This window comes from Amblyomma americanum, chromosome 1 (genome assembly GCF_052857255.1).
Source record: "Amblyomma americanum isolate KBUSLIRL-KWMA chromosome 1, ASM5285725v1, whole genome shotgun sequence".
Lineage (NCBI taxonomy): Eukaryota > Metazoa > Arthropoda > Arachnida > Ixodida > Ixodidae > Amblyomma > Amblyomma americanum.
Window position 1 is genome coordinate 99,646,494 of NC_135497.1, and position 60,948 is coordinate 99,707,441.

At 44.1% G+C, this 60,948-nt stretch overlaps 1 protein-coding gene and 1 long non-coding RNA gene across 3 annotated transcripts; both read right to left on the reverse strand.

Moving 5' to 3' along the window:
* Window positions 1-29,411: 29,411 nt before the first annotated feature.
* LOC144113337 (uncharacterized) lies at window positions 29,412-55,675 on the reverse strand. 2 transcript variants are annotated; one of them, XM_077646358.1, is made up of 9 exons: window positions 55,525-55,663; window positions 55,298-55,423; window positions 53,478-53,600; window positions 48,885-49,080; window positions 47,490-47,679; window positions 43,783-44,046; window positions 37,354-37,480; window positions 36,944-37,140; window positions 29,412-33,836 (listed from the first exon to the last, which is right to left on the reverse strand). In XM_077646358.1, exons 2-8 carry the CDS (start codon window positions 55,406-55,408, stop codon window positions 36,964-36,966), a joined length of 1,188 nt encoding a protein of 395 aa, XP_077502484.1. In that variant the 5' UTR covers window positions 55,409-55,423; window positions 55,525-55,663; the 3' UTR covers window positions 29,412-33,836; window positions 36,944-36,963. The 2 variants fall into 2 exon arrangements, with proteins under 2 accessions (XP_077502484.1, XP_077502483.1); XM_077646357.1 differs by having other exon boundaries at window positions 55,298-55,675.
* A 1,103-nt stretch (window positions 55,676-56,778) lies between these two features.
* LOC144134423 (uncharacterized) lies at window positions 56,779-60,273 on the reverse strand. The gene is made up of 3 exons (XR_013315135.1): window positions 60,081-60,273; window positions 59,111-59,199; window positions 56,779-57,239 (listed from the first exon to the last, which is right to left on the reverse strand). It is a non-coding gene; the product is annotated as an uncharacterized LOC144134423 (long non-coding RNA).
* Between the last annotated feature and the right edge of the window lie 675 nt (window positions 60,274-60,948).

A 60,948-nucleotide genomic window follows, 5' to 3' on the forward strand; every position in this document is an offset into this window, starting at 1 on the left:
ATATATCTTAACTAATTTCTGATAATTAACTTTTAACTATCACAGCTAGGCAGCCGGTTGCAATTAGAGATTTGTTGCCGGTCGTTGGTAATAGCCATATCAGTTTTAGAATTTCGAAAACGCGATTGCCCTCGCCACTGTGGCTCGACAAAATTTGGCTACATGATGTCCAAATACATGCGCTTTCAAAAAGCATGCAGGCAAAGCAACGTAACGTAACTAGTCAAAAAAGCCAAACTTTGTCGAGCCACGGCGCCAAGGATAATCGCGTTTACGAAATTCTAAAAACTGAAATGGCTATTACTAACGACCGGCTACAAATATCTAATTGCAACTAGACGCCTAACTCTAATAGTTAAAAATTAATTATTAAAAATTAGTCACTAGCCTACTACTTAAGACGATTCACCGGTTTTCTGGTGCCCGCCAAGACTGGTAATACTATGCTAAAAAAGCCATATTTTTTACCTAAAAAAACTGTTTTTGATAATTACTTAAAGTATTCCCTGAAACACACTGTAGGTAGCTCCAAGAACACACAAGTTGTCACCAGGCTATGTATGCAGACAGTATTACTTTACGGGTCGAGTGTGGTGGCTACGACCGCACAGAAACCGCAGCAACCGAGATGCAAGCAGCCCTACACACTGTTGAAAAAGTACTAGACAGCATCGGCATGATATTTTAGTAATAATAATAATAATAATAATAATAATAATAATAATAATAATAATAATAATAATAATAATAATAATAATAATAATAATAATAATAATAATAATAATAAATATTTATTACTCCTCATGGAATACATATATGTAATAATAATAACTTATTTTGTCACCGTCAGTAGCAAATACAGGAGAGGCAGGCCGGTCCAAGCCTTAATTAAGATGGCTTGTAGGACCGTGCCTAAAAAAATACATAGTGACAGAAAAGTATGACTCATGCCTATATAGACGAAGAAAGCAACATAACAATAAACATGAAAAAGAGCACACTGAAAATTAGTAAGTTAATTCGAAACACAACTGAAAAGATCATAAATGCGCAAAGTCTAGTAAGGTGAAACAGATTGCACTAATCCTAAAACGAATTTTTCCATTCAATCTTTCTATAAGTCTCTGAGTTTTCCTCTAGAGCTAACCTTAAATATTTCATCCGGCAGTTTGTTGAGGGTAGCCGGAACATAAGCGCAACGCCTGGCCGCACCATACTTCGTGTTTGACCGAGGAACAATGTAACGGTTATTTTTCTAAGTTGTCTCGTCGGGGTAGTTTCCTGTTTAAATTCACTGTACCAATAGTGCTTAAGGACAACAGTATCAATTAATAAGGATTTGAAGTTTGGGAGCCCTAGTTCACGGAAGATATTGTCAGCTGACAAAATGTGTGTTGTACGCAACGTTTTTAAGAATATTCTTTAAAATGCTGTCGATCCTACATACCCAACGGTCCGAGAAAAAGGCAAAGATGGTAATACCGTTTCTTAACACACTGTACGCCAAAGCATGTACAATCGTTTTTTTTTACAGATAAAGGCACAAAACTTTTGATATTAAACAACAATCATGCCACTGACCTCTATTTACAACAAACATTAGATAAATGGTAATGCCAGGTTAAGCTACTGTCGAAATACACTCCTAGATACAACACATTCCACATATTCAATAGGTGAGCATTTACAAGAAACAGAGTTTGAAATATGCAAGTAAATAGGAATGTTAATAACAGTTGTCTTTAGTGGAGAACGAAAACAGACGAGTTGTGTTTTTTTGGGCTTTGACAGCAATTCCACTGTCAGCAAACCAGCACATTGCATTTTAAATGTCATTTTGCAACAAATCAAAAGCCAATTTGTAGGATATATGCTTTGCCAGTAACGCTGTGTCATCAGCATATTGAACACTAAACAATTGGAAATAGCCAAAGGGAAATCATTCACAAAAATATTAAACAACAATGGAGATAAAATTGACCCCTGAGGTACACCCGCATTCAGCGGCAATTTACAACTGAAAACGCCCTTATCCCCGGTAGCGACCACTTGATAACGATTGCTGAGGTAGTCTTCGAGAATGTGGTAAAAAGGCCCACGGAATCCTGACAAATACAGCTTGCCTAACAAGATTTGATGGTTAAGGGAGTCAAATGCGTTCGCTACATCTAAGAAGAGAGCACACGTGAAAAGATTCTGATCAAACGATGAAAACAGTTCATCCGAAAATTCCTCAAGAAGGGCAACAGTACCGCGCCCAGAGACAAAGCCAAACTGGCGATCATTCAGGACAGAAAATTTGTTAAGAAAAGAAGACATAGTGCCAAAAAGAAATTTTTGCAAAACCTGGGCAATTGCAGGTAGGGTCAAAATTGGCCGGTACAGTTTTCAATCTTATCTTTATGTCCTGACTTGTGTAGGGGTAAAACAACTGCAGTTTTCAGGCGTTCAGGAATTTTGTCGCCCTCCAAAAAACCATTCAGTATGCAAAGGGGAATATCTTCCAGAGCATTAAAATTTCTGCGAAAGATGTGTAATGGTATCCCATAATATCCAGTAGGCTTGTTAGGGCGGAAACTAAAAAGAATCCCTTCTAGATCACATCTCAAGATCCTAGGAAGAAAAGAGGACGCAGGTACGGACTGCATTAACGAACTAGAGCTAGTAGTTGCCATGGAGAACCGCACTTTGCGACGCTTTTACAAAGTGTTTGTTGAACGCATCAGCTACTGCTGGCGGAGGCTGACTAAAAGAATCGAAAACAGAACATTTATTAGAATTCATACCTCTGATATAATTTACCAAAGACCAAGTTTTGCTCACATAATTTGAAGATTGCTGGAAGTTATAAAAGAGTAACGGCGCTTGGCGCCGCGTAAAAGGGCGACAACTCTGTTTCTTGCTGACTTGTATTCTAAACGCAGAGCTAGGTTTTTTGGACTTCTTTTGCACCTTTTCCACAAACTATCTCGCTACGAAATTGCATTAAGAATGTCCAGCCTCATGCAGCAGTGACCCTTTCTGACTGTTTTAGTTACCACCCGAGTGCACTGTAATTCAAAATTTTTCAGCTGCATACAAAACTTTTCATACACCTTGCCCGCTGAAACTTCCTTAGTTAGCGATGCCCAATCAAATGAAGCGGTAAGATTATCAAGCTTGGACTGATTGACAATGGGGATAAGGGATTTGCGTTGAACAGAAGCAGTTACCGTATTAGGGGTTCCAGACGCGTTCCGTAAAGCAAGACGGCATGCTACGAAATAGTGGTCGGCCAACCTTTGTAAAATCGTACACGACCGAAATCAGAAATCAGGACCTCTGACCGCTATGTGATCTAGGCACGACTGCCCTATTTGGATATTAACTAATTCCACTCTAGTAGGAGCTCCAATTGTGCATTCTGTAGACCGTAAGCAGACAACCTCGGTAGGTAATCACAAACCGATACTTTCGTAGGGCATAGACTGTTAATATTAAGGTCACCAGTCAAACAGAATTGATCCACGGCACTCCAACGCAGCAAAGTTTCTGCAAGCTCAATAAGAAATCGTGAAAGGCTGGAGGAGGGCGGCCGATAAAGAGAGAGCAGGTGCACAGAAAATGACTCTTTACAGATTTTGAGCATTAGGCACTCAGCATGCTCAAAAGATGCATCTACAGGAGAAACAGCACAGTTGTCATTCACAAAAACAGCAATACCACCGCCACGACGTCCGTTTCGTGTAACAGAATGGGCAGAAAAACCCTGCAAAGTAAATGTATCAATGCACGCCTGTAGAAACATTGATTTCAGTTACTGCAAACACGTCAACATAGCAAGCTGCAGATTCAGCTATAAACTTAAACTCTTCCCAATATTTGCTCAAACTTGGAATGTTTACGCTCACAACCGTGAAATAGTGATCCAAGTTGTACCCAAATTCTGTTTTAAATGAAGCAAAATCGGGTAGTTCGCCGAACGAAAACGGCATAGTGGTTAAACAATGTTTTCCACGTCTGCTTGTTTACCGATTCGAACAAGAGACGCTGTTCCGTTCTTTTTCATGAAGATTTTTCCTCCCTTCACCCAACAAAACTGATAACCCTCCGCCTTTGCCTTGGACCTTGCTTTCCAGAAGAGGTCACGGTAAGCTTTAGTCAAGTTATCATTGAAAAAGATCTTTGGAAAGGATTTATCTTCACGCAGCTGTCTCAGCTTACAACGAGCGTCAAACCATTTTTGCTTCCAGGCTGCTGAAGTGAAGCGCACAGGGACCACTGGTGTACCGTCAATTTTGGCTTTCAAGCGGTGGGCAGCCGCGATGTCGTCAGATGAAAACCCCGCCAGTTCCAGTTTAGATGTCATTTACATGAGTGTTTCTGCTAAGTTTTCACTGTTGTTCTCAGGCAAACCATGAATCTCAAGATTCATTCTTCTGCTGTATTGTTCGATTTCATTTTGATTTTCCTCTAGTTTTTGTATCAAAGCTGCCTGAGTCGACACAGTTCCTTTCAAAGCTTCCAGTTCAGCACCTTGAGACAGTTGAAGTAATTCACTATCCTGCTGCTGTTTCAAAATGGAATCGTACTTCTCGGCTAGAAACGACACAGATCCTTCGAGCTCCCGAACTGATTTAGAGACCGCCGTTAATTCTTCCTGCATCAGTAGGAAAGAATCAACTTTCTTATGAAGAGCCGGCAGCGATTGCAGACTTTTCCTGATTTCTCTAAGCTCGTCCAACAAAGAGGACTCCGACACACAGTTTTCGTTGGCAGACTCAGGAGCACTATTGAGTCTCCTTTTGTTATTTCGGCAAGTTTTGCAAACCCAAACTTCTCTCTTGGATTGACCCATGGTAGTAAACGTATTCGTGGCTATACCTGAGCACGACTGTCCGAGATGATATGAAAATTGGCAGTCCGCACAAGACATGAATTCTCCATCAGCAGGAATAGGCTTTTGACAAGCAATGCAATTATCATGATTTGCCATTGAGGACAGCAAACACTAAAAGCTGTAAAAAAAAGAACAAAAAGGGCAACTAACGCAGAAACATGACAAGGAAACTAATAACAGGCCGGGAAATAATAATAATAATAATAATAATAATAATAATAATAATAATAATAATAATAATAATAATAATAATAATAATAATAATAATTTATTTCCATCACCGTGCGTTGATGGAGGGGGTGGGAATAAAAGGGATTAACGCTTAACAAATTCCCACCCCATTTACAGCCAGTGAACAGTGGCATGCGACGGCACTTCTATCCCGATAGCAAACAAATAAGTGAAAAAAAAAACAGGCAAAGAAACATCAACTTGACTTAAACGTAAGCACGAAAGGCAGTTCACTGAGAAAAAGAAAACGCGCATCAAAACAACAACAACTGCAACTGAAACCAGGCTTGTAAACCATTTATTCTACAAGGGAACGTTTACACATGCATAATGAGTAAACACCAAGAAAGGGAAGTTTCGCGGAGAAAGAAGTCGAGAAGTTTAGTGTAGCTAATGCTCTCTATGTTTATATTCGCATCAATTAGTTGATTAAGCAGTAGTGGAAGTTGAAATGCAACTATTTGGCGTCCATAGTTTGCTCTTGTGGGCGGTAATACCCAGTGTAGACGTAACGGTGTGGATAGGTATATACATTGAAATAACTGAATGTGGGCTAAGATCGATATATTGCTTATGCGTTTTCGCTTTTCTATCTTATAGGAGCACAGTAGTCTATAAGCTTGAAGACTGGAAACGTTGATAAGCTTATTCCTGGAAAACCAGTCCTTAGTGGAATGTCTATTCGGCGGGTTATAAACAATTCTGAGAGCCCGCTTTTCAAGAACAGCAAGTTTTTTTCAGACTGGTGTGTGCAGCGGTGCCCCACACTAATGGGCAGAAGCTTGAATGTGGGCGAAACAATGCATGATAAAGCAACAGTTCTACTTTTTTTCAGGAGACAACTTCTGAAACGCGTCATCAATCCTATGGCTCTAGATGCTTTTAAAGCTACATAGGTTATGTGGTCATCCCACAACATATTTTGAGTGACTGCCAAGCGGCCTAAATGGCCTTACTATTTCAATCCGTTCATTGTTATAGAATAGTGGTTCGAGTTCACTGCACTTTTCATTTTTTGGGTGAAAAAGTAGTGCCTTAGATTCTGCAATATTTACAGAGAGAAGATTTTACCGGACCATATTTGTATTTTCTCCAAGAGCATGCTCGCATTGCTTATGAAATTGTTACTAGTATCGCCAGATAAAAACTGGTATCGTCAGCGTAAAGTATGAACCGAGCACTGAAATCCACACTTCTAATATTAATGTATGGACCTCCTGCATGTTTGTAAACAAACGAGGTGGCGCTGCAGTCGCTAGCGAGCTCGTGGTAGGCAAAAGGTCGGGGAGTGGCGTCGCGGATAGGTGTTGTGCGCGGGTTTTCAAGGCTTGTAGGCGCGTTTCCAGTTTCTGCGAATCACAGCAATGGTCGATGCTTCCAACTTAGTAATTTGTCGAAGTACTCGAGCTCGCGTTGTCCACGTGCGGCCTATAAAGAGAAATAGTTTGCCACTGTGTATTGTATATATGGTTAGTAGTAAACATGTAGAAAGCGTTCCTGCCGTTTATTTACGCGCTAGGCATTGAATAGAACAAGTTTTGACACTCTGCACTAGCCGGAATGATTTTACTTCGGGACAGTAGTGAGGGGAAGTGCTGGCGTTGTTTCGCCGGAGCAGACATGCGCTCATCGTCTGCTGACACACGTACGTGTCGCGCTGCGCGAAAAGTGGGGACAGAGTCGTGTCCCCGATCTACTGTCTCGCTCAGCGCTGTTTTTAGCCGCATGACCACGCATCAGCCAGGCCGACTTGTCCTCTTGTTAAGCTGGTCGATTTGGTGAAAATTTTTGATTTCTAGAATTATTTTCTTTCCTAGCCCTGAAGTCTAGTTTCGTGACGAAAAATTATAGCAAAATATTGAGTACAAATTTATAAATTACGCTTTTTAGAAGTGTGGTCGTCAAAAATTGTGAGGTAATTTTTTTGATTTCAGTGCCGCATTTCTTTGACCAAAGCGAAAGCGAAGATGCCATAAACGAGGGAATAAACTTTAAGGTTCGTTTTCTGATCTCTCACATTTTCTGCGACTGGATCACTCACCTTCGTAATTCGCATGAAAATCAAATGATTCCATTTGTCGCAAACTATTCCTGAGACGTTGAGGAGCGTAATAAATCTCGATTTTTTCCCTACACGTGCAGTATTGTGTTAGTTATTTTTTGTAAGAAACGTTTTCATGTAACTATCCATGCATAAGTACTGATCATATAGAAAAACAACTAATCGCGTCATCATACAGAACAGGGCTTTATGCACATGCTGGCATAAAAAAAAAAACTGCGCACTATCTACTCAATTATTTGAGACCTAGCTTGGGGGGACTTGACGACGGTGTTAATTATAATTACCCAAAACTGCGCCAGGTATAGCTGTAAATAAAAGGAATGACTGAAACTAGCGTAGGAATTTCATATTTGCACCAAGTTTAGTTACATATCGCATGCATGAATAACGAAAACACTTTTCATGCCGCGTCCCCTCTCAATCTCGCCACGTGTCTGTTAGTAGCACACCTGCGGCTGCTTCTTTCCAAACAAGCTTCGCGATCATGTACTACCTCATGAAACATGACACATGCATGATGCAATGAAAAAGCATATGGCGTTTAGCACACTTAAGGTACGCTATTCTAAGCACACCAACGCGACCGCGCAAGATTGACACAACTTACCAGACTTCTTTCTACTCGAATGAAATAATTACGTCGTCATATCAAGAAACAGTTTCAAGTAACTATTAAATGTCACAAAACGCGCCATTTAAATATGGTGTGCTATTAACAAAAAAACGCATTCCTTGGGGGCGAGTGAACCTGTCGGCGCCCCGTACACTCCGGCTCAAGGTGATAAGTACGTGTGCAGCTACATATGTCTTTTTTTTTCCTTGAGCAATTATCAGCCTACTATCCTGAAGTTCAGGTGAATGAACGCAGTAACTTGCATGCTATTAAGTGCATTGAGTGGCAGTGCCTATCGACTCCCAGACTTCGCGCTTTACTACCGTGGCCCAATGCCTGTTAGCCAGTTTCCGAATGCGGCATTTATGCGCGAGAAACCTATCGAGGCTAATTTAATATTTTTTATGCTACTACGCGGATCCAGCAGTGACGCAGCTGGTCAATATATGCTGCTTCTGCAGTGCACAGGCTTGAAGCAGCCGCCGGTAACTGCGGCAGCTGCGGTAGGCACGGGCAAGCGGAACCTGTTTTGCCTACCATGCGAAAGTCGCTGCTAACATCAGCGCCACCGCATTTTCGTGACGTCGCGGGGTGAAGGAGGTCCATAGAATAAATAGAAATGGTCCCAGGATACTCCTGTGGGGAACCCCGCTGGAGACTATTCGCGCAGCTGACTTATATTCATTTATTTGGACATATTGTTTTCTAAATGCTAAATAAGATTTAATTAAAAAGTAATGTTTTTCCTCTTATTCCATAACATTCAAGCTTTTGAAACACAATGCTATGGTTTATGCAGTCAAATGCTTTGCTATAATCCAACAAAAAAAATCCAGACAAGTTTTCTATTTTTAAAGTTCTTTTATATTCCTTCTGGTGTAGAAGAGCAAATTCTGTTGAACAGTTTTTCCTGAAGCCATATTGGCAGTCGGAGATTATACTGTATTTATTTAAAAAGCTTTCAACTCGTTTAAAAATCAGTTTCTCTAACCCTTATGAGAAGACAGGCAAAATACTGATTGGTCGATAGTTCCCAAATTAGTCTTTATCTCCTTTATTGTATATGACTGCTATTCTAGCAACCTGCATTTTCGAAGGAAGTGGCGGTTTCGATACATAAGTTATGTGTTCTAATGGCGCCGCAGTAATGTCGATGACGTGCTTAACTGAACGTATCTGGATATTACCCGCATCACACGAGGTACTGTTCTTGATCAGGTCTCTAAACGTTGATCAGGTCTCTAAACGTAAAAATTTCATGCGTAGAGACAGGCTCTAGAAACAAAGAAGAAGGGCTCTTAATTGCTAGGTGAGATGAATGGGCTGATGAGTGGGCAAAAATTCGATGAGTAGGTAAAAAACTTGTTAAATGTTAAATTCTTCTGCGAGATGATTACCTGAATATTCTATGCCACCGTTAGTTATCTTACTGGGGCTTCTAACCTGCGAGACGCCAGAGTCGAGTGACCGAAGCTTACGCCAGGGTTAATCAGGGCGCTTGGGGATGCACTTAGTAATAATTGTTTTTTTTTGGGAAAGGAAATGGCGCAGTATCTGTCTCATATATCTTTGCACACCTGAACCGCGCCGTAAGGGAAGGGATAAAGGAGGGAGTGAAAGAAGAAAGGAAGAATAGGTGCCGTAGTGGAGGGCTCCGGAATAATTTCGACCACCTGGGGGTCTTTAACGTGCACTGACATCGCACAGCACACGGGCGCCTTAGCGTTTTTCCTTCATAAAAACGCAGCCGCCGCGGTCGGTTTCGAACCCGGGAACTCCGGATCAGTAGTCGAGCGCCCTAACCACTGAGCCACCGCGGCGGATGCACTTTGAAAGTAAATTTCGTAATATCTGTCTTTCGCCCGTCGTATGTCGGAGTTCAGTTTATTACAATAATTCTTGAAGCGCTGAAAAGCATGAACATTTCTGGTGTCAATAAATAGCAGATATAATTTGTGCTTTTCTTTAAAACGCGTGTACAATTCACGCGATATCCACGGCTTTCTTGTGGTCTTGGTACCCTCTTTAACGTTGGAGTAAAATGCATGTTATAGATATTAATGATCTTGCCAAGAAATAAGTCATAAGCGCTCTCCGCAACATTTTCTCTATATATTTCTGATCACTCAGCACCTAGAACATTTGAACGAAATCTTTCTAGGGAACCTTCCGTTACATATTGGAATATAACTTTCTCACGAAGGTCACGCTTCGGAAGCTCCTTCTTGCAAAATAAATAAATACCCGTATGATCACTGATGTCGCAGCGTGTAACTCCTGAGTGAATGAGTGAAGAGTCAATGTTAGTTGAGAATAGATCAATGCATGCTTGAGAGGTTTTAAGGGTTGCATTGGTAATCATATATTTAACACAATAACATCTGAGTAAAACATCAAAATATGCACTGCTCATAGTTGCATATAACATATCTATATTGAAGTCGACACTTTTCATTACATCGTACTTATTCCTCGCTGCAAGACTTAAATAAGATTCCATGGTTTCAAGAAATCAGCCCGAATTACCAGGCGGTGGCCTGTAAACCACAAACATTAAAGTGTTACCTGATATAATAGACAGTTTCAACATCATCCAGCAGGTAACACAATTCGGGAAAAATTTCACACTGGAAGTGTGCACCAACAAGCATGGATTGACGACGTCCACGAGAGCTTTTCCGATTTAGAGAAACTGTTGAAAACGAGGGCGATTCAAAGTTATCGCTGTCAGTCAGACAAGTCTCCGAGGTCATAACTGCATCAAAAGAAAAACCAAAGCTGCTTAACAAGATAGAGAATTCATCGCACTTATTCCTGACTGATTAGCATTTAACTGAAAACAAGGGGTTTCCAGTTCAAAGCTCAGTGTTACAAATTTCACACGGAAGAGGATATGCGTTCGTAGCCATCACAATGTTGTGTCTTTGTGTCAAGCGGTCACAAACGATACCTGCTTACTATTACAAGTCCACAAGGTTACTTTCATTTCGAAGGATTTTAGTAGTGTCACCTTCCCCTCGGCGAACAAGCACTTTGCCATTTGAGCACCAAAAAACCTGATATTGTTTTTCTTAGCCCAATTTATAGTTTGCAGAAGTAATAATAATAATAATATATCGTTGGACACCTGAACCGCGCCGTAAGGGAAGGGTAAAGGAGGGATTGAAAGAAGAAAGGAAGAGAGAGGTGCCGTAGTGGAGGGCTCCGGAATAATTTCGACCACCTGGGGATCTTTAACGTGCACTGTCATCGCACAGCACACGGGCGCCTTAGCGTTTTTTTTTTTTTGCAGAAGTAAGGATTTCGTTCTTCGGGTAAGGTTTTCACACAAATACACACCTTTGCTTTTCTCTGCCAACAAAGGTGCTGCAAGGAAAACAAAGGTTCTTCTGGTATGGGGCAAACCACAAGAAGAACAAAGTTAAGCTCCACATAACCGACTAGCCAATCCTTGAGCCCACGGATGGCAGTCTCACAACGGCGGCTGGAGCGTATTTCACCCCGAAGGGGTACGCTGACGCCTGGTCCAAAGAGCTTTCCCGTCTATGGGAGCCCCATCTCAAACTGATCCGTAGGATCGGCGGCCGAAGAGAAGGAGCCTGCGCGAGCATCATTCGCACGCTAGGCAGTCTGTCCTCAACTCTAGACTTACATACGGCGTCGTAAACTTTTACCTCCCCAAAGGATAGCTCGCCTACCTGCAGGTTCTCTACAACAAGCAACTACTGAAAATACGGGCCTACCCAAACAAACGGCACGCCACCGCAGGGCCTACATTTAGCAAGTGACAAGCTTACGGAAGACTCCGCGCCATGGCCACGCAAGCAGAACGTCGCGAGTACACTGTGCAAGGACAACGTTTTCAGGAACCTTGTCTCTGACGCGGTCAAACTAAGTATTGTGCCGCACGCAATTTATCCTTCACGACACACACGTACCACCCCCACCCCTGTCTTTAACTGTGTACAGGCGACCCATCCCACAGCATTCGGCCCACAAACGTCCACACGCTAGGAACACGATCGCCCAAAGCATCGTCTCAGCCGCTCCAGAATATCAAATCTTCACTGACTGCTCCATGTCACCCAACACCTGGACCCAATATTGAAAGAAAAATGGACAGACGATTACGATAGTCAGTAATACGAAATTTGAGCGCAGCTTGTCACACGTCACCTACCACGGCTGGCAGGTGGCCTGTTGCGCTGCTAGCCCCCTTTCGGGACCTTCCCGTGGCAGCCACCTCCCTTCACAGAGGAGAGATGCCGCCTTCCCATACACTGGAGATGAGCCCTCCATGTGCGGCCTCTCCCCACCAACATGTCCAAGGAAGATCATAATGGCAGGCGCCTGGCGCGGGCGGAAGCCTTGCACCGTCATTTTGGGAGCAAACCAGGAGTCTTCTACGTGGACGCCTCCGGCCCGGACCCCAGGGGATGGTACACGGCCGCGGTCGTCGACGAAGGCAAAACAGTAGACGGCCTTACTTTCCGTTCACGCAGAATAGGTTGTCATCGCCCTGGCAGCCTCCGACTCCTCCTCCAAATACATAATCACTGACTCGCGAGGGGCTTGTCGAAACATCGAGCAAGGGTGGGCTACTCCCCTGGCTTATCGCATCTACCAAAATTGTAGCCGAGACTCGGATCCTGCACACCAATCTCTCGTTTGGGCTCCAGGTCACCAAGGCCTCCGCGGAAACGGAGCAGATGACGCCGCCGCCCGCGCGCTCTCTCTCCGGGAATTTCCCACGGGACCCAACGCTGACCACGACTCCGATTTCAATCAGGTTTACACTTTTAAGGAAATATGCGATTATTACAAATCCAAGCACCAAACTCTTCCCACCCCGTACAAAGGGCTGGGGAAAGCCAACGAGTGGGTACTCCTGCGCCTGCTCACTAACACGATGCTGCGCCCGGCAACTCTAAAGCATTTCAATCCTCAATTCGACGGGCGGTGCTCACACTGTGGGGAGGTGTCTGACACCTACCACATGGTGTGGGCCTGCCAGCAGAACCCATCCCTACCCCCTATACCAAACCCCACCCGAGAGGACTGGGAGGCGACCCTGTCCGGCTGCTGCACCCTCGAGGCCCCCGGGCTGCGGCAACCGCCAATGGGGTGCCTGACTAGGCATCCCACCTAGTGGTTGTAAGGGCGTGACCCGACCCCCAACACCTCTCTCTATCATTAATAAATGTTTTCACCACCACCACCACCACCTCCCTGTTGTCCATTCCTCCGCTCTCGCCGTGGCAGGTGGCGTTTCGCTCTGCTACTGCCTGCAAACACGCCACCTGCACACGCCTATACACGCCACCTGTCACGTGACGTGTTACGCCGACCACGCCGACGACTATACGACGCGGAACGCAGGAACTAGCGCCTCAGAGCTGCGCTCTAAAACCCCACAATATCCGCATAAACCTGTCATTATTGCTTTCGCGCTCGCTCTTAACAAGAACGCTACCGGACGACTAGAAGGTGGGGATGGTCATTCCGGCCCCGAAATCAGCTAAGGATTGTACACGCTACATACAATCGCTCGAGTAGATGACATGTTCCATGGTAAAAAAAATCATGGAGCATTTCATCTATTCCCATGTCATTAACTTTCAAGATTCCATCAACTTCCTTCATCCGGCTAAACATAGGTTTCATAGGGGGTTCTCCCATGAAACCCAACTGTCAACCTTCACTTACGACGTGCATGCTAACCTTGACCGTAACCTGCCAACCAATTCATTATTTTTGGTTTCGCGAATGCATTTGAAAGTGTATCACCACACCATGCGCCTATTACTAAAAGCTTTCCCTTTTAAATTTGCACCCTAATAATCTGGAATGGGTTAAAAAATTCCTATCTAACCGCTCTAAATGTGTTTCTATTAATAATCAACACTGTCGTAGACAGTGCAAAGGGCGGGAAACTGGCAGCGCTTTACCGAGTGGTGGGTGGGAGCGCTGTAATCGCGGCGCACATAAAGCCGCTTGAAATCAAGGAGCTTTAGGCGCACTCGGGCGTGCGGAGCACGCTGTCACGCGTTATTTTTTTTTTAATTTCGCGAGTTTTCATTTCTGCCGAAAACAAAAAAATAGAGAATTTTGGCCTAAATTCTATAAATGTGCAAAAACAGAATTGCATGAACGATGGCGATTATGGATTTCTTATGGCGCAAGGGCGTCTATGGCCAAAGAGCGCCATGGCACAAGGTATTTTACGATTACTCCAAAGAGGATTGGTCATCCATGCCCAGCGAGCGGCCAAACTCAGCGGTGCCCTGGAATAGGGGCGCCGACCTATGCAAGACGGAGGGAGACATCTGCTTGAAGATGAAGACCTCTGTCTGACCGAAAGACCTCGTTAGAGCAATAAAGTGTATCCTATCCTATCCTACGATTACTCAAGGCGGGGTCTTTGACCCTTTTCCAAGCATTTCAGCCCTTACTACCCAAGCACCAGGCCAGGGGAAAGCTTGTACCTATTGTATCACTGGTGGGTACCCGACGGCACTGGGGATCGAACCCCGCACCTCCCGCATGCGAGGCGGATGCTCAACCACTCGGCCACCGCTGCGGTGGTGAATTGCATCAACGATAACGACGACGATGAAGACAGCATTCTCTACCTGTGTCTTCGCGCATCAGATGGAAGCTGATAAGACGATGATGTGCACTGCACATCGCGAGAGTCTTCCAGTTTAACACCAGGAGTGTTCGGCTGCGCCGATAGCCTATAGTCAAAACTTCTGGACTTTCGACAAGGCTATAGCCGCAGCCGAAGTTGGGGTGTTTGGGGTTAGAGTGCTTCACATGGTTTGGGTGTTTCTGTACTTGCCGCAACAAGCAATAAAGAAATAAATGCGGCGATAGCATATATAGTGCTCGCGTGCAGTGGCCAGCGAAGCTGATCTGTTCGAACTGCTGCGGGTTCGAATCCCAGTCGCGGATAGTTATTTTATTTTGCTAGCTTCACTTAGCGCAAACCCACAAGCTCTGCAAGAACTAGCTCGCGGTTTACCCATCGGAATAGTGTTTTCGTACTTCAAAAGGGCTACGCTAAGGCTACCTAGTCGGAAGCACCTGTGGGGAACATTTTCATGGCGCTCGACAACTTTCAAATCCACATCTGAGCGTTTAAAGCCATATTTAACGAGTTCATTCATAAATGTTGACTAATTATTAAAGTAGACGGAACGAAAAAAAAACACCTTCCAGTACTTTACGTAACTCCAGACAACATTCATTTGATTTCAATTTGTAAGAACGCTTGTTTTTTTATCCCCGCCGCGGTGGCTCAGTGGTTAGGGCGCTCGACTACTGATCCGGAGTTCCCGGGTTCGAACCCGACCGCGGCGGCTGCGTTTTTATGGAGGAAAAACGCTAAGGCGCCCGTGTGCTGTGCGATGTCAGTGCACGTTAAAGATCCCCAGGTGGTCGAAATTATTCCGGAGCCCTCCACTACGGCAGCTCTCTCTTCCTTTCTTCTTTCACTCCCTCCTTTATCCCTTCCCTTACGGCGCGGTTCAGGTGTCCAAAGATATATGAGACAGATACTGCGCCATTTCCTTTCCCCCCAAAAAAACCAACCAATATTGTTTTTTAAATCTTTATCGATTTTAGCTGGGACAACCTGTATACAGAGTGTGCTGTTAGAAGTTTGGCCCTTGGGTCGCCTGGAGCGAAGGGCTTCGTGGAGGACTGCGCAGGTGAAGTTTATTTTAAATTTTTAGATGATCATCAGGGCAGCACAACGGCACACACTGCAGCGTCTAGCTCTCTTTAAGCGGTCCTCAATCTCCAGATCCCTGACTAGAGCAATCTATTTGAATCGCGTCCAATGGTCAGCGGGGAACATCTTTACTACCCACGGACGCATATCTAGAGATGTACGTTACCAGCCACATACTCTCCTCTCTTGTAGTGGGGAGAGAGAAGCCGTCGCAGGAATGCCCTGCACGAAGCGTGCATGCCGTCGTCACAGTAGGAAATGCTCGGCAGTAGAGTTTTGCAAAAGGATGCCGCCGCTGCATGCCAGGAGTCGGCGGCCCACCATCGCATCCTTGTTGACCTACCCATGCTTTGACTTCACAAGAGGTGCCGCTCGAATTGCTCATGCGTACAGGTCGTCTCCGGCTTTGACAGTGCGATTATAAAGGCATGGGTGGACCTCATTGGTTTCCAGATGAGCTCCGGTAGCGAGGACGCAATAATTGGTGAAAATCCAGCGCGCAAGCTTTTGGACGCATTTATGCGATAAAAAAAATACTATATACACTGTTCGCTGCAGTGAAGTTGCAGCGAGAGCTGCAGCGCACCCAGATCCTGACCCCATGCATGATATGCTAGAGAGAAAAAGCGCACATTCCGCTATCGCTGTAAAGCAAACAAGACAGGACCAATGGAGGGGCAATTGATGTTTTTTTTTCTGGGGGGGGGGGGGGGGGGGGGGGGGGTTGAGGAGACGGATGTTGCGAAGGGGCGTGGAGGGAACAGAACTTGAGACGAGGGGAGCTACTGTGTTTACATAACGTCGACCACACTTCGGAAAGAAAGGCTTCAGCCACTGCAGCTCCCTTGACCCGCTTACGCGAGGATCCTTGGCAGATGTCAAACCATACCTGGCCCCTTGGGTCCATATTTGAGCATGCGCAGCTTGCGCCTGACATAACCGAATACCGGATCGCGCTGTGATAAAATTCCCTATTAACCACCATCCAATCACAGCTCCAAACCGCTTTTCGCTACGACCACGGTGTAAGATAAATGGGTGAGGACACAGTGGCCCGCGCCTTGAGAAGATGAAGTCCCCTAGTAGCACTAGACTCACACGAGACGAGTTTTCGCTAAGCGTCCCATTTGCGCGCGCTATTTGAAACTGTTACGCCGGTAAAAATCGGCGCCTTGAAGACAAAGCAGTAACTCAAGCCAGGCGTCCTCTTTTTCGTTCACCCGATCGTTGGCTCACTCGCTTGCCGCACCCCTTGCCTTGGACAGTTAAAGAAAAAAATTCCCAGCCAATTGCCATCGAGAGTAGATAGATGTAAGCATGAGATGTACGGCCGGAAAGGCGTAGCGTACTCTAGGACGGCTCATAGATACCGATCGCCGCACTCTAGTCTTGGGGAGTGTCCCAAACCATCTGTTTTTCTTTCCTAACTTTTCCTTCGCGAGCGACAGCGCGCTCGGCTTTCTTTGCCGCTTTTTATGCATGGCGACCCGCGCGGCCGGAGCTGGTTTCATTTCATTTGTCCCTTAAAGGCCTGGAGGCATTAAATAGGAAATGGGGAGGGGGGGGGGGGTGTAAGATATGCCTGCGAAGGATGCCAGACAGATGACGCGTATTCTAGCTTCGGACGGACGAACATTGTGTATGTCAACTTCAGGTGATGAGGATTTTGAGGATTTTAGATTACGCCGGAGGAAACAGAGTGTGCGTACGTGATGACTTGGAGCAGATGGTTTGGATCCACGTATCTCGGTGGACACCCTAACCGCGCCGTAAGGAAGGTATAAAGGGGGAAGTGAAAGAAGAAAGCATGGTGGAAGGAAAGAGCTCAGGAGAGGCGGTTACGTCGCGTTTTAAGCCAGTTCCCCCCCCCCCCTCCTGCGTCCCCCTTACTTGGCCGCCGTCTCTGCGCGCTTGAGCATGCGCAACAGACAATACAGCAGACGACGCCCCAGCGTTACTATTGACCGAAGTGCACCAGAACCTTGTACTGTTGGCTGCGCCTGCGGCCAAGGACTCCCAGTAGCCCTTGCGAAAGCGCGTGACTTCCAGCACATTTTCTAGCGTGCATCCCGGGTTCGAACCCGACCGCGGCGGCTGCGTTTTTATGAAGGAAAAACGCTAAGGCGCCCGTGTGCTGTGCGATGTCAGTGCACGTTAAAGATCCCCAGGTGGTCGAAATTATTCCGGAGCCCTCCACTACGGACCTATTTGTTCCTCTCTTCTTTCACTCCCTCCCTTATCCCTTCCCTTACGGCGCGGTTCAGGTGTCCAACGATATATGAGACAGATACTGCGCCATTTCCTTTCCACCAAAAACCAATTATTATTATTATTAGCTCGGATAGCGAGGATTTCTCGAGTTTTCCTTCCTATATAGAGGAAAGGAAGAAAGAGGTGCCGTAGTGGAGGGCTCCGGAATAATTTCGACCACCTGGGGATCTTTAGAGTGCACTGACATCGTACAGTACACGGGCGCCTTTTTGCGTTTCGCCTCCATCGAAACGCGGCCGCTGCGTTTGAGTTCGAATCCGGGTACCGAACGAGGAGGATACAAAAAAACTGCTGCAGTGGAGACTGCGCGGTTGAAGTGAAGCCGGTGGCGCCATATTGTGGTGGGCAAAAAAAAAATCAACGCAGTGCCGTGATATCACCCACAAAACAACGGCTTTATGAACTCTAGCGCTGTGAAACGCTAATGCAACAAGCATGGTTGCACCATGCGTACCGTACGGGTGTACAAACCATGTCAATTCGGTACCGCGAATCACATTCCACAGGTGAGTATAAAAGTATGAGAGAGCTGCTCTTGGTAGTTGGCATGATGTCCGTTTTGTTTGTAGACAGCTGGCACTACTAATCGGCATGTGGAAGGTTTTTAAAGCAGCAAATCATTGGCAGGTTTCCTAATGATGCCCACGAATGATGCCTTTGGGAACAAGCAGTCCGAAGTAAAAGGCCCTAAAAAAGGAGATCGCCTATGTTCAGAACACTTTGCACCGGAGTGTTTTCATCGAACTGGCCAGACTACACGGCATAGAAAAGGAACCAGCGAAAATACACGCAAGACAAGAACAAAGGAGGCACACACCACAACGCACACACCAGCGTTGTGGTGTGTGCCTCCTTTGTTCTTGTCTTGCGTCTATTTTCGCTGGTTCCTTTTCTATGCAATATGAACCAACTAGCCCAGCAGTCTGCACTCCAGACTACACGGCTGCGACCTGGTACAGTGCCTACTTTGTCTCGTGCATTTTTAAGTCATCTTCAAGAGCCGTTAAGTGAGCGAAGAGTTGTTCGTGCCGATGTTCGCGATAAAATCATGCAAAAGGAAAGATGGGCAGCGTGAATACGCGAGAGTCGTGCATTGCGCTCCTCATTTTTCGCACTGTACAGTGAAAAGTGTTATTGATTGGAATTATGAACATTTAGACTTTCTCTCGAGAGAGGTTTTTTTATGTTGTTTCTTCACGTCCTCGCTTGCTCGGCTTTCACTTATGCACCACAATGAAGTGGAATGTATGAAATAGTACGAGTTTTCGAGTGCTAATCGAAATAGCATGGTATACAAACCCAAGACTTCGGACTCATTCAACACTCAGTTACCGTCTAGGTTCTGTGCTCTATGGCACCATCTCTTTAGATTTCGTTTCATGAAAAGGCACTATAATGACTCTGGGGCAATGAAATATCAAAAGGAATTGCAACGCGGTTACCAGATTGTAAAGAAAATAATCCAGCACTGGCTGCTTTGTGATCGCAACGAAATGAATACATTAGAGTTGATATACAGTATTGTGCGTTTTTATTGTGAAGATTTTCAAATATTTCCCCGCCTCAACCACTGGCTCATTTGCGGTGAAACTGCACGCAGAGCTTGCGTATTATGGTAACTTTTGTATCGTGGCAAGTTTGACAACGGTACTTACTTGGTTGAGCCGTCATGACGCAAAAATATAATCGTCTACGTAGAGACCGGCAACCAGAACCCGCAGACCATGCTTTTTCACTGAAGGGCGGCAGTGGCGCCATCTGTTTTCAGCAGCGGAAAGCGTCACGACGAGTTGGTAGTAGTAGCTCTATGCGACGAGACCGTCGAGGAGAGCGTTGCAAGGAGCGCGGGCACTTCGAATATGCCGTTCCGGCCGTTTCGTCTGCTTCAACTGAAGCGCTTACAACATTTTCGGCTAACTGAGCGGGAAAAAAATATCAGAACAGCTGATTTAACGAGGCTTTACCTTTCAAAGAATATTGTTTGCAACGCTAGTTTCGGCGGCCTTGTCGTAACGCTTTCCACTGCCAAAAACAGATGGCGCCACTGCCACCCTTCAGCGAAAAAGCGTTGTCTGAGGGTTTTGGTTGCCGATCTCTACGTAGACGATTATGTTTTCCCATCATGCACGGCTCAACTAAGTAAGTACCATTGCCAAACTTGCTACGATACAAAAGTTACCATAATACGCAAGCTCTGTGTGCAGTTTCACGGCAAATAAACCAGCGGTTGAGGCGGGGAAATTTTTAAAAGTCTTCACGATAAAAACGCACAACACTGTATTAGAGTGGATGTGCTAACCGTTACGCTACCGCAGCGGTGGCCCAGTGGTTGGAACATTCGCGTTGTATCCGATAGGTGCTGGGAAGTGCGCGGTACGCGGTAGGTGGGATGTTCTGGCTTTGTAGGCGGGCTTGCCGCTGCAGACAACGATGCAAAACAGACAGAGAGCTACGATCAAACAGATAACGCTGTAGAAGGTTCATTTCAGGTAAAAAGGAAGCGACCAGCACCAATGACGCGAGCAGCTCCAGCTACCGAGGATCTTGAAACGCCCTGGTGTGAGGAAACAGGTGCTTCAGCTTCACCTACGAAGCAGTGATTGAAAGAGAAATTGCAAGGCTCAGAGACCCTGCATCTGAGGAAAAGTATACACAGTATAGAAAAGGAAGTGAATACTAACTAAAAAGGATCACACAGCTGGACAAATTATTAGAGAATTGAAGAAAACGAAGCATTGGTCTCAGAAAGAATCTGGGGTATTTGAGGTGGCATTTTCTCCTGACCTTCAGCAGCTACTATGCAGACCAAGGGCATAAACAAAAGGAAAGCACCCTCCAGAGCTCCGTACACCTGCGCTGATGGCAGAGTATAAAAACTTCTACACAATCCATGGAAGAACCAAGCAGCTAATCTTAGAGGTACTGAGCAGGACAACAGAGAAAAATTGGTTTTCACAGCTGGATAAGCATCTTCTGCACATTGACATGCTCGACAAGAATGTATATAATTTATGCAAGCATATAGTCGAATACTACATCAAGAAAAAGACTGTGCCACATCACAAAGCGAGAAACGATTAAGAAGAAATTGGGAGCTATTATTCTTTCTAGACTGGTTATTTTCAAAAATCAGTAAAATGAGAAGGTAGGGAAAGCAAATATTGCGAAACATGAAGGGCGAAGAGACAGTGAATTAACGCAACATTTTTCCTCAAAACCTTTGAATAAATAGTAATAACTTGTTTTCGTTGCTGTTTTATATGTCATAAACTAGAGTTACTCAAAAAAGTGCTGGAAAGCTGCATCGACTGCGGTACCAAGGCGCTGCGGTACTTGCTTTTTGCCCACCACAAAATGGCCGCCGCCGGCTTCTCGCTGGCCCATTGGCAAGTATAGGGTTAACGCGGAGCGCAGAAGACGCTCGTCTGAGCACAATTCACTAACCTTTTCATTCCTTCGTATTCACAAAAATGCAAATCCATATACGAGCTAGCTTTTCATTTTCTTATCCTCCTAGGTAACGAGAGCCCTAACCGCTGAGCCACGTACCGCGGCGGGCATAAAACTGATTTGGATATTACTAATTAACGGTGGTCTACAAGCCTCTCAGTAAGAGGCCTAACAGCAATTAAAAAGTTAGCTATTCAATAACCAGACTGCTGTTATAGTAGGCTACAACGTAAAAGACAGCAGTTGCTAACACTGGGCCACGGTCCGCCAATCAAGTCAACGAAATCAACTTTTTAATGTGTGGCTTTATTAAACAAGTTGGGTACCAAAGTGCTAGAGCCTATAATTTATTTATGATTAGTCTGTTTTTTTTTAATTATAAACATTCATAGGTGAAACCATAAAGCCCCTGGAAGCATCTTCTACACCTTAGACAGTTCACTTTAAAGTGGCTACGACCCAGTCCACTAAGCTCGTTTAGGACTAAAGTCTTCGAACCAGACGGGCTTCGAACCAAACCGCGACGACTAGCTGCGTTTCGACAGAGGCGAAACGCAGAAGGCGAAACGCAGAAGGCGGCCGTGTACTGTGCGATGTCAGTGAACGTTAAAGATTCCCCAGGTGGTCAAAATTATGGACCCCACTCTCTTTCACTGCCACCTTCCTCCCCTCGCGGCGCGGTTGAGGTGCCCAGCGAGCAGTGAGGCAGCCACTGCGGCATTCCCTTTCGTCGGAAAGCCACCAAACTCCGAGTGGAGTTTTTCGACGTCCCTCGTGTTGTCCGGCACAGCCTTAAATCGGCCCTCTACACTGAAGGCGATTCCCTGAAATCTGTGGCACAAAAACGCCTGCAATAAAGCTGAAGGCCAAGGTACGCTGTCTGACCAGGTGAAACGCTTGTTACCTGACATGGCCCAACTTGGGCGTAGCAGGGCACATATCCTCGGGTGCCTGGTTCCCGGATTCGACCACGAACCGGAACATTTTCTCTGGTTTCACCTCCCTCACTCATTTCGTCGTCGTGTTGTAGCAAACTTGATGACTAACGCAACGAGAGCACCGCTAACGAAGCCGCTGCGTTGGAGCACACGCAGAAACGCAGATGCTACCGTCTGCACCGCAACGTTTAGCAAGGCAGCAGTTTCAATTTGCACGAAATTCCGCTCCTGTGCCGCATTAAAAGCGCCGATCGCAAAAAAGAAAACCACGTGCTAAATATTGCAAACGAATAAAAACGAATTGAAAAAAAGAGGTTCAAAAAAACGCGCTGTGGGTTTTGTGTCACATGATACAGCAGACGACAGCGCATGCGGGATCGCGGCGATCGCGGTCAGTTCGGGCATAAGATAGCGGTAGCGGTACCACAGGTGAGGCTCTGTGCTGACACGTCCCTTTTAGCGATATCACAATCCTCCCTTTTCGTAGCGCGACAAACTGTACGCACAGCTCGCACAGGCGACACCTGTCCCTCGAGCACGCGTGAAATGTCCGTTCCTCGGGTGCGCTCCCGTACCCGCGGTGCGGACGTGGAGACAGCATGACCCACCGTCAACTTTGAACCTCCGGTTGGCACAAAATCGCTCGTACTGGCTTGGCTAGGCTCTAGAGAAAAGACGCCGGCGATCGCAGCTGCCACAAACTTATGGGCACTTCCGGTTAGTGAAACGCTGCCTTGAAAGTTCGAGCGAACTTTCTCATTTGTTTGGCATTGTTATGAACGTCCCAATGCGACACATACGGGCTATTGTAAGGTTCCGCAGTGCAAGGTTCCAGATAATTATAGTCCACCTGGGTTTCTCTAACGTGCGCAGACATCATACAGCACACAAGGAAGGCAGTACAAGCTTTTTCGTTGTTTTTTTCTCTACAACTGACGGAGCCTGCACAACACCGTCGCGCGCTCGATTAAAGCCTGTTTCACATGCAAGCGAAAACGCTTCACAATTTGTTGCCGAGGCAAAACAGTTTAGAGCCGTCGCGGCGGCTCGAGCAGTCGGAGCGACGATGTTCCAACAAGTTAAAAATTTTTCGCCGCGCTGCGGCGCTCAATTTTCAGTCGCTTGCATGTGAACCAGCCTTTACAAAATACGTAGTCAGACGGTGTATGGTCTCTGACATGGCCAGTGGCACCCGCTGCTGTCCACCGCCTTCGCTCAACACGCACGCCACTTCCTCATGCCGTATTTGGAGCTCGCTGCACGACGTGAAGTTATTTAGTAAGCATATCTGCATGTTTGTTTTGATAACTAGGAAAGAACAAGGGCGGCATTTTTTAAGAAGGGAGCGCCCTGTTGGAAATCTTAACTATAGTCGAACTAAGGGAACAATTCCCAGTTCCACGACAAACAAAGTGAGTTGAGGCCACACGAGGCATACAAAGGCTGCAACAATCACAGCTTAAGCCATTGTTTTAATTGACTAAAACTGTTATGTCAGCCTACCCCTAGAGCAATCGCAACTAATGAACCAGCTTTTATATATCGGTTTCTGTACTCCTCAAGCGATCTCCTGAAATTTTGTTTGCGGTACTGGTTCGACTGAACTCAATACCGACACACATATGAGGGAAAAAAAATCAGTTATAAATTATTCAGTGAGCATAACCCAATTCCACATACTGATATATGTCTAATAATATCTTCCGTATTGTTACAAAAAAAAAACACACATTACACGATTTGGAGCCTTTAATTTGTAATTTCCAAAGAACACTACGGTTTATCTTGTAGCTTCATTTAAAAGTTCATTTCAGATCCTTCATTTCAAATTTAAAGCTAATTTGCTTACCAACGTCTGGTAACAGGGTAGCTGCATGATAAAACTTGCTACTGAACTACGCATTAATATACATTTGTTCACAATACATTTTTTTTTTGTATCTAGGAAAATGTAGAGAATTATTGGTGGAAAATTGGGGGAGAAGCGGCTTTGGAGGTTGGCAGCACTGCCTGAGAGTATGTTGTCTCAGCCGGAACCAAGGTTTCCCAGCTGGCATATTACTTTTTTCTATGGCATCTTAAACGCGCTGCAATCTTTTCTTGCTGCAACTTTACCATTTTTGCACCGGCTGAAAAAAAAAAAAAACCTACATGGACCTGTTTATTTTTTAGCTGTGAAATAAACTGGCCACCAGCAATAGCTAGAAAGTTCTGCCTCAAGCTGTATAATTTCACTTCCTGCTGGCTTTAGGAATCTTCCACTTTCAGGTGGAAAAGGCCATATTTCAGCTACTCCAGCTGAAAACACTGCAACAGCACTTTTCTATGTGGAATCTGTGGCTCCCATGTGCACATTGGACATATCCCAAGTCCCAGGTCTTGAATCTTTTTCCTTGTTGGCTGCCATGTTGGGAGCCAGGTGCACTGATTATTACATACACTTGCTCCAACCTGTACTATGAAACCTCTGCTTGGCAAACATGCTAAAAAGGCATTTGGACATGCCAAACTACACATATGCTATGGTTTACACCTTCGAGACGAACTCCGGAATTTTGATGACCACATTGTCCCTCATGGTAAAGTGAAAAAGCACAAAAGTGACGGACACTGAAGAAAGACACAGAAGGAAATACAATACAGGAAAAAAAAAAAACGGATATACAGGAAAGACACTGTCCATTGTCTGTGCTGTTTCTTGACAGCAAACTGCAAACTGTACTGACTCACCCAAATGTTACCAAACGCCCAAATTGTCACTTGACTGCCAGCTCACACTAAGCAGAACGACGAATTTTTCTTTGGACATATGTATGGAAACTGTCTCACTCAGGGTGGACACCTATTCCTCGCCGTATGGACCAAGGGCAGTGAAAAGGTAAGGGAAAGAGGCACAGGTCAGCTAGAGAGAGAGTCAAATATCAGTTGTATATTACTGAAGGGGTCCTGAAACGCTTCTCATAAGGGATGCCTTTTGCCCTGCCCTTCCCACACCACCTCAGCCCTGCTAATATGCTGAAAAGAACTAAGTGACACCACATCATCCATTTTCCATCTTGGACATGACACTCACGTGCAACCACTACTCATATACTACATATCTCTCCACATTGTAACAAATGGATCAGCTTCCCCCTATATCCGCAACAATAGAAACACGAATGAGTTCATGTCTTTTTTAAAAAAAGAATCTGTGAATGAGTTCGTCTTTTTAAACAAAAAAGAATCTGTTTCAGTGCATGCCAATATGCCTGAAGCGGCACATACCACACAGATATTTTGGTTCACTTATGAAATGAGCCGTTCTTTTGTGCTGCACAAGAGGACAAGGAAGTGGTAGAACTTCCCAAGCATTCCGATGTGGCAAAGACCATCCTTACGGTCCCTATTGCAGAGAACATTAGTGATTAAAACACATACAGAGCTGAAAGTATGGTTTCAGGACCCCTTGAAGATATGTTTACAAGCGAAAAAAAAAAAGCCCACATACAATGGGGACTCAAGGTGACATAACCAACAATGTCATAAGTCAATTAAACAACCATGCAAATCTGCTTATCTAGAAGTATATACAAGGAGTGCATTGGAGTAAAGACAACCAAGCTAAGGTTTAATATGTATTTACAGCACAGCACTATGGTACAGCAGAGGCTGGATACATCCCTGAACAGGAGCACCATTTACATTCCAATGCCCATGTGCATTGCAGTATCAAATTGGGGTCCACGTCCGGCATGACCTGTGAAGCCATTTGCATCAGCTGTTTTTTTTCCATCACAGTTTTGTAGTCACAAAAGCAAGGAGCAAAAACTGACAGTGTTGTGAGTGCAGGGGGCACTTCTATACACGCTGCACACAAAAGAAAAACGTTTTGGAAGAGGGCAACCAGGCAAAGTTCAGAGCATCACTTTACGTAAGCATAGTGCTTCGTTAATTTTCTTCAGGTCATGAAACTTCCCCCAGTGTTTCATACAGAGATACAACCTGCCACTATGAAAGGTGCCAGTGTACTCCCAGTTACTTTCATTAAAACGCTAATTAAAAAAAAGAACTTTTTGGCTGAAGTGCGACCCAGTTTCCCCTGCTGGAAAGGGCCCTCCTTCAGGTCCACCTGGATAACATGACCGCACATTATGAAGCACATCCGTGCCCCCGTCAACGTGCGTAACCTTCCCAAAAGCCAGCAGGTGAGTGCAAGAGTTCTTGGCTCCAACACACCATAGTGCCAACATTGCTTACCCTGTAGAAGGTGCTGCAAGTGCCTCACCATAAAACAAACCAAATATTTCACAAGCAACATTAGCATGACGTATGAAAGAGTCTGCAGAACAGTCTTCCCAGGCTATGTCACCTGCACACGTGCAACCCGCATGGTAGGCAAAAGATTCAGATGCTGATAGAATGGCGCACATGCTGCACAAGCAAAGGCTGCTCTGATCATAAGAGGAAAGGTTGCATTGCAGCAGTTATGCAGTAATGAATGATATGCCATCAAAACCTCGACTTACAGAAATCAAAACCAAAATTACTGCGCAAATGTTATGAGAGATTAAATTACCCAAGGCATACTAGTGCATAATTGGCGGCTGGACTTTTCGGTTTTTTATTTTCCAAAAATTCGGCGGAACTTTTTTCAGTGTTTATTTCAGAATGCAAGTTTTGGCCTTTTTCGGCGTATATTATTTTCGATGAATGAATTACTGACTTTTTCTGGTGATTTAATGTGGCATTCTCTGCAGTCAAAAGCCACTTAGAGTCTATGTTGGCACTACTGGCAGTTCGTTTGCAATAGTCAACATAATTTACCAGTAATTTTGCACTTGGAGGTACACTTGCAGAAGTAATTGCATTCATAATTAAAAGATAAACATAAGTTTAATGAGACAGCTGGCACTCAAGAACGCAAGTGTAACTTACTTCTAAGAACTAGGTTGACAAGTTTTCTTTGGGTTGTCGCGATTGGTTGAGTGAGAGGGCGGGGCATCACGTGGTCTGCGTGTTGATGGCAGCGATGGAACTGTGGCTCAATCGTCGCATTAGCCCGAGCATGATACTTTCCATGACGGCTATGCACGGGTTGGTGTCAGTGTCCTCCCTGCACTTGATAAAGCTACTTAACTACTCTAAGCGGAGGATGATAGTGAACAAACAGTGCTTAGCTAGCAAGTGGCGAGAAGGTAATGCTTCCCGGTCTGTAGAGGAGTGTAAACAACCGCAAAAATCGCTCAAATCACGACTGCATGGCTTATCCAACAATGCCACAGTCTCACCATGCCACTGGCTTCCTTAAAGAGCCTCAGAAAGGGGCTCTCAATAAAGGTGCAGCATGCCTGGGATGTTAAAAGGCGCTGCTTCACAAATATCCTCTATCAAGAATTATTTTGATGTGTTTTGTGGAAGACGAGTTATATGTAGCCAAAATTTGAGCTTCACCGTCATCATGCCTTTCCCTCTCCTCTCAATTTCCGCACGCAAAAATGTCTGCGCTCCTCCGCCAGCCCCACCCACTCGGCCCCTTCCCTACGTCCGCCGGCTGCCGGGGCGCGCGGAGTGGCCACGGCCATGGTAGCTGTGAGACGTTTGAAAGAATTTGGTGTGGTGAACCAATGATAACCCCCGGCTGCTGACGTCACTTGCACGGCGTGACATCGTATGCCAGGTTTCACGCAAAAGCCTGGCACCGTGCATTGCCAAGTGCGGAAGCGGGAATTTTTAAACATGTATTGTAAATTTCCCGCTCACTTTTGCGGTCTCGTACATGGCAGGAACGTTCAGAGGCCTGTACTCTACATAGTGCACGCATTTTAAAGCCAAGCTCAAACACCCCTTTCTGTGGCCCTTTAATTAGTTAATTTTCAACTTAGACTGAGTGTAAAGTGCCAACTCCAGGGGCCCTTCCTGGGCGTACCCGCCCAGTGTCAGTGATCTTGGCATACACCGGAGCGGGCGTCGAAAAGGAGAATGCAACTCCATGTTCCTGGTGCTGGCTCGCTTCCCCTCTCCAGCTGACGGAGAGCATTTTAAGCTGTGAAGAGAAGGGGTTGGCGGGTGCTGAAAGGACAACTTAAACCGCGAAGAAAAGTTCAGGAAACCAGAAAGAGCTTCAAGCCATGAAGAAAAGAGTCACCGAGAGCCCTGCGATCCGCCGATTGTTGTAAACCGGCCCCCGCTTCCGACACATATGCGAGCGCCCGTGCACTGGCTCCAATATCTAGCACAGACAGATATCAGCGCCTCGTCGAGGTTCACTGGCGTCTCTTGCAGTGCGCATGCGCAGGTCGGTTCTGGCGTACGCCAAGAGCGCCAACGCTGAGCGCGTACGCCCAGGAAGCACCTTTGGAGTTGGCGCTTAACTCGTACTCAACAGCCAGCTCAGTGTGCCTTGCCTGCCAAGAATACTGACCTATTTCGGTTACAACTGAATTTCAAAAACTAAGGTCGGCATACTTCAATCGAACAGAAAAGCCCAACCCCTTATGTATAATACATCACGATCCATGGTTACCGACACTATATGCAACGTATACAGGAAAAAAAAGTGACCCATAAATTTAATGCATCTACTCCTTTACGGTGAATCAGCAAGCCACTGCGTGAATAGTCACTGTCATACTTGCATACACACACCCGCTCAGCTGTATACATGTATGGCTACATGGTAAATAAATGCAAATGACGTTTCGTGACTATCTTATTTGATTGGGGTTTAACATCCCAAAGACTAAGGCTATGAGGGATGATGTAGTGGAGGGCTCCAGATAAGTTCGACCACTGAGGGTTCTGCACTGATATTGCACACACACTAACATCACACAGTACACGGGCCTCTAGCATTTTGCCTCCACCGAAAAATGACCGCCGTGGCCAGGTTCAAACCTGTACCTTCCTTTTCAAGACTATCCTCCAAATTAGACTGAACTGTCCCTATATAAGAAGCCTGTGCCCTCTAATCAATGACCCACTGTGGCGTGGTAATTCTACTATACGAATCTTTCCCATAGTGTTATGTAGAAGTTTCACGACCAGCAAAAAAGTACCAAAGGACCCTAATGTTAGCTAGCTCATTGTTAAGGTGGTAATATCCCTGGAGCAGTATGCAATTACAAATGTTGGGCAATATAATATATGCATGGCAGTCATTGCCCCTAATGCAATTCCAACACAACACAGCATAGTAGATCAACAGTGACACGTTTTTGCATGCTCATGCATGCACAGATTTCAAATGCTTCTATGGTAAATGGCTTTATTTACCTTGTTTAAGCAAAATGAAACCACATGAAAACAAGCCAGTGAATGCTGCACACCGGTCCTTGCATCAAAGGAAACAGTTCAAATGTTGAAACACGTGCAGTACTGAATTGCGAACAGATGCGACAATGCACGCATAACAGATCCAAATCAGAAATTCCATCTCAGCCAGTCCTGGCCCTCTGCACAGCATTGAGAAGTGAGAAGAGTGATAGCAGAGGCTTGCGGCACAATCAGTCTAAGCTGCACAAGACAACAGCCAGCAGCTAGCTATATGGGAAAGCAGACACCATGAAACAAAAGACCACAGAGAATGCGGCGGCCCCGAGCAGCCAAGTTGACACAAAACAGAAAAAGGGGGCAAGGACTGTTTGCAACTCAAGTACTGCTTCCACCTTCCTGGCATCCAGCAATGCAGAAAACTAAACTACCATAGTCAGTTAAGCCTTTTGTACAACCATAGTCCTTCAATGTTTTTTCTGGTCACAAAACTCCGGCCAGTTTCATATAGGGACAGCGCGCACTGCTAGTGGCGGAGCTGTCGGAGAGGGGCCACGAGTGGCTGCGCGAGCCCTGTTCGCAGCGGCTGTTTTCAGGCCAACAGGCTCACATTCACTTGGTATTTGTGCTTTCTGGGGATCGGTATTTGGATTTAGCATGGACGCTACTTTACTGGTTATCACCTGAAAGCTTGGCTCCAACATCGACACACTAAAAACCCGGTACGATCGATGGAGGCCGCTAGCAAACATTGCTAACGGCTGTTTTCTGACCAACAAATAACACACTTAATTTCTCTCGTTGCTTTATACAAACTAGAGATTTTTGAACATGGGTTCAGCCTGAGCATTTATATGTGTCTGGATTGCGCCTGCCTCGGGCAAGTCCTTGCTTTCATCGAAGTGCATAAGACTGCTTCAGCTGGCGCTTCCCTGGTGAGAAATACTCCAATCTCAAGACTGCTGGAAACAAGATGTTATGGCAGCATTTCAAGAACCGGAGTGCGCGCTACAGAAGTGATCACATGACGAATGCACTACCAGTTCGATGGTGCTATCAAGTTTTTTTTTGCTGATTCTTTCGGAGGTGGCAAAGCCAGCTGCTGAAAAATTTTCCTACATAAGTCACTTATTTACACTTTGTCGTGCTGTGATGAAGGAGGCGCTGGTGAGTGCAAGATAATTTTGAAATTTTTTGTTCTGTGCTCCCCCATGTTCTGGTTTTGCGCTACCAAAATAAGAGACAAGCTGTACGCAGCCTACCAATAAAAATATGAGCAATGATAGGAAGCACAGAGACATATGTATAAAATATAGTGTTGTAGGCGTTACCGAAAAAAAGTAACTAAATATGTTACTCGTTATGCTAAGAAAAATGGAACGCATTACCGCCCTACATTACCTATAAAAAGAAGTAACGCGTTACCGTTACCGAAAAGAAGTACCGTACGTTACTTTGCCATTACTTCATGGCCATAAATTTGAATTAGTGCGTTTTCGCCTTAAGAACTCATGGTAACAATTTTATAAAGCTCATATTTCACATAAACTTCTAGCCCAAACAACCAGCAGGTGTTTTCTGGCATGCATGCGAGCCGCAACAAAGGTCGTCGAAAGCACCTGTTTGTTTATTTGCAACATCATTTTAGGTGCTCTGCACATTTTTTCAAGAAAAAGGGAACGGAATGGGCGACAACTGGAATAAAAAGTAACTAGTAACGTGACACCTCATGTTTTAACTAAGTATGTTACCCGTTACAGGTCCCAAATGGTAACGAGTACATTACTAAGGTACCGAAAAAAGTAATGCGTTACCGGTAACGCCTTTACTTGTAATGCATTACCACTAACACTGACAAAATAAAATGCGGTAGGAATTTAACATAGCTAAACCGAGTAGACATTCTAAGCATGTATTTAGCCTGGTTGGCTCATGGTTTTGCTTTGTTGAGTCGTCAGCACGTCCTGCGACGATATTAGACTCAGGTTAAGCTCTGATCGAGGTTAAGCTGATCTGATCTGTTCATTCCGCAGGTAGAAGTTGATGAAGACGACGATGTGCAATGCGCAGTAAGAGATCTGTGTTGCAGGTTAACATGAGGCGTGATCGGAGAAGCTTTATGACCATAAAAGCGTTGAAGGACTATGGTACAACTTATCTTCAACAAAAGAAATATAAAAAAGTTGGCGAGAATCAGCTCTGCATGCCACAAGACGAATATTGACACATCGCACACACACACAAAAAAAAAACTGGCTTCATTTACATTATGTCATTATCCAAGCACTGGTCTGCTTGGGCTGCTAATGGTAACCATGGTAAGAAGTTCCAATGGGCTTACTGTCACTTTCTTAAATAGGCGGCACTGAAAGCTCGAGCACATTCAAATGACAAATGCTTACAAGCACACAGCCGCAAGCAGTAAGTGGAGTTCATAACACAGCAACCCTGACTGCATTGCCACGGCAACATTAAGCAAATATAGCTGGTGACCATACAATGTGCGTTAACATGGCTCAGGAAAAACAAAGAAAAGCAAAAGGAAGAAAATGGGCTCTGCACTGACCAGTTAGCAGCACTCCTCCCGTGAACCAAGGAGCACATATGAACAAATGTGGAACCCTCACAAATAAAGCCAGGAAAAACCATTCAAACAAGGACAAAACGCAATTAAGCATCAAATGCAAACTTGCTGAAGTAGTTTGAAAAATGAATGCCCCAATCATTCAAAAATAGTCTGGGGTTACACTCGGCACACAACACAAGCGTTGAAAGGCTGTCACTCTGGAAACAGTCAAATTTCTCCAAGAGCCATGCCAGCAAACACCTAAGCTGCCACAGTACACAAAAGGTCAAAATGAGAGAGCGAGCGAAAGAGAGAGAGAGAGAGAGAAAGAGAAATTTGCCCTCACAATGGGCACACTGTTGAACTTGTACCATAGCACAAGTACATACTGAAATTTGAACACTCACAAAAAACCAGGAATGTTATTTTAAACACCTACACTGATGCTTCTTCCATGACACTAATTTCTTGTAATGACACCTGTGAACGCCACTCTGATAACCAATCTTACAATGGATAAAGAAAAGTGACAAGGGGCATACCAAGAGAAGTAGTCTCAATCTCACTGGTAAGCACTGTTAGGAAAATCTTTGATATGTTTCAAGCCCAGTCTGCCACTTTTCATTATTCACAAAGGCAATGTGTTGAGATTATATCAGCCAATATGTTTCACTGAAAACTGCATGCTTGCTACTCTACAAGGGCAACAAGGCAATAACTACTAACCTAATATGTTTGATGCATATATTATATGATTCTGAAATGAACATTTGTTCTTGGCGTTATCAATATGAAACACCCTCATACAAATCACACACCATACAAACTAAGAAACATAACGGCAATTACTATTGGGCTCAGTCTCAGTTATTCTCTTATTTCCAGCCAAACACTATGCTGCAAACCAGTCAAGTACAATTTTATACATAACACATTTGACACAGCTATGTATTCTCCACTTTTGCATGCATGTTATAACTAGTGATTCTATTATCAAATTCGAGCACTCGGGAGAGAGAAACCTGTCATTACTTACTTTTTAAGATCACACACATTATGCACAGAATGTAAAGTGTTTCCAAGATATCTGATGTTTCAGTCTTTAAAGTAGACCTTCCCAGTTCAACTGTAATTTATGCCCTCAATTTTCAGGAGTCACAGTTCAGGGGAACTAATTTCTCACTATCTACAAATGCTGCCCCTAAATCTAAATATAGCCAATACAAGAGAAACACTTATTTTTTCATATACCAAATGCATGATTTGCTCAATACAATTGTGCTCAAGGGAGGGTTACAACAAATCTCAAGACACTTCTTTGGCCAGCATTGCATAAACAACTTCACAACACCAACCATCACAATGGTCCACTTAAAGAAACACCAAGGACAGAAACTGAAAATGACCACATGCAACGAATACTGAGCATCAGCAACAGCATCCAGACAAAATACCATTCATTTTCCAACCAATGCCATGGACAAGTCTTGCCAGAGGATATGTCCGCTCAAGAAAATATGTCATCACTTATGCCATATTCAAGCAGACAAGAAAAGTTCTCTAAAAAAAAAATATTCCACACACAATACAATGAAAAAAAAAATGAAAGCACAAGAGGATGCCAGGAAGGTAAAAGGAAGCACAGACTCTCAAAAGCTTCCTGCTGATGCGGTGACTAGGCTGGCCAGTCTCCCGCCTGGCCCTCTGGCAGGAAGGAGTGCCACTTGTGGAATTGCAGCCAGCTGCCTCTCCTTCCAGTACACTGGCTGGCCCAATTGTGAACAAAATCAGCAGCATGTGCTTCTGAGGAGACAAGGGCATACTTTTGACCAATTCACTAGAAGAGAGGGGAGAAAGAGGGTGACATATAACATGTGGTACTCTACTATGCAAGGCACATCTTCAGTGTGGAGTGCAGAGAGAATACGGTAGAATGACAAGTTTCCCAGGAGCATATCCAAGATTATAACCAGGTGCGCCACACTACAATGCTACAGCATGCTAGTGTCTTCCATCAGCTTTGTGCTGAGTGGCACCAGCATACCAGAAATAGGCCTCTGCACATTCAACTAGGAACAAATCCCAGGTAGGGAACAAAAATCTTGCATAAAATGATTATTTTTCACACAAGGTTAACCCTTTGTGGGACAATGGAACACACATATCTCTTCGTTCTCCATACTAAAGGGCTCGTAAGAGGTAGTGGGATGCAGCAGTCCCACTTATGCCGTGCTACCACCTATCATAAGGTTTCAATGATTTGTTTAAAAATAGTTTCAGCCGTGTCCACTAGTTGAGGAAGTGAGTTAAGACCTTGAAACTTCTTCTTTTCGGGCACGCTAAAGTTTTTCGCTATATCCGATCTGGCAAAAACAATCAAAATTCTCGGCGAGGGATTCCTTTTTTTCTGCATAGAGAGGAACAACTCTTTATCACAACGTGCACTATTTCAGAAGACAAGTAATTAAGAAAAAAGCGCTTTTTTTACCATGCTGAACATAGTCGGCCATTTAACAACTCATTGAGTGGTAATTCTCAAACATCATATGTAGGTTTTGTGCTTGGGTGCCAATTCATCAACAGCCACACATTCAGAATGGCCAGCAGCAAGAAGCCCTTCCAAATGAACAAGGAGGGTAAAAAAAATGGCCAAAAATAGTCGACGTCTCGGGTGAAGCTCGTCTCATCGGCAAAGAACACAACCCTGTGAAAGTCGAACAAAGGCGTAGACGCCATTGGTGTTCCAAGACGAGAGAAGTAGTGCAAACAAGTTCAATAACAAGCAAACAAGTTCATGAAGTGGTTACAAGAATCTAACTTAGTGAGGAAATCCATGTAGGTCAGCAGGACAAATACGTCCCATTTTCTTTACCCCCATTTAGTGCCAATGGAACAAATGTGTCCCACTTTTTTCCACGTAGCTATTTGAACTAAAATTGTGAAATTTGTTTGAACCATTTCTGCTCGTGCCATGAAAAATTTTCATCAGTTTTGCCAAAAATATATGCTGTCCCACAAAGGGTTAATTAATAGACAGCACTGCTGAAGTTTGAAACAAAACATTCTGAAACAAGAAAGCAATGCAACCAACTGAATCCACCGCAGCCCACACATAAACATGTCAAATCATTTATCAACAGAAGCAGGGTTAATCAAGTTTAAAGCTATCACTTCTGCACTTCCGAGCGTATTATGACACACACTGGATAATAACCTCAGAGCCAGAGCATAATAGGGCAAATAAAACGACAGTCTCAGCTCTGGCCATGCTGAGGTTAGTGCATTAAGCAAATTGGTAGTCACAATGCCATTTATGCAAGTAACGCCAGCCCAGCTGGTAAGCACAGAGCAAGCAAAGAAAAAACTGAAGGTGACACTTAAGGGTGCACTAAAGAGGAATCTGAACTCGTCCTTTTACCGCGGGAACCCTACCTACACGTTCCAGGCATTCTTAGAAACTTTGAATAATTGTCCTGTGCAGCCGATTGCCCTAATTAAATTGAATTAAATGCCCCGGCTCCCCTCTCTCTTTTTTTGAACTCAACGCGCTAGGTACGCGGAGTCTACCAACACATCGAGTGCCTTTCAGTTAGTCCTGTGGCGGCTTCGCTTTTGCTTTTATTTTGTTTTTTAGGTTTCTGTGAATAAACAGTTTCAGTCACAGACAATATAGCCGCTAATTAGGTCCACGGAAATAAAAATACACGTGGACTCTCTGATTTACGTATCACTCCGCCGATGGCAGAGCGGAAACCAGCCATGGGACTGGCTGACGCGTTGGCTGACTCCTCCTACCTACCGCGTTGAGTTCCTCTCATGTCAGTTCGTGCTTTATAGTAATGAAACTTTCCTGCCAAACTTCATAACTCAGCACATGATAATAGATAGTCAGTGCAGCGAGTTCATTATATCAAGGTCAACAGCTGCAGGACCTTTGTTACATGGAGGTCTCAAATACACACGCTTCAATGGGGGCGCCATTGGGGAATTGAGAAACTTTGTAGTATCGAGGAATTCACTATAGATCCAGGTTTAACTGTACTACTTGGACGTCAAACTAAGCACCATGGCATACCTAGCCAATTCCAAAATACAGCCACTATGAAATAAAACTGGGCACCTGCATGATGTACTTCTGAACACATATTACCTAGCAAGATTTTACTCCCGACTGCTGCAGTTTTGCAATGCTGCCCATTTTTGAGCTGGTATAGGCAAAGAAAAAGCGAAGTGGAAGAACATGCAGCTTGAGTGCATACAGACTGAAAGCCAAACACAAAGGCAGACCTCTTGAACAACACTAGTCATTCTGCTAACTTGTTTTTAAACTATAATGTTGGTGCAGAACTTCAAAGATAGCTTTCAAATTCTGTGCAGGTGACAGCTGCCCATGACACTTAAACATGCAGATTAGGTCACTCTTACTAGGCCCTCCTAAACTCTTATATTAGGCCTGAGGTTTCAAGATTCCAATGGTGACCACTGGTAGATGGTAGCCTAAAGGTGGTGACCACTCTTTGGTTTCACTAACCACGGTACATGACAGGTGACAAGTTGTGTGTATATTATGAGCGGGTTTGGTGTTCAGCCCCTTCACTGCAAGTTGCTGCATGGAGTATGTTTTTGTAGGTGAAAAAGGGAAAGAATCATTGCCCCACTCAGCGCAGGAAGACTGTCACGGTACCATGCCCCCAAGATTTCTGGCACGAGAAACGTGAAATGAATGCTATAGTGGAGTGGTCAACTGGTTTACAGTCAGTTTGAATTCGCACCTTGTACATCTGTATACCCCTAGTTTACATATTTTTAAAAAGACGGTGGTCACAAATACTAATGTGGTCAACGCTGTAAATTTTTTGCAAGAATGCACAGCTATAGTACATCTCCACAAATGCAAATGCAAAGCAATGACCAAATGAAATAATAACATGCACTGAAACGTACAGTGAAGTTTTCAGCCACTTTCACGGAGGATGGGCAAAATAGTTGACTGGATCACCATGCATGGCATAGCGTAGCGTCCAGAGCCTTGCCGTGCGCTCAAAACCTAAGCGATCTTCAAGGTACAGTCGTCCAACCTCTGGCTCCATACAGACAAGGCAATAAGGGTCTGTCAAGAGGGACTGGATGCTGATGAGCACCTGTGCAAGTACACAATGCAGCAAAATGTTCAGCACTACCATTTGTCAAGAGAACGACCACAGCAAGAATGAATTGCAGCACAAGAAAGGTGGTAAGTGAAGGAGGCAGTAATAGGAAACACTACATGCATGGACAAACTGCAAACAAAGGATATGGCATGCCTGAAAAAAAAAAAAAGCAGAAGGAGCACAGAAATAAGAGGTAGTGCCCACCTTTGATATGGTGAGTGCCAGGCTCCAGTTATGGTGTAAGGAGTCAATACCGACGTCTCCATGACGACTTATGTTAGGATGGAAGATTTTGGTAAGGAACTTCACAACGGGAGGCTTCATCGGATATCTGCATACACAGAAAAAAAAAAGTAAAAAAGTTAGACAACAAATTTTGATATTTTCAAGTAACCACTACTTTCTCAATAAAACAACTCACACACAGACTATGTAAATGGTGCCCAGGCTGCAAGCAACCTGACACTCAGATGCACATGTTAAAAGGGACACAGCATGGTTGTTTAACATGTTGGAATCTTTTATTTCAGTACATACTATAAGAGTCCAAGCTTTGCTAGCCCTGGACGTGCTGCATATTAAAAACAAAAATAGATTGAAATTGGGACTGCAAAGCTCCTTCCACCAACAGTGACTGCCTTACATGAAATGCCCATGTGATGCTGCAAAGGCGAATGTGCCGCATCGTCGTCTGCAATGCGGGCTATGAGGTAAAAAAGTAAAAACATGCCTCCTGTCCCTTAGTCGGCACAATCAAAGTAGCATTTGTCCACTATATGAGTGGTTGATGAACAAGTTACTACACAAAAGTGAGAACAATAACGCAGGTTTTCATCAGTAAAGTTAAAAATGTACTTCAAGGTGTTAAATGCACTGCAATGAACAGCAAAATATGTACAGCTTGGTCCTTCACAGGCTATGTAATGGATGAAGCAGCGAGCGTGAGCACGCTATCTTTGTGAATGACAGTGCAAAAGGAATGACACATAGAAAAAGAAGTTACTAACAGGGATAACATGGGTGTGACAAAAATAAAGAAAGCAGATCCTGTCCAGCACTATTTGCTCTGTGTTTTTTCCTGTTAATCATCAAGCGTTTAGTGTGTTTACATTTCTGAAATAAGTTAGTTGGAAGTGAATTATGTATTTCGCTGCCCCGTCGGCCAAATCGTAACGCTGCCTGGCTTATTATGCCAGGAATTTTTGTGGTAGAGAATAGTGTGCAGCAAGAATCATGTGCGCTATGGGAGCAGGACCAACAGCTGTTCCTGTGAAGTTGCAACATTGCGGAGGTTTGACCTAATATTAAAATGTGCCTTAAGATTTAGAATGCCATGGCACCCCAAGGGAGCCTTCATGATCCTTCGTCGCACCTTAAGGTACAAGACCATGTTTTGACACAAAATTTTTAACAGCAGATAAAAATATAAAATTAGTGATGTCTTAAGAAGGATGTTGTTAAGCCTAATCACAATGTTAAAATAGTTGAAAAAAAATTAGTTTTTTTAAAAATGTGCTAAATTTACCTGTGGCATCAGCAATCATAACTTCAATTTAGTTCATTGCAAGCCAAATTACTTCTGCACTCATATGCATAAATGCATGAGTTGTACAATGGACCAAAATATTTGGTACCATCAAATGTCATTGTGCAATATTGGAATGAACATAAAAATAGTTTTTGTATAGGCACCTTTTAAAAAAAATGGTTCAGTAAGAAAACAAATTGCACCATTTTACTTATTGTGGGTCAATGCACAGCTAGATATATAAAAAATCCTGTACAGGGATAAAGTTAAAATTTCTCTGTAAGAAGCAATGGAAAAAAAAGCGAGTTTCAAGAAAAGAGAAGATTAGGAATAACTACAAATACCATCAACCAATGTCCAGGACGGTTAAAATCCACAACATTTGTGCCTCAGCTCCTCCTTAGTTTTGCTTTTCCTTAATTTTTCTCATTTAGCCGCTCACTTTTTTTGTGTGTTCTTTGCGGCATTCGTTAACAGAAAGGAAGATTTCCAGATACGCTGTTGGTCACCTGACAGCACAGGTCAGCGGACTCACTCATGAATCAACTCACTTGGGCTCACTCAGGCTCATTTCAGATCATCTGAGTTTTGAGTGAATCCGGACTCACATTCTGATCATGATCCGAGTCATGAGTGAGCCTGGACTCGCATTCAGATCATGATATGAGTCGTGAGTGAGGCCAGACTCACGTTCAGATCATGATTGCTTTGTAAGTGAGTTCAGACTCACATTCAGATCATGATTTGAGTCGAGAATGCGCCCGAACTCACATTCAGATCATGACTGCTTTGTAAGTGAGTTCGGACTCAAATTCAGATGATGATCTGAGTCATGAGTGAGCCCGGACTCATTCACAACTTTATACGAGTGACGAGTAAATCTAGACCCACATTCAGATCACGACCTGAGTTGAGTCCGGGCTCACATGCAGATCATGATCAGTCGTGTTGAGAGTGGGCTCACATTCAGATCGTGATCAGTCCTCCTGGTTAGTCCGGTAGAGTGTGGGGCTACCAAATCAGGTTGAACAATCCCATGATCCCAAGTGAATCCACGATGCCAATGCACACGAGTTTGTAACATTCATAAACACGAGTTTCCTGCGCACTAGTAATACTGAATAGCGTTTGGTTGAGATGATGATGTAGAACAATTTCATTGTTTCGTGGTATCTAATTTTTGTGGCTGCTACACTCTGCAACGTTACTAAAAGGTGAGAAAAGTTGATTAATCACCCCTCTTGTTCTCATTTGATATTAGCTGTGGCTTGCTGTATTGCAGTTGTTCTAGTTCTTCCTTTACTGTTTTTTTAATTGGTTGCAGAACACATGCAGCGGCCTTAGATCTTTACGTCTTACGAGCAGCAGCTACAGGCCTCTAGGCCTCTTAACCAGGCCTGGTGACTGGCTAGCTCCAGTTAAGAGCTCATCGCATTACCGTTTTTTTAACAAGTTTTTTAGGTGCTTTTTTAGCACAACATTTTTTAAGCAACGAGGTTTTATCTCAATGTGCTTCAAAATGTCAAGCATACCTCCGATACCATTGTTGAAATGTCACATATCATGATTTAAACTAAACTTCAGTGCTGGCATCCTGACATAACCAATCAATGTGTTCCAAACGTTCTGTGTTGCTTTTGTGACTGTTTCATATATTGAATACAGTAAAAGCTCGTTAATTCGAACTGACGTCCAGGTCCCGGCACAGCCCTGTGTATTTCAATAAGGGAAAACTCCTGATAATTTGAACAAGTCGGCACCCTCTACAGTTAATTCGAACTAGGAGCCACCGGCTCACACCGCTCCTCGTAGATAGAAGTTGACCCACAGCGAGTAAAACGCTCCAAATTTACCAGAGATAAAACAATGGAAAAGAAAAAAAAAATCAGTGCACGAGGCTAACGGACCCTGTGTTCCAGTACATGCTGTAGAAGGTTTTCGCTGCTGGAGCACTCGCCCGCGCCGCTGGTGCTTTGGCGCGAGCCGTTCCAGGTATTCGTTGCGCTGCGGTCACTGGGTCGCGATCACGTGGTGTAAACAACATAGTATGGCGGTTCGGGCGATGACGGCTTTTGTTAGTGCCGCGAGCGCGAGCTACATGGACAGCAGCGTGGAGACGTTGGAGCCCTTGAGTGATGCCGATATGATTGAGGCTGCGTGCTCCCAGCAGACTTCGCAGGGCTCATGTGCGGTGAGAACAGCCGAGAGTGATGAGTCTGACGGTGGCGACGAGACTATGCCACCGCCAAGTGCACATGAAGTAGTGTCGGCGCTCAATGCTGCAGCATGCCACTTCTCTATCAATGAGAACTCTGACGTTGCACAGGAGCTTTGGGCAAGCTGCAGATGACGCTGATGGAGTCTCGGCAGAAGAAACGCAAGCAAATGCACTTCGCCGATTAATTTTAATTTTGACAGCACCTTCCCCGCAAATAAACATGTTTTGGAGCATATATAGCTCATATGTTCCAGCACTAAAGCTCGCTGCTCACGCAAATGCATTCCAGTACTTGTTTCTGGCGTATAACTGGCCGATCAATTTATTTCATTTGCCACTAAGACTGGGTGAATTTAATTCTCAGAATATGACCGCCATAAACATGTAGTAGCGCCTAGCTCGCGATAATGAGTTTAGATGTGACTGCTTCGGGTTCTGCCCGCACGGCGGAGCGCTAGAACCACTCATTCTAGCGCCCATTCGATAAATCGAACTTCGCTTAATTCGAACAATTTTCCGGTCCCATTCGAGTTCAAATTAACGAGCTTTTACTGTACAAACAAAAATAGACACAGATGGTCAAAAAAGTATAAACTAAAAAATGAACAAGTTGCGCTAAAACTGAAACCTAGACTGTCTCTTTCGTCTCCACAGCAATTAATCAAAGTTTGCAAATCTTTCTGGCTATCTGGTAACAGCACAATATTGCCGCATACATTAAACCCAGTAGTTGTTGCTCAATAACCTTTCCGCCTAATCTGTACGACAGATTATAACCTAGATTGCTTCCTTGTAGCCTTCTTTCCATACTTATCATATAAAGCATGAACAGCAGCGGTGATAGAGGACAACGTTGCCTTAATCCTTTGTGAACCTTGACAGTTGATGTACTCTTAATTTCTTCCCATGTTATTTCAACTTCATTTTCTCAATATATTTCCAGTAGAAAATCAATTACCTCATGACCGACAAAGATGATAATGAGCCGCAGCCTCTGGCGCCATCTGTGGGAGGCACCTGGAAGCTCCTGTGCGCATGCGTCGCCTCCGCGATGCAACGCACCGTTGCTCGCAGCCGGAGCTGATCACGGAGGCCACGGCGCCGCATGCATGTCGAGGGCTATTCCCCCATGGGTCATGTGGAAAGTATGGGTGTGGCCCTTACAGGGATATTTTTTTTCTAATATTTCCTTCTGGAAAACAGGGTGCGGCCCATATACGGGTGCGGCCCTTACAGGCATTTATATGGTACAGTCATTTTTTTTCACCTTTTCAACATGGTTTCAGATAACAATTTTGAGTAAAAACACAGTGGCATTCGCAAATGATATCCATTCTTCACTTGACAATGGGTTTGAAATTGAATGCATATATTTAGATTTTCATCGTGCTTTTGATAAAGCATCTCACAGGCTCCTTTACAAAGCGATTAAGCTTAATATTGACCAAAACGTACTAAAATGGACTGAATGCTTTTTAACTAATCTCACCGAATTCGTTCGCACTAATGGCTACCTGTCCTCATCAGTTTATGTAACTTCAGGTGTCCCACAAGGATCCGTGCTTGGTTCTCTTTTATTTGTCATCTACATCAACTACCTGTCCAATAACCTGAAATCATCAGTCAGACTTTTTGCCGATGATTGTGTCATATATCGGTCAATAAAAACAACTAATGATGTCAGTGTGCTTCAAGCTGATCTTGATGCTGTTTCCAACTGGTGCGCTGCATGAATATGACACTCAACACGACTAAATGTAAAGTAATGCTCTTTACTCGTTGCGGAATTTTTTTATCCTATTTCATATAACCTTAATGGGGCCTCATTAACATCAGTAAAATCATTTAAGTACCTTGTCGTTACTGTCGCATCAGACTTAACTTGGAATGAACACATTATTTCCATTGTCAAAAACGCTAACCGCATGCTAGGCTATATTAAACGTAATTTTTCTATGGCACTGTCATCTGTGAAACTACTACTTTATAAATCACTTGTTTGTTCTAAACTGGAATATGCTGCGTCAGTATGGGATCCCTACATAGATTTATTAAGCAATGCTCTAGAATCAGTTCAGAATCGCACCGCACGTTTTATTCCCAGTGACTATGGTCGTTTATCAAGCGTAACAGTCATGAAAGACACGTTATCACTAGAACTTTTGTCGCTACACAGAAAAATCTCTCGCTTATGTCTTTTCTTTAAAATTTATCCACACTAATCCAACCCTGAAAAATGCACTTATCAAGCCACCAGCATGTCTCATCGTGTCAATAACCCCTGTAAAGTAGGAATACCTCGTTTTCGAACTGCATGTTATCAATATTCCTTTATACCTAGAACTGCATCGGAGTGGAACTGCCTGCCTGGAACACTGGGGCTGCATCAGTGTTGGCACGGCAAACCAATCACAGCCCTCCGCTGCTGATGTAATGAGTGCTATATGACGCGTTATGCACGAACTCGGGCGAAAGCCAGGCACCGCTAGTTGCTCGCTTTTCAGGTCTTGTATGCCGGCATGAACGCTCGGTGGCCTATACTCTACATAATGCAAGCGTATTATAGCCAACCTCAAAAACCCTTTTCAGGGACCCTTTAAAAGCAGAGTTTCAAAAAAGTTGGTTAAGTAAAAAAGTTTTAGAAGACGAAAGGGCGACAATTAAGCTAAAGTGCCCTCCTTACTGTTCAGTGATGCAAAATTGGACATAAGCCAGTCTAAGGCTCCTAACGCGCAATGCTTAGTAGCTTCAACTGGAATCCGTACGCATCACATCAACCTTCCAGCACTCCTCTCTAGTTGGCAGTCCTACAGACATGGCAAATCACACAAGGCAGGAGAGACTTGTATGTCAAGAAACTTCTGGAAATATATGGCTGTGGGCTTACCCGCTCGGGATCTGCAGGAATAGGTGGAAAAGACCGCCTTCGTAAGGGCTGTCAGGGGGCCCAGCAATCGCTGCCTGCCAGTGGGCACAAAGGGGATCTAGTGGCAGGGCCCCAATTCCCTCGGGAGGCTCTGTCTGGAGCTGCCGCAGCTCCTGCTGCAGCCGTACAGTGCGCCAAGAGCACTCGGGACCCCAGGCGCAAGTATCGCTTCGGGGGCCCTCCCTGAGCTCTTGCAGGCACCGGCGACATGGGGCACTGACCACCCTGCACACATGCCACACCTCACTTGCCCATGCTGAATGACAGCCACCTCAGTAACAAAAAAATTGCAAGCTCACTTCATAAAGCCATCTCTGGGCTTACCAATTTAGGCATACAGGTCTGCTGTCAATCTAGAAGACAAAGCATCTGTTACCCTTCCATAAATGTACAAAATGAAATTGGTACATACTACTGGCAAACAGGGATATAGTATGGTATGCGAAATTTAGCATCCCAATGCTGTGCATGCGCTACGAGGGGCGCTGTAGTAAAGGTCCCCGGATTAATGTACACCGCCTGGGATTCTTTCGTGCACTAACATCGCACAGCACATAGGCATTCCTGCATTTAGCCTCCACCAAAATGTGGCCATTGTAGCCAGGATTCCAGGCTGTGGTCTTGGACTCAGCAGTGAACACCAAAGCGACTAAGCCACCACGGCGAGTGGCAACAAGAACAGGCTAATTCTGCTCAACAAAAGGTAATACACAGGAATAATATAAAAGAATGACAGCAACAAGCAGTTCACAGCTGCTATACATAACACGAACAAAACTAAAGAATATATGTCAAGACTTCCGGTAACAATCATCCCCCCAAGGATTTATATCCTAGATTAATTCAAAACCATCTGCAGACTGCCTGGCTTGAATTTTCTCAAGCACCTCCCACCTTAAGTTCAAGAACTGCCACAACACACTCATTTCTACCACTGGCAGTCTGCAGATAGGCGTGGCAACCAAGTTTTTGCTCACATATATAGCAGGTGAAAGGTAGTGAAATAAATTTGTATTAATATTACTGATACAATTTAAGACTCCCACTAAGAAACTGCAGGAAATCCAACAGCCAAGAAAAACCATCAAGTGTCACAATAAGCAGAAGCAGGTCAGAGTCCACGATGAAAACAGCATGCAACTGCTACTGAACATAAAACTGGTTGCCAGTGCCTAAAAGCAAAAGCAAGCGATTGTTACATAGTGATTATTAGAAGTGGCATCTACTCCCAAAACAACTTCACACTGACGAAGCAGTAGCAGCAGCTGGCAAAAAAAAAAAGACAAGGTGTTGGGGGGCATGAATGAGAGCAAGACTAAGCACTAGTAGTGCCTTAACGTGTGTTCACTATAATGGGATAATTTCTGTGTACTGCTAAAGTTCATCACAAACATTCAGTACCTATACTAAGGAAAGTGATTCCTCCAAACTCATTCAACTGCAGACAAACTTTCCCACCTAAAAACATAGACAAGTGGCATTAGTACTTCAAGGGAGATAGCGCCATAAGACAAAGCAAATAAATTTATTGATAATGTTCTTTAGCTGAGGGCGCAATATGAGATGGGTACCACAAGTATAACAGGCAGGTTGAGGATAGCAAAGGTATAGAGAAGAATGCGTCTAGAGTTGGAGATTAGCCCTGTTAGTCAATCACCTGCATTTCAGTTAGTGCAGTACAGTGAGAAGTAGAAACCCATTTCTGTAGACTTGACAAATTTGGTTCAAATGTTCTGAAAATGTTCAGAAAGCATGTTTGGCAATAAAATGTGTTCACATCTGGAACCTCCATGATCCCATTCGAAACATTTAGGATTTAAATTGAAGTGCGAGAAATAACCTCTAAAGCAGCCAAAGAGGCAGGCGGCTACCAATCAGAACATGCTGGTCTGCATGCATTTCATACTCTTTCATAATGAAGCCATAGCAGCCTGAAATATAACCTGCACTGCCAGGGCCACTACCTGAAAATCCACTAACTGCAAAATGATAAGCAATAAATGCCTCTTACCACCAGCATACTGCTGACACATAATCTTTGTGTTTATGACGAAAAGTGACAAGAGGAGTGTACAATCTGCCATGCGACATAAGCTACATTTTCTAGCAGAAAAAAAAAACATGCTGTATATATTCGTGTAAGGGCCATACTTTTTTCCCACGGTTTTGATGGGGTGTGGCCCTTACACGAGACCGGCATTTTTCCGTAAAAGTTTTTCGACTACAGCAGAGCTCCGTTTATATGTCCCTTTTTTAAGCTGTGACACGCATTTTATGACGAATTAGTGCAGTACCAGCAAATCCTTCAAATACATAATGCATTGAAAGTATAGATTAAAGGGACTATGCAATAAATGCATTGAGATTACGTAAAGCAGACGAGAGATAGGCATTTCATCACTCGTCACCCCAACGCAAGGATTTTTAAGCTAGCATCAATAACAACGAAGATATAGACGATTAAAAATTACGCTCTTCCTCTCCCCCCTCAACTCGTACACGCGGGGCACCAGACAAAAATAAAGAAAACAGGTCTGGGACTGGGCCCCGCCTTTGAACACGTCATCAGATGACGTTCGCTTTGCAACTTCCGGTTGTCGCTCCTAGCCCCCCAGCAGCAGCGTCGGCGGCGCGGCGGCATCTCTCCGGTCTCTCTTCGCCTTCCTGGATTGCGGCGCGCGTCGGGTTTCTTTGATTGTCGTCTGTTGTAGTTAGCAGCAATAAACCTGGACCTCAAGGTGCGACTGCTCGCTCTTACGGCCGTGATGGGCATCGAGCCCTATGCATGCGCACGAAGAGCCGTGCGAGTGGCTCCGGAACTCCCGACAGGAGGAGGCGGCAGAGGAAAATTGAAACCATATGCGCGAAGGCAATGCCCTGGCCTGCACTTACCCGAGAGGGTCGCGCGGCGGCACGAGCAGACATTTTCACGGCTACCGGAAGTGTGCCCGTGACGTCGTGGCTGCCGTGGCTCCAGCGAATGACAGCGTGTGGTGGCCTGGCGACGTCATGGTACAGTGACGTCTTTCTTCCAAGATTTTAGTTCCAAAATAGGTCACTACGAGCACACCAATCGGCCCGCGAATTTTAAAAACGTTTTTTTTATTTATAATAAATTGCCGGCTCAGTTCCGAAGACTTATGCTTGGTGTGAATGATCATTAGCATCATTTCTAAACATAGAAAACATTTACAAGCGACTTTGAATTCTTTGCATAGTCCCTTTAAGTAAAACATTAAGTAAAGCATTAAGTAAAACAGGTTGTTAGATCAGTTTACTGGCAGATGTTCAAGGTTATTGTGTGATGGTGAACCAGTAACAAGGTTAGACCTTTTATAGTAAACCATGACTAGATTCAAAGCACTTTCGGAGCGGCTTTAATGCGAAGCCCACAAGACGAGTTAGCAGCGCTGCGGCACGGCATGTTCACGGTTCCAGGTGAAGTTCGGCACACGGGACAACGCGTTCGTGGTTGTACAGAGTGTCGCATGCAGTTATCGTCTATCCACTTCCACCCCAACGTACCACGTAGGCAAAATTATGCACATGTGAAGCAATTCTTTTGGTTGACTTTTTCTTCCCATATTACTGGCCACCATGATGGGGGGTGCAGCCCTTAGAGTATATACAGTACTCTTAGCAAAAACAAAGAATGAAGGGGTACACACAGCCGACTATATAGGTCCCTCCAGGAAGCAACTTTACGAGGAGGCTTGAAGAGAGGCCAACGATGCTTGATGAACAAAGCCCAGTGGTTTTCAGTAAGTTCACATTCGAGGATATGATGCCAGCGACGGCAGACTTGGCTGCAGTGCCAGAGAGACACATCGTCCAGTCGACTAAAGATGAGGGACAGCACTACATACAGCAGAAGCAAAAAGGACCACAGAATTAGGATCTCGCCACTAGGGCCCCATACAAAAATTCCGTCATCTCATGTAACAAATCATCACAACACCGCGACATTAAAGACTGTAGGGATATCACAAACAGCTATGTATATTTCGAACCCTTCGTTTTCGGGCAGAACTAGACTCTTGCATCCTGAACACATTTCTTATCAGGTTAAGCCCAATTTGCACAAGGATGCTGAACTGGGCAAGTTGGAGAGGATGCATGTTTGGAAAAAACCAGCACGAAAGAAGACAGAGCTTGTCAGCGTTCCCTTGCTTCCATCCCGTTCTTCTTTCGCGCTGGTTTTTTCCAAACATAAACCCGATTTCCCCCTAAAATGTGCCTTCTAGAGTACACACAAGGGCAAAGGAATGAGGGGCTCATTTAGATATACATATATATGAAAGGGCATAGAAAGCACACCCAAGGTTTCCTTTACAAAGCTGAAGACACTGCATGAAAATTAGTGGATATTCTGTGCTTATTCCTGAGGAGTGTTAATACAACTGGTGACCTTAAACTTCTCTTAACGCTTGTTATTCATGACGTGACATAATTTGAGGATATGTTTGAAAATTAACTTTCAGAAGCGAAGTGCCACAAAATGGCTACTGACCAGGCTTTTATTCGTCATCATTTATCAAGCGCTATCCATGCTAACAATGTCCTGCTTCAGGCTACCTGCCTATTTAAAACAGCCTCTGTTATGTTTAATGACGGTTTTCACAGTGGAGAAGGCAGGCAGGTCAGCATCCACACGAAGTGCTTTGCAGGAGATTGACAGTTCATGCAATGAAATACTTGTAATAGATCAGCAAAAATATAATTTGGTGAAGTTTTTTTTTTTTCTACACAACCAGCCATTTCCATGTTGGTTGTGAAATACTGAGCAAAAATTGGGGCATTTTGTGTCCCCCCACAAAAACAAGTGCTTATAACAGATTGTCTTTTGCTGCAAAAAAAAGCAGAAAAACTTGAAATATTGAAATTTTTGCTGAATAACCCGATTTTACACATTTGAACAAAAAAAACTATAACCTGGATGATTTTACCCCCCCCCCCCCCCCCCCCCCCCGGAATTTTGGAAGATATAAAACCCAGAAACGAAGGGCCCTGTGTACGTTTCCTACAATCAAATTATGAAGCATTACACCAGGTAATTCACCCACCTTCAAGGGGGAGACGAGCCAGCACACCATCAGGAGTGGATTCCTGTGGCTTTGGACTGCTCAGTGCTGATATACACTCAGCAAGTCGATCTTGTTTGGGACCTGGTGGGGGCAGCTTTGGCCGTTCAACATTATGCTTTACCATATCATAGAAATCTGCTGGCTCATCATTTCCAGAATCTTCAGAGTCACTTTTCTGCAAATAAAATAAATGTAGCTCTTGTAAGCAATGCGAGGAACAAAGCTAGCACAAAACAGGGCAAAGTGAATGTAAAGAAAAACAGAATGCAAAAAAGCCAAGAGAAAGATACAGGTGAGGACAGTTTTTTGCACTCTATAATGCAGCAAACAAAATATTTTAAATAAAAGCCGAAGGAGTAGGCCTCTATGCAGAGCTTCACATATGCAGAATAAGAATTGTTTATTATAATCGAGCATGAGATACACACACGCACACGTTCCGTAAATACAGGAGGAGGTCCCAAAACTGTTGGCTTCGGGACCTCCTCCTGTATTTATCAAATTTATTTACCCAAACGTATTTATCCAAAGTCAACCTCCTGGCCCATAAACTCAAATCAAAATGAAAGCGCTCAGAAAACTGAACATACAAGTACAAACCTGCACAGCACAGTGTTCACATCACACTCCGAGACACAGGTCTGAGCATACAACTTTGCACAACACATTCTCAACCAACAGACATAATATATATAACCATGAAATGACCCACACGTTTGCATGCATGCTTAAAAAAGCTAACTGTGCACTCTACCATTAAAATTTTATTTTGCTTTGACAACATCCACTTGGTTGTGGACTAGCGGTGATTTTCACAAAAGCTTTTAACCCTCTAACGGACACACACTACTCGCCTTAAACCGGACACAAAGTGCCAGAAAGCTGAACTCATCATGAGACAGAAATGACAGCATATGACAGGCCTGGCTAGTTCAAGTCCGCTGGGGCTATTAAGGGTTAGTTAAGCCTTTACATGCCAAAGTAACACTATCGGCTATATGGGTTGGAATTCTCGGTTTTTATTTTTAGGAAATTCGGCTGACTTTTTTTTATGTTTATGTCATAACACAATTTTTATATTGGCTTTTTAAAACTCGAGCATTAGCAGAAGAAAATATACTCCCATTAAAATTTTAACAATTTTAACAGCGTCTGCTTTGGGGTCAGTTGGTTCAGGTTTAAAGACGGACTTTATTAATAATTTTTTTATTTAATAAATCATTACAGCAATGCAAATATGTATGTGCATTTTTTTCAAATAAACGGTTGTGCGCTAGCGTTCATTTAGTCTACCTTCTTTTTTTGTGCCACATGTGCTGCGCCATGAAATAGTCTGTCCTTAAATTGTAACAATGTGGGGATTAAATTATTTAACTGTCACACAAAGATGTAAGTGGGAGCATAGATAGAAAAACTAATTTGTCTTGTTCTTGCAATCAGAATTGCCGATTGGGCGAGTTGGTGGGACATGATTCGAAATTACCAGCGCGGAAACAGACGGGGACACGAGAAACGATTGTGAGCTAGTGTTCGTGTGAACAGCGCCCGCCTGTCATCAGTGTTTTTATTTCTCGTGTCCCCATCTGTTTCCGCGCTGGTCATTTTGAATCTTGTTCTTGCACTCTGAGCGACAGGGCTGCACATCACATGACCTGCATGCGTACAGCAGTAATGCAACTGCCGCTGAACCAGCAGAAAAGCTAATGTTGGCGTTACGTTGTTGTAACTGAAAAGTCTGGATAAGTAGAAAAGGTGGCTATGTCACACGTGAAGCGGCAGATTTGAAAAGTGATTAAAACATTAGAAAACTGGTGATTAGAAGCTCACAAGATGATTCAAAAGTTATCAGGACATGTAAGTATAAAAAGTAAATGAATTGCACTAAAACGAACACTAGGGTAGTCGGGAATAACCCCTGACCCTTGGGTTGTGAGACACACGCTACCGCTAGGCCACGCAGGCACATTTGTACGGCTTGGTTAAAGCAGGACTTCATATGTATGTCATGTGGTCTTTCACGTAATGACTGTCATTGTGAAAGAGGGAGCAGTGTCTACGGTCTGCCTGGGCAAGACGAACCACTGTCGTGTCATACCTTTAAAGGTGGAGCTCATGTGTCCCCTCCCCCAATCCAAAGCTTATGTATGGTTTTCTGTCGGTGTCCTTACATAAAGGCAAAAAACCAACTTAACCAACTATTGGCCCTCAGCAGGTGATGATAGTGGGCAAAAACGCTGTGGACAATCCTTGACAAGGAAATGGGGCCTCCAAGTCGGCAAAGGGTTGTGGCTAAGCCTACGGAGCAGTGTTTTAAAACGCAAAACTACGCTACTTAAACCAGTGATCTGACTGTCTCACAGAGTCCCCGGCTTCCGCTATTGATTATTTTCCCTTGTGACCAAATGTAACTAGAACTCAACAGCAAGCTACCTGCGGTGTACGTGCCAATGATACAAACCTTTTTCAGTTAAAGCCGAATTTCAAAAATTGAATTTGGGGCACTTTTATTGGCTTTTTTCCAATTTGAACCATAAAATCTAATGATGAATTGTGAGGCATGCCTAAATGAACCAGTCTGCATTAATTTATACCCCCTAGGGTTCTTAAAGTACCCTAACACCTGAATACAAAGGTGTTTTGCAGTTTACCACAAATCAAACACGCCAACTACTACTCAGCATCCGAATGCCATTGTCACTGGGCCACTGAGTCAGGTGCGACCACTGCGGCACTGGGACCACTGCAGCAGCCTTTAATGCTACATTTAAGTCATACCCATTACGGCTCGAACATGATGCGCAACAGTTAAATAAAAAGCGATGTATAAAGGTGTGTTCAATAAATTTTTCTGCCTGGGGGGTACCTTTTTATGGAGTGACAGAACTGAAAGATGCTTTCTTTAAATCAAATTTTGGAAGGCCACATCACTTTTTGATACATTTCATCGGTGTACTGTCTAAGCACGCTATCGTAGGAGTGTGAAGGCGGCAGTTGATGGCACCAACAGGGAACTGCATTGGCAACTTCCTCAGTGCACATAAAGCACATAACCTACAAGTGTTTGCTCAGCTTGGAAAAGGGCCAGAGGCCGTTTAGCACAAGGTCAAAGGCTGTAAGGTGGATTATGGGCGAGCTGCCTAAATTCTTTTACGACAGCACGCAGAGATCACAGACAGTCTCAAAACTTGCTGGGAGTGCAGTGGGATCTACGAGCATGAGGCGACGTCTTCAACTGTGCTGTCTGCATGTGCTCGTCAGCCAAACACACAGGTCTGGAAACTGACGCCCCATGCTTGTAGCTTCTACCACTGTCAAAAGGCACTTTTGATCCCAACTAAATCCAATCCCGGTCGAAGTTTTAAGCATGCTCGGCATGCAATGCTGTGACCTGATCGACGAAGAAGCCTGCTACTTACCAAGTGGCACTGCGTGCACACAGTTTTAGAAGTGGCAGCCAGCAAATGAGTTTGTAATAAAGTAAAAGCAAAATGTTTGTAATGAAGTAAAAAACACTTGTCATCGAAAATTCCATGGCTTTGATGCAGCTACAGCACGTCCAATCACAAAGACATTCAAAACACCATACTACCAATCCTGCGATGGCGCTTGAACAATTTATTATTGCTGCTAAGGCAGGTGTGTGGTGTCGAGAGTGGTAACACAATTTTGGAAATCAAGCCACATTGTAAGTTCATTTAAACCTTCATGGCTCTTGCAGGACATCTTCCTGCAGGCTTCATTTCTGATTACATTTTAGGAATCGTCTTGGTGCCATGCAGGACTGGGCTCAATCACGATTAAATGTTTAGCGATGCTTGATCTGCACTGAGTTCAATCTCAATCAACTTAACCACAATTAAAGAAGGTGTGAGATAGAACAGTGCATCACTGGTGGAAATGCACCGGCAGTGGAGGAGACAATATCAAAAAGTGGTGTGCTCATGTGAAAGAGGGCACTCCATAAGTTCATATGAATGTAACATCTTTCAATTCCATCACTTAATAAAAAAGTCACAGTGCAAGTGGTAAAACTACTGAACACACATTATACAAGGAAGATTGATATGTCGCCAGCAACAACAAAAAATGATAATTAATAAATGCTACAAATTGTCAGGCAGTGCAAATAGTAGTGGTAAGTGGTTTTATTAAAATAATAATTTCCTACATGACACTGCACTCAATTAAGCATCAATGGCACTGCCAGGAAGCCATCATTTCAGACAGCTCTGAAAGGTAACCGCTGCAAAACATGGCACAGACCAAAATGACAACTAGCATTTGCTTGCTTGTATTCAGGAACAAGTAACATGTGTTCGTTAAGACCGTCTAACATTTGTTAGGTTGGGCAGCAAAGAAAAATAAAAATCAAAGCGACAGCGAGTCAGAGTGATGCAGAGCAAAATGCAACCGACCCTGAAAGCAGTCTTGCAAAGCTTGCGATAAGAAAATGAGGTCGACTACTCCTACGAGCTTCTACCTGCCTTCTATTTACCAACCTAAGAAAACGTTCTGCATCTGGCTGAGCACTGCATGTGTGTGAGATATATCTTAAACAGCTAAGATGCTCACCCATCCTTGGTCTCCATCCTGCATGGACAGCACATCAGGATACAAAAAGGCATGGCAGGTGCAACACAGTGGATGGCCAAAGCATGGTCCATAAAAGCCATTACAGGCGTGGCACACAGTTTGCTGTCAGGGATGAAACAAGAATTATGGTACCAAAGTACAACGGAAGGGGAACTGCAGCAGCTCCCCACTAGGGAGGGCACACGAGTAAAGCACACCTAATAATAACTACACACTAGGTCCGCAACAACATCTTGAAAAAAAGACTGAACGTTGTTTTTTACTGCAATCTAACTCAGCTTGTTTTCGCAATTTGTACAACACAGACTGAACTCGGTTGCACTGTCGCGCTTTAAAATGGCACAACTCGTTGGGGACGATATGCAGTTGTAGAGTGTGCAAAAATAATGATCAACACACAAAGTCAACTACAATGTCAATTATGAATATGCCTACAGGCTGCCGATACATTATTTCTGAAAAATTGTAACTAGTTCGGCGTACGATGGCACTGGCGACGCCGGGGAAACGCTCGCGCAAGTAGCGCGTCAGCGCTCAATCGTTGCCGTCCTCAAAGAAGGCACTCTAGAATACTATTGTGAAAGGGTTTTAAACATGCCGATACATTATTTCTGAAAAATTGTAACTAGTTCGGCGTACGATGGCACTGGCGACGCCGGGGAAACGCTCGCGCAAGTAGCGCGTCAGCGCTCAATCGTTGCCGTCCTCAAAGAAGGCACTCTAGAATACTATTGTGAAAGGGTTTTAAACATGCCGATACATTATTTCTGAAAAATTGTAACTAGTTCGGCGTACGATGGCACTGGCGACGCCGGGGAAACGCTCGCGCAAGTAGCGCGTCAGCGCTCAATCGTTGCCGTCCTCAAAGAAGGCACTCTAGAATACTATTGTGAAAGGGTTTTAAACATGCCGATACATTATTTCTGAAAAATTGTAACTAGTTCGGCGTACGATGGCACTGGCGACGCCGGGGAAACGCTCGCGCAAGTCGCGCGTCAGCGCTCAATCGTTGCCGTCCTCAAAGAAGGCACTCTAGAATACTATTGTGAAAGGGTTTTAAACATGCATTTGGAAATTTCATTCGATGCGACTGTCGCGCCGAGAACGCGATATGAGGCAGAGCTCGATCGAGGATGATACGAGCAGTCAAGCCTGGGAAGAGACTTGAGCGTTCTGCGTGATACGAGCAGTCAAGCCTGGGAAGAGACTTGAGCGTTCTGCGAAGTATCGCCTAAAAGATCGGAGTCTGAACGCATAAGAAACGAGAGGAAACTTCGGTAGCCACCACAATAGGAAGACTCAAAAACGCCTGCGATGCTCTGGCCGGTCACGCTCTCCCGTGCAATGCACTAAGGGGAACGCGCAACGACTACACATCGTCGTCACTACACAGGAAAGCTAAAAGTACAACTGAAAGCACCGGCGGCCGTGAACCTCGGCATACACACTACTCAAAAAACAAAAATTCCTACATGCTATTAGTTACACCGTTTAACACATCAGGTGCATAGCATTAGCACAGCGCGTTCCACCGAAGACTTCAACGCGCAATCTGATTGCCACATAGAACAAATAACGAATCACACGGCTCAAAAATCGGTTCCGACTAAACGTAGCGTTAACGAGGCATTGTACTTACGTGCACACACGCTTTCCTTCAGCGTCACTACATGGAAGCGATCTTTACAATTAGAATTCGAACAAACGCAGCTCTCGAACGGCTAGGAACGCGGCATTGAACGCGAGGGAAGCAAACACAAAGAAGCAAGAAATTGCCACCACAGAAAGCTATTACGTACCTTGAATTGGAATATATTGTGTCCATTTTGAAGCATTTCTTCTAGCCGGCCATCAGCCGGACGCCTGACAGATACCGTGCTGCGCTGGTGATTGCAGTTCACGGCAGCCATTTCCTAAGACATGCGCTGCCGTCGAAATGAGAATGTTAAACTTGAACGACAGATCAAGACTGCATCGCCTCTCCACTGGCACAAAGGTGCCCAGTTTTTGCACACTATTCACTTACTTCGCAGCGTAACTAATCCAGGCAGCGATGAAAAAACGCAGGACGCAGACGCTCACCACTCCAACGCTCGCTCGGTTGCGCTTCTTCGCGCGAGCACGGCACGGCGAACGGCGCCTCGCGACCCGCGTCCCCGCGTTCAGCTTCCAGAAGCGCAAGTGCTGACACACTGCGGACACTGCTACTGAGCTTTGGCAGTTTGTTTGGCAAAAAATTATAAACGTAACTGCCTAAAATCGAAAAAGTTTTGCCAAAGAACTAGAAGATCAATTTTTGAATATTAACTTAAACTTTTCAGTTGTCAATCCTGCGGCTTAAAAACAAAAAAAAGTTTAAAAAACTAAAAACCAACAACTCAGCTGGGGAAAAACAAAACGGCGTGCAATATATCCCTGGCTTATTTACAGCGATTATTTCTACACGCAACGCATTTCTGGCTTATTTACAGCGATTATTTCTACACGCAACGCATTTCGCAGTATCTGCGATCTACTTCGCTTCATGTACTCTGCGTTCGTACCAGGACCTACGTCGTGGATTGCGCACGCGTTTTATTTTTATTTTTTTCTATTTTACTACGTGGAGAGCGCTACTTCCTTGCGCGCAAGCACAAGAGTTTTACTATATAAAAAAAAAAGGAACGCCGTCAAGCAACGTTCGATAATCGGGCCTTCTAGCTGCGCCCACTAAGCGCACGATAATTAAACAAACTGATCAAGAGTCCCAATAATTATAATAATAAGGGGGGGGGGGGAGCCGGGGCTGTGGTCAGAATTAATTCAAATTGAAGCCCATTTGGTTTTCTTCCAGCACTGCAGGTGGACGCTCGGCCTTGCACATAAGATTTTTACACTGGAATATTTGAAATTGCCAAAAAGAAACCTCCCAGCCAACCAAGTTATATCCAGTGGATATTCATATATCCTCCACAAGATATCAGATGTCCATACGATGTTCAGAAATGCTCATATTATGTCCATGTAATGTCCATACAATGTTCATTTTGAACACTGTGGATGTCCATATAACACTCATATTGTGCCCACATGTGACGATTCCTAGACATTCAGAGGATGCTAACCAGATATTCTGCCAATCTATTTTCAGGTTGGGGGCTGGATGCTGTGCCATTTATTTTGCGCACTGTACAGCTTACAACAAAACAAATATGATGCAAGATATGACAGAGATATACGAAGCAAAAACCACCAGTTGCTCATTACACAGGAAACTAATATTTTGTACATGATCTGGGAATAACATTTCAAATAACAGGTGCATTATGAGAAAATTACACACTGGACTCTAATCAATGCAATAACACAAACATGTCACAAAGAAGTGTCATTTTCTGGTATGCAAGTTACTTGAACTGTCATTTCCAGTATGTGCAAGATAGAACATTCATGCGTAGTGAAGTCATTAGTTAGCGCTCTCTGTTACTTTGTGATCTTTCATCATACTCATTGTGTTCTTGTCAGCTTTACAGCGCATAAAATAACAAAGATTAATCAAACAGTTGCAGTTCTCGTTTCTTCAGAATATTGCACCTCAAGGCAGTACGCGGGCAAGGAATATGCACAGGCACAGATTTCGAGTACGGAAGAACGTCAAGGAATTCAATCACTTGTTTTGCTCTCAGCCATATTTTATTGCCCAGTAGCCATAATGATCAGTGTCTGTTGCTGTCCATTCTTTTACTCCAGGTCCTTGGAGGCCTGTGAATACAACAGTGCATTGCGTTGAACAGTAGTAATGACACAGCAGGAAATATGGACAAAAAACGGGTGCACAAGAATATGCAAAAGCTAATGTTTCACCCAACTGGCTTAGTATCTTTTCTGAAAAGTAATGAGGAAAAAAGCATGCGATAGAAGCCAAGTACACAAACGTGCATCCACTATAACCTTTTGCCTTACCAGAGGTAAGACTAAATCCAGACAGGTGTTTTAGAGTACAAAGATCACATGCAATAGCCTCCTGAATGCTAAACATAAGGAAAGAAAACCAAGCCTCGGCAAACAAACACAAGGACGACAACCAAGAATTTCAAGTACATATATGCAACCATACTTTTGCAATGAAGTTAGAATGTGCAGAGCAATAGTGAATAATGTTGGCTGGCGACTGCATTCGGATAAAACTCAAGAATGAAGTGGAAAATGCCTTCTCAAAGCAGGCCCTCCATCCACTAGCATCAACAGATTCTCATGTCATGGGTGTTACCCCATTTGCACCAGCTAGTGTGGCGTCGTAGATGAAAGGGGATTAACCACTGTGGCATGATAATCGATCCCCGCCTTTGGATGGAGGGACATCTGTCGCTTCGTTCTTAAGCTGTATCCAAAAATACTGCTGTGGGACAGTGGTGCTAATCACAGCAGGCTTTCAGCAGGAATGAGCATGCATATATCACAATATTGGGTGACGTATGCTGACTTCAGGAGGGTGGTTGGTGCATGCAGGTATGAAGTAGCAGGTATGACAAGTGCGATCAGAGCCAGTTGTGGTCTTTTGAAAAAGACAGAAGACACCTTATGGCAATGAGTGAGGGAGGATATTTGGCTTTTTCATGTCTATGATGTTTGCAGTAAACAGGCAGGATGAAATGCATTGAGAAAGTGTGCACATTCTTGAGGGAATTTATAAGGAGACCAGCCATGGCCCACATAGGACAAGGATATCGTAGCTTAAGCCAGGTATAGGTAGGCCTTTTCAGTTTCACTGGAAAAATTGTGTAATAAATGCAGCAGCATGCACCTAGATTTTCATGTTAGGTAGTCAATATTAGACTTCCATGAATTTTTGTTAAAGGTTGTAATATCTATGTCAAAGTACTTGTATGCTAGGGAGAAGTCAAGGTGACTATATTTTGAAAATAATAGGGACAGTGTGAATGGTTATGAGAAATGCTCAAATTTAAAAAGTAAAGCGCCACACTCTAGCGAAACCATTACACAGTGTTATTGAATTCAGTCCGAAGTGATGCAATGTCAGAACTATCAGAACAATTAGCAGCAAAAAATAGTAGAACTAGAAACAACACTGAATGAACTGCTAATGCAGGTCAGAAACAATAAACATGCTAAGGCACATTCTTGACGCATGCCTGAAAGGGTGGGAAAACCATGAGCTGGTCGCATTAGCAGTCATATGTTGTGTAGTTAAAAAGGAAGTCAGTGATCCTGTAGAGAACCAAGTAGTGAATGTTGCGGTGCCTTAGTTTTATTATAGAAACCTGGAGCTTAACAGTGAGAAATGCCTTGAAGACATCTAAGAACAAAGCTCTTTCCAAACCCAGATGCTCCAAATGTATGTTAATCATTGTTGAACATTAGAAATTGTTTTCCATGAAAGAATTTATGGAATCGAAGTTGGGACAAGTGGGAAAACAGGTTTAAATGAAGCGAGTCAATGAGGCCAAAGAAAAGTGATTGAATTTTTTGTGTTATGTGAAGAAAGATGTGGCAGTAGTTGGTAATTGGTATGTAATTAATGAAGAACTAGAAAATATTCAGTGAAAGCTATTTGCTTTCCGTAGTCATGACTATAACTACCTAAAAATGAAGTACGAAAAACAGTTTCATACCAGCTGTTTGTCTTCATGATGCAAAGTGCATCTACTGAGTGACAAGATGCATGAGATTATTGTTTCTCTGAACATGTTCTCCAAAATATCTGAAAAGGAACAGCAAAGAAAAGTGGTCATGCCCTGCTGCATTACACGAGGTTTGCAACCAGCAACTCTCATTGTATACATAAGATGTAAACACTTGCTGGGGCACACAACCTGTAGCAAGAATTTTCACAGCACAACTTTCATTCTACACACTAATTAGAAAATTTCAGAAAAAGCAGTCAAAGCCACGAGCTGAAACAAAAAGTATTCAATAGCCAATTATCTTGAAATGTGCTACTGAAATAAAAGGAAATTACAAGCGAGAACGTCCAAAGTTCCCACAAAAGTTTAAAAGCACAAAGATGAAAAAAAAAAAAAACAATTCCGGGTACAAAAAATGCAGTTAGACACAAGGGCTTGACTAAACGAAGGCAGATAAGAGCGTGTTTGGCGCTGTTAGCAAATTTTACAGCAACACAAGATCTGCAAAAACTGTCGTCTTGAGCCGCCGGAGACAGGAAACTGCCCCCCCCCCCCCCCCCCCCCTTTCCCTGTAGTAAGGGCCATAGCATGGCAGACGGCCGGAATATGCAGTTGAATGTGTGTCATCAAAGTGCAGGCTATTCCAACAATTGTTAGAGGGCACAGCTAACTGCCAACAACTTTGTTTGTCTTACAACTGAGCAGTGAAGTCTCATGCGTGCAGGCTGTTACTTAGAGGCAGAGAAGTGGCGCAGAGAAGTGGCACAGAGCGCAGCCATTCCCGCGAAACTACTTCGGGGACAAATCGAGCCACAATAACTAAACACCACAGATTTTAAAGCCATGTCTGCACTCCATGAACTGATCAACCGCATGATAAAATTGCCACATGAAAATTGCACAATGCCACAAACGAACACTAACACTTTGTTTGACAGAACAGTGTCATAACACTCACCATTATTGCTGTTATCCGCGTAATCCTCTAGTACTTCCACCAGTGAGGGCTCAGGACTGTATACAACATGCACAACAAGCTTGCCGCCACAACGAAGAAGATGTGAACACGCGAAACAACAAATAAAAACTTGCGAAGAAACGCTGAACGAAATCACGAAAACATCGTGGCCGGCGCAGCAAAACTGGTAATGGTGCTTGGTTTGGATTGAATGTGAGGCTAGCGTCGCGCTTCTTGACGATGTCCATGGCCGTTAGGCTGCCCAGTGTCAAGAGAGTTCTAATTATTGTTCTGGTTTTGAAATCACGGCGTTTGTGGCTGTTGGTCTAACTTGAGCAATTTCTTTATATAATCGTACCATACATGCATTCGCAGGCATAAAATAAAATCAAAGCGTGCAATAGTCGACTGCTTGAAATAATTCGTTCCTGAAAATGTAAGACTGCGAAAGCAGGAGTGATTAAAATCTAGAGGTGGCATAATTTCAGCATGCTCATGCCTTTAAAAACAAAGATATCTAGTTCTGGTAAGTTGTTAGCACATTTCCAAAACTTTCAATGTGCTGGAAAGAACATCATGCATATTCGAATATCCTCTGAATATCCACTAACTGATATCTGAATCCAATAGTCCCTTCAACATGCAGAGGATATCGATACATGGACATTGGACGTTAGGACCATTTGTGGTTATCCTCTGCATATTCATGGTTTACTGGGCTGCATCACAGAAAAAGATCACGTATCCACATCGGCACGCCGCGGCGATGGTGGAAATGAAAACAATTTAGCAAGCTGCTAGCTGCTATTTCTTACAAATTAAACCTGTTCTGTGTTGAGGGAACAATATATGTAGATTTCAGTCAAAA

What these genes read in the sequence shown, in the direction of transcription:
- LOC144113337 (XM_077646357.1), bottom strand. Translation starts at nt 55,408, where the DNA reads ATGGCTGCCGTGAACTGCAATCACCAGCGCAGCACGGTATCTGTCAGG. An exon ending in AGGATGGAGACCAAGGATGG is followed by an intron (nt 49,081 to 53,477) that starts GTGAGCATCTTA and finishes TTTTATTTGCAG; the next exon opens with AAAAGTGACTCTGAAGATTC. An exon ending in GGCTCGTCTCCCCCTTGAAG is followed by an intron (nt 47,680 to 48,884) that starts GTGGGTGAATTA and finishes TGCTGTATGTAG; the next exon opens with TGCTGTCCCTCATCTTTAGT.